At 39.8% G+C, this 62258-nt stretch overlaps 6 pseudogenes; all 6 read right to left on the minus strand.

The window, feature by feature from the left end:
• Nucleotides 1-7653: 7653 nt before the first annotated feature.
• LOC123744921 (polyadenylate-binding protein 2 pseudogene) lies at nt 7654-8754 on the minus strand (annotated as a pseudogene).
• Nucleotides 8755-33841: 25087 nt separating this feature from the next.
• On the minus strand, nt 33842-34435 carry LOC123745089 (polyadenylate-binding protein 2 pseudogene; annotated as a pseudogene).
• Nucleotides 34436-39168: 4733 nt separating this feature from the next.
• Nucleotides 39169-39762, minus strand: LOC123744920 (polyadenylate-binding protein 2 pseudogene; annotated as a pseudogene).
• An 8472-nt stretch (nt 39763-48234) lies between these two features.
• Nucleotides 48235-48828, minus strand: LOC123744919 (polyadenylate-binding protein 2 pseudogene; annotated as a pseudogene).
• Nucleotides 48829-50744: 1916 nt separating this feature from the next.
• Nucleotides 50745-51338, minus strand: LOC123744918 (polyadenylate-binding protein 2 pseudogene; annotated as a pseudogene).
• Nucleotides 51339-55631: 4293 nt separating this feature from the next.
• On the minus strand, nt 55632-56225 carry LOC123744917 (polyadenylate-binding protein 2 pseudogene; annotated as a pseudogene).
• Between the last annotated feature and the right edge of the window lie 6033 nt (nt 56226-62258).

Raw genomic sequence — 62258 nt, forward strand, 5'->3', positions numbered from 1 at the left:
TGGTTAGGTTCGGTCATATATCTACGTTAATTTTAACTTCAATGAAAGAAAATTGACCTCATACATAATGAAATGGGTAGCTTTATCATTTCATAAGAAAAAAAATAGAGAAAATATATTAATTCATGAAAACTTGGCTTATTAGGCAAATCGGGCCTTGCATAGTAGGCAGAGAAGTGTGTTCTGGCTACTAGGTATATATATATATATATATATATATATATATATACCTAGTAGTATATATATATATATATATATATATACCTAGTAGTATATATATATATATATATATATATATACCTAGTAGTATATATATATATATATATATATATATATATATATATATATATATATATATATATATATATATATATATATATATATATATATATATATATATATATATATATATACATATATATATATATATATATATATATATATATATATATATATGTATATATATATATATATATATATATATATATATATATATATATATATATATATACATATATATATATATATATATATATATATATATATATATATATATGTATATGTATATATATATATATATATATATATATATATATATATATATATATATATATATATATATATATATATATATATATATATTGTCACGTGGGGGTGGGTGGTCCGGGGCTCTGCTAACACTCGGCTGCTAGGGGCTCAAAGGCCCAAATACTCAGCCCCTCCGACTCCCTGGATTCACCGGAGTCTCCTTGGTCACACAAGAGAGGACCAACAATGCCCACCTCCGCAGGTCTTTGCTTCCACCACAAAGGGGTGCCACTGATTCACCCTGGAAGCCCTTCAGTCAAACACGGGGAAACTGCTGTTAACAGTTCCGGCCTAGACCCGTGGGGGAGTGAAGGAAGACTCAGGCTTACCTATAACCATAACCTCCCTGAGTCTTGCCTGCCAGACAAAAAAAGGTTGCAGGAACTCCTTTCCCGCCTGTCGTCTCTATCTTCCTCTTAGCAAGGTCGCCAGCTGGGTTATTATATCTGCACCCCAGCAATGCAGTTCAGTGGGTGTATTATATATTGTTTGTAGCCAGAAATGTATGCTCATAGAGAAATATCATAAATGGAGGCACACTCAAACACAGTGATAAAATGTGTGGATTTACTGATGCAAATTACATGAACACACACACACAATCACAAGTAATACATGAATATGGAAATATGGATAATGAGTCTGGAGATCGTCAGCCTCTTCTTCCACGACCTCCAACCCTCCTTCAACTGGGTAGAAAGACAGGAGTCTCACACTCTCACAGGAGGGCCTCTTCACCACGTCGGCGCCTCTTCTTCACTGTCCTGCCATCCATACACACTGTCCTCTCTGGCAGTCCTGGACACAAGCTGCCTTGCAGCCTATTCTACTATTAATGTAATAAAGTCTTGCTGCCACATACACAAGTAAATATTGTGGCCTAACTAGCCTACTCATACAAGGGGTAATGGGAGGGAAAATGATCTACCTTACATTCCTGGCTCACGACGCCTGTCCCTCGATGGTGTGAGGTTCCCACGCTTCCTTGGGTCGATCCTTGACGATCCAGGACGTTCCACAGGTCCTCAGGTGTCGTGAAGCCTTCGCGTCGTCGCCGTTCCAATCCCTGAGATTCAGCTGCCCCAATCCTGGTTCATCGATGGGCGCTGAGCTAATCACTATTCTCCCCACACTCGCCTCTCCCACAAGGCGTTGCTCCTTGTCCTAGGCACGGTGTCGTCCTTCCAAGATTCTCAGTGGATGTGACCCGGTCACAGCAGGCCTGCCCGCCGCACCTTCCAGACCTCAACGTCCAGCCAGCGGCGCCGCCCAGCGTCGTCGCCGACTATTTTCCAAGTTTGGCACTTCTCTGCTCAATGAACTTGGTTCCTTATTTGCTTCCCAGAAGCGCAGGGTCTCCAATAACTATGGTGGGCTGCGATGGCTAGTTCAATCCACTGAATAAAGCTTGCAGAGCCTCCAATCCTTGAGAGCAGACCAAGGCGTGTCCTGTCGCTTCCAAGGTCAGAACAACTCTGACGTTGGCGCCGCCCGGGGCACTCGGTGACGTCATGGCGGGCCCTGATTGGTCGCCCGCGACCCACGTCGGCCAATCCGCGATCGGCTAATGTCCCTTCCAAAAGGTCATATCAAATGCCCACTTGGGGACTGTAAGCTCCTAAAAACCCAGTATATAGGCAAGACAACAACATCTCTTTCTAGGCGTTTAACGATGCATAAGCAACAGGGCTCCATTAAGGAACATATAATCTCTTCCCATAACCAAACCATCGCCAGAGAAATCCTAGTAAACAACACAGAAATCATCGATAGATACAGCGATAGCAGGCGGCTTGACGTTTGCGAGGCACTACACATCAAGAAGTCAACACCAGCAATCAACAGCCAATTATTGCACAACTATATTCTACCCACCTCAAGACTCCGCTCCAATATAGAAGCATCAAGAAATATGGACCAATAGGCTTTCTACAAACACTTCTATTCAATACCCATTGTTTCTGTTCTGTCTTGTGTTGATACTTTTAATACCCTATTAATATCCCCTCCTGTTCTGTCTTGTGTTAATGCCACATCACCCTTCCCACCTCACTCAAATGTAGATATAAAATCAGAGATACGTTCTAATCAGTTGTGTATTTGTGAAGTCTTTGAAAATGTAATAAGTTTTACGAAACGTGCCCGTGTCGCGTCAGACTAGAAATAAAAATGAATTTTGGAGAAGTGATTTTTGATTTACCTCCAACAGTGAAGCGTATTGTACGAAAGATTGAGAAAATTCGTGTTAGAATTATTAATCTTACTTTTTCGGTCATATTTAATAATATATGTCTACAGGAAAGACTGCTACCAAAATATACTAATATATATATATATATATTTATATATATATATATATATATATATATATATATATATATATATATATATATATATATATATATATATATATATATATATATATATATATATATATATATTTATTTAGGCGGGATCCAAGAGTCAATGCTCGATCCTGCAGACACAACTAGGTGAGTACACACACACATGCAGGGTGGAGTGAAAGGGAAGGTACTCCATAGGATACAGGAGTACCTAAGCAACAGGAGACAACGAGTCAGTGTGAGGGTGAGGTCTCAGATTGGCGAGACGTTACGAGTGGAGTCCCGCAGGGGTCAGTCCTTGGACCTATACTGTTTCTGATATATGTAAATGATCTCCCAGAGGGTATAGAATCGTTTCTCTCAATGTTTGCCGATGATGCAAAAATTATGAGGAGGATTGAAACTGAGGGCGATAGTAGGAGGCTACAAGTTGACCTAGACAGACTGAGTGAATGGTCAAACAAATGGCTGTTGAAGTTCAACCCGAGTAAATGCAAAGTAATGAAACTAGGCAGTGGAAATAGGAGGCCAGAGACAGGATACAGAATAGGAGATGAAGTACTTAATGAAACAAACAGAGAGAAAGATCTAGGAGTTGATATCACACCAAACCTGTCTCCTGAAGCCCACATAAAAAGAATAACGTCTGCGGCATATGCGAGACTGGCTAACATCAGAACAGCGTTCAGGAACCTGTGTAAGGAATCATTCAGAATCTTGTACACCACATATGTAAGACCAATCCTGGAGTATGCGGCCCCAGCATGGAGCCCGTACCTTGTCAAGCACAAGACGAAGCTGGAAAAAGTCCAAAGGTATGCTACTAGACTAGTCCCAGAACTAAGAGGCATGAGTTATGAGGAAAGGCTGCGGGAAAAGCACCTTACGACGCTGGAAGACAGAAGAGTAAGGGGAGACATGATCACAACCTACAAAATCCTCAGAGGAATCGACCGGGTAAACAAGGATAAACTATTCAACACTGGTGGGACGCGAACAAGGGGACACAGGTGGAAACTGAGTACCCACATGAGCCACAGAGACGTTAGAAGGAACTTTTTCAGCGTCAGAGTAGTTAACGGATGGAATGCATTAGGCAGTGATGTGGAGGAGGCTGACTCCATACACAGTTTTAAATGTAGATATGATAGAGCCCAGTAGGCTCAGGAATCTGTACACCAGTTGATTGACAGTTGAGAGGCGGGACCAAAGAGCCAAAGCTCAACCCCCGCAAGCACAAATAGGTGAGTACAAATAGGTGAGTACACGTACTCTGACTTCACTACCAATGGATGCTGTTGACAATCAACTTTCCTTTACGGTCGACTGAACGCAGGAAATTAAGAGGAAGTTACCAAACTTTCGCATCAACGTATTAAGGCCCCCATCACCGTGTGTCTGTCTGGACCCGACCCTCACACTTCCACCCTCCACCCGGCATCCCCAAACCTTAACCCTCCGTCCTCCCAACTCCACCCTGCATCCTCACACTTCCACCCTCCCACCTCCACCCTGCATCCTCACACTTCCACCCTCCCACCTCCACCCTGCATCCTCACACTTCCACCCTCCCACCTCCACCCTGCATCCTCACACTTCCACACTCCCACCTCCACCCTGTATTGGTCCTCCAGTATTTTCCATGTGTATATTATTTGGTATCACTCTCGTCTCTTTTTAGTGAGTACATTTGGAGCTTTGAGACGATCCCAATAATTTAGGTGCCTTATCTCGTCTATGCGTGCCGTATATGTTCTCTGTATTCCCACTATTTCGGCAATCTCTCCTGCTCTGAAACGAAAAGTGAGCACTGAGTAGTACTCAAGACGGGACAACACAAGTGATTTGAAGAGTACAACCATTGTGATGGGATCTCTGGATTCGATGGTTCTTGTAACCCATCCTATCATTTCTGGCTGACGCAATATTTGCTTGGTTATGCTCCCTAAACGTTAGGTCGTCGGACATCATTATTCCCAACTCCTTGACATGTTCTTTTCCTACTATGGGCAGATTCGATTGTGTTTTGTACCCTGTATTATGTTTCAGCTCCTCATTTTTACCGTACCTGGAATTTATCACTGTTAAACATCATGTTATTTTCTGCTGCCCAATCGAAAACTTTGTTAATATCTGTTTGTAGTTTTTCAATGTCTTCAGCAAAGGTAATTTTCATGCTGATTTTTGCAAAGGATGACACGAAGCTGTTACTTGTAGTTTTGTCTATATCTGATATGATATGGAAATAAGGAACAGCAGCGGTGCAAGGACTGTACCTTGAGGTGCAGAGCTTTAAACTGCGCTCGGACTCGATTTTATTTGATTGACTGTTACTCTTTGTGTTCTGTTTGACAGAAAATTGAGTATCCAGCGTCCTACTTTACCAGTTTTACCCATTGACCTCATTTTGTGTGCTATCGCTCCATGATCACATTTGTCGAATGCCTTTGCAAAGTGTATACAATACCTGTGTATACAACCTCTGCATTCTGTTTTTCTTCTAATGCCTCATTGATTTTGTCGTAATGGTCAAGTAGCTGTGTGAAGCATGATCTTCCTGCTCTAAATACATGTTGGTCTGGATTGTGGAAGTCATTGGTTTCCATGAATCTAGTGACCTGACTCTTGATTACTCTCTCAAATACTTTTATTATGTGGGACGTTAGTGCAACTGGTCTATATTTCTTCGTCAATGCTTTGCTCCCACCCTTGGGCAATGTCTGCTGCTTTCAGCGCATCTGGTATCTCCCCCGTGTCCATACTCTTCCTCCACACTATACTGAGTGCCTGTGCTACTGGCACTTTGCATTTCTTTATTGATATTGAATTCCATGAGTCTGGACCCGGGGCTGGGTGCATAGGCATATTGTCAATTTTCTCTTTCAAAATCTGCCACGCTCGTGTTGATATCAGTTATATTTACAAGTGTTTGGATATCACGCATAAAGAAGTTGCCCGGATCTTCCACTTTCATGCTGTGTTACGGAGTGCTAAACATGTCCTCATAAGGTTTTTTTAGCATTTCGATAATTACTTTGTCATCCTCAGTGTATGAACCTTCACTAATACGAATAAGTCCAATACTGGCAGTGGTTTTTGTTTTTAATTTAGAATATGTGAATAAATATTTTGGTTTTTCTTTATTTCTTGAATTGCTTTCTGTTCCAGTTGCCTTTCTTCAGTCTGATATGAATGCTTCAGTCTCTGTTCGATTTCTTCAATCTCTCTGTTTAAATTATTCCTTCTTTGTATGGAAAGTCGTGTCTGCTGAAGCATTTCCATTAATTTCTTCGTCTCAGAAGTAAGTTTTTTTTCTATTCCTTGTGTAGGATTTTTATTTCTTAGAACATTTTCCCATTGAATGTTTGAAAGTTTATTTTCTCCCAGTCTATCCTTTTATTATTAAAATTGAATTTATTGACTTGGTGTTTGTGTATTGTATATTATACTTGGTGTATGTGGGGTCATAACATCCCTCCATCGCAAGAGATGGTACACGGTGGCACAGGTGTACACATCCTTATATGACAGGTGAGCGTTCTGTCCGCTCAGCCGGCGGCTGAGCGGACAGAACGTGAGCCTGTGGTCCCAGGTTCAATCCCGGGCGCCGGCGAGAAACAATGGGCAGAGATTCTTTTACCCTGATGCTCCTGTTACCTAACAGTAAATAGGTACCTGGGAGTTAGTCAGCTGTCACGAGCTGCGTCCTGGGGGTGGAGGCCTGGTCAAGGACCGGGCCGCGGGGACACTAAGCCCTGAAATCATCTCAAGATAACCATCCTGGATGGACTGCAAAACAAGATCATGCATCATATATTCACAAACAAGTCAAAATAATAAGCTGCACAACATTTAGGGTAATCAATAACAATATAACATCAATACTACAACACAACAGACGAGCGAGTCACGTTGTTGTGACTCCTCGTCTGCATGATGTCATCATTCATACCGACTCTAAATCTTCGCTCCAGGCATTGTTATCCAGCCAGCACAGAGATAATATACAACCCATCACAGAAATACTACATCTAGGAAAAGAAGCCCACAATTTAATGCTGTCAATCACCCTAAATTGGATACCAAGTCACACTGGCATGGATGGTAATGAAATGTTAGACTAGCAAATACTACCACTGCTCTACCTTGTGTTGTAAAGGTTAAAATATCTAAGTTTTTCACAGATTAAGGAGCATATTGGGAAGAAAATACTCACAACTATCAAACGTCGCCACAGAGCTAAAGTAGCAGAAGGACGATCCACTGCTATATGGTACGAACATGCCACTGGGTACTCGTCTTTCAAGCTTCCGTTTCATTATTCCGTTCTATATCCACCACCAAGAATACGTAATTCCAACAAAAGCTTAAATCAGTACAAAAAGAAGGAAATTCTGCCTTTATTTATAACTATGACCCAGATATCACAGTAACAAGCTTATTGTGATTAACCGAACTCAATTACGAGCTCACTATAGCCCCTACTACATGGAAATTATATTCTGAATAACTGAATCGAAAACAACAACTGTAGTTGTAGGATAAATTGGATGCGTTTACATCTATTTATTAACATTCTATTAATTATAATTGGTATGTGAAACAAAACATGTTTAATTAATTTTTATTAATTATTGACATAAAAATAATTGTATTGTATTTGAGTTCTAATTCTAATATCGTTTAGTAAACCAATAGTGGAAGTAGGAATCTTCCATGCAATGTATGACCATTAATAAGGGCTGTAGAAGACCTTCCGGCTCCTGTATGGTCTCATTGGTCGATATCCAGAATAAAAGCGTCCTCGCCCACGGACGACAGCTCTCATGACACGTGGAGGTCGATGTCTGGTGGTAATACCTGGCAGGTTTGTACGCTTAGGCCTTACCTTCAGTGGTCGGCCTCTGAAGAGTGAGCCATCAAGTGACATGGCCACTTCAACTGAGTCTATTTCTCCAAACTCCATATATGCAAAGCCTTTGGGGTGGCCAGTATACTTATTTGAAAGAATAGTAACTTTTTTAACGGGACCACATCCATGAAAGTGTTGAGCAAGTTCTTCTGCTGTCGCCCCATAGTCAACATTACCCACATATATGGAGCGACCATCGACTTCTATCTTTTCTTTAGCAGACATCTGGATTGGTACTGTTGCTCCTGCAGTGCCTAGAGGTGAATCCATCCCCAATTCTTCCATTTTTCTGATATTAGCTTTAATTTCCAACAGTTTTGTTTCAACAGACGTGTCCTCCTCTCCTCCACCTTCAGAGTTCTCGTCTTCGCCGCTACTGTAAACATTATCATAAATCAGTTCTTCATTTTCCATCGTCACAGGAAATAGAGATGACTGGGATATGACAACGAATAGTGACAAATGCCCTGTTGATGATGAGGTTGGTGAGTAAACAAAATATGAGATAGCGTCGTGATTAGCTGTAGAGAGTAGTGCGGCTGGTGGCAGACCCGAGGTGTTGCTTCTGGCTGAGCTGTGTGGAGAATGGTCCTATGCAGAGGGCAGAAGGCCATATATTCCCGTACACCTGACGTGGTTAAACCGCTACTTGTTTATTGCTCGATGTGGGAGTACATAATTCTGTAAAACCTGCAGACGTAACTTAAAACTTAAGAATAAACGAATCAAGGAAACTGCAGAAGGGATATTTGCCAATACGTTGGAGCTGCTGTTTATTCATGTCTTATTAAGAGTCATACCCAAACTCATTCATATGTCTAACCTATAAGAACATAAGAACAAAGGTAACTGCAGAAGGCCTATTGGCCAATACGAGGCAGCTCCTATTCTATAACCACCCAATCCCACTCATATACTTGTCCAACCCGCGCTTGAAACAATCGAACGTAGTATACTATACAAATTGAATAGATCGAATACTAATGACCCAAAGTGGATAACAAAGAATTTGAAGAACCTTATAGGTAAAAAGAGAGCTTGGTACAAAAGAATTAAAAATGGGGAGGTCACTTTAGAACAGGAATTCGTACAACTGGTTAGAAATGTTAAAAAAGAGATAAGGAAAGCAAAAAGAAACTATGAAGTTCGCATAGCAGGGCAAGCAAAGACAAATCCTAAAGGGTTTTTTCAGTTATATCGTACTAAGACTAGGGAAAGGATAGGTCCATTAAAAACTGAGACAGGTCAAATAACAGATAGTGATGAAGAGATGAGTAGTATTTTTAATAAATTTTTTGTATCTGTATTTACTAAAGAGGAACTTAACAATATGCCTTCAGCCGAACAAGTCTATGTGGGTGGGGACGAGGACAGGTTGACGAGTTTAGCAGTTACCAGGGAGGATGTTCTTAAACAAATAGTAAAACTCAAACCAAACAAATCCCCAGGGCCGGATGAAGTGTTTGCCAGGGTGCTTAAAGAATGCAAAGAGGAGCTTTGTGACCCACTGTCAACCATATTTAATAAATCAATAGAGTCAGGCAGAGTGCCAGAGTTTTGGAAAGTTGCTAATGTGATACCAGTTTTTAAGAAAGGAGATAGATCACTTGCGTCTAACTATCGACCAATTAGCCTAACGTCTATTGTGGGAAAGTTACTCGAATCTATAATAGCAAATAAAATTCGTCTTCATCTTGAAAAACATAAATTAATAATTGAGTCGCAACATGGTTTTATAAATGGCCGTTCATGTTTAACAAATTTGTTATCTTTTTATTCTAGCATTGTTGAGGCAGTTGATAGTGGTAAGGATTGCGATGTTGTATACCTTGACTTTAGCAAAGCTTTTGATACAGTGCCACATGAAAGACTGATTAAAAAGATAGAGTCTCATGGTATTGGGGGTGCTATATTAAGCTGGATTAGGGCATGGCTATACCAAAGGAAACAGAGAGTTAGTATAAATGGAATCAAGTCAGAGTGGGAAAATGTTGTAAGTGGAGTGCCTCAAGGCTCTGTCCTGGGACCTCTGTTGTTTATAATATATATAAATGATTTAGATTCAGGTTTGAGTAGCAACATTTGCAAATTTGCCGATGATACGAAAATCGGTAGGGAAATTAATTCGGAGGAGGACTCACTATCACTTCAAGTTGATCTAGATAGGGTTTTGAAATGGTCAAAGGATTGGCAGATGCAGTTTAATGCTGATAAATGTAAAGTTCTGAGGTTAGGTAATGATGATAGAGTTACAAGATACGAGCTAGATGGTGTTGTGATTGCGAAGTCGGATTGCGAAAGGGATCTGGGAGTTATGATTAGTAAGAATTTAAAACAAAAGGATCAATGCATAAATGTTCGTAATAAGGCAAATCGGACACTTGGATTTATTAATCGCAGCGTTAGTAACAAGACACCTGGTGTGGTTCTCAAGCTATATCTTGCTCTAGTTAGGCCCCATTTAGATTATGCAGTTCAGTTTTGGTCGCCATATTATAGAATGGATATAAATTCACTTGAACGTGTCCAGCGTAGGATGACTAAGTTAATTCCCCAAATTAGAAATCTTTCATATGAAGAAAGATTAACAAAGCTTAAGTTGCATTCACTGGAAAGGCGAAGAGTTAGGGGTGACATGATAGAGGTTTACAAGTGGATGAATGGACATAACCGGGGGGATATTGGTAGGGTATTAAAAGTATCAACACAGGACAGAACACGAAACAATGGGTATAAATTGGATAAGTTTAGATTTAGGAAAGACTTGGGTAAATACTGGTTCAGTAACAGGGTTGTTGATTTGTGGAACCAATTGCCGCGTAACATTGTGGAGGTGGGGTCCCTCGATTGTTTCAAGCACGGGTTGGACAAGTATATGAGTGGGATTGGGTGGTTATAGAATAGGAGCTGCCTCGTATGGGCCAATAGGCCTTCTGCAGTTACCTTTGTTCTTATGTTCTTATGTTCTTATCGAGGGACACCACCTCCACCACGTTACGCGGCAATTGGTTCCACAAATCAACAACCCTGTTACTGAACCAGTATTTACCCAAATCTTTCCTAAATCTAAACTTATCCAATTTATACCCATTGTTTCGTGTTCTGTCTTGTGTTGATATTTTGAATACCCTATTAATATCCCCCCTGTTATGTCCATTCATCCACTTGTAAACCTCTATCATGTCACCCCTAACTCTTCGCCTTTCGTGTTCATACTTTTATTACCGCATTAATATCCCCGTTGTTATGTCCATTCATCCACTTGTACTCCTCAGTCATGTCATCCATAATTCTTCGCTATTCTAGAGAATGTAATTTAAGCTTTGTCAATCTTTCTTCATATGAAAGGTTTCTAACTTGGGGGATTAACTTTGTCATCCTATGCTGGACGCGTTTTAGTGAATTTATTATCCATTCTATAGAACGAATATCCATTACGACGACCAAATCTGAAATACATAATCTAAATGGTGCCTAACAAGAGCAAGACATAGCTGAAGAATAACACCAGGTACCTTATTAATAAAGTAACGATTAATAAATCCCTGTGTCCTGTATGCCTTGATACGAACATTTATAAGAACATAAGAACATAAGAACAAAGGTAACTGCAGAAGGCCTATTGGCCCATACGAGGCATGTCGGAAAATCCGACACCATTTAATAATCATACAGACAGATAATATTTGTTGCTGTATTACCAACAAGTTACCCATAGAAAACGTAACTTGTAGTGGAATTACCGTCTATAGAAAACGGGATATCATCACCACATACTATTATAATTCACCAGCTATTCTGCTGGGAATTATTCTTAAATACATTAGTCTTTGGACTTTACCATCATAAAAACATCTTATATAAATTAACTTAATTATCAATATTAAAGTAGAGTAAATGTAACCCTTCTATCACTTTCTGAAATCTGGACAAAGTAGGCCAGGCGTCAGTGAGGAAGGAGGGCAGCCATTGTTTATTGAGACCAGAGGCTCACACGGGAGCAAATTCGGCTCCTGTTAAATTTACTTGGACGTAGTGTTATGGAAACCAAAGGTACCATCTCCAACACGATGTCTACAATTCAAGTCAAGACGAGGAAGGAAGATTTGTGCACCAGTTACTGGGTGATATGGAAGCTACCTCAAAGAGGATAATTTGGTGTCTACACCCTAGTTATACCTGGTGGACTAACCTGCTGTACTATAAGATAAGGAACCTCTTCAATGTATGTAGTTAATTTTGTAGTTTGATTGGCTGCATATATATATAAACTATTAAACCCCCCCTAATGTGTAGAGGATCGATTTGTGAGATTATTGCAGAAATACAGTCCACTTATCATTATACAAATTGCTATCGAAGTATATAAATTAACGTAAATATAAATTCATATAAATCAAATAAATATAAATCTCACAGGTCGGTTCCCACATTATTTGGTCCTTCGAACCGGATGACGGATTATTTGATCCCTTGAACCCACATTTGGTCATCTTAGTATCGGATGAACCAGTTAACCAGTGGATTCATTAAATATACTAGTGCAGTGTTATTTAAACAAAGCCAGCAGTCAAGACGGCAGCGTAGCCTCGAGGGAGCTCAGGAGCCTCCCTCAGCCCAGTTCAGCTTCGTCAGCGGTTTCATGCACACCCACAGATATTTGGTGGCGTGTTATTTCGTGAAATGACAGCGCTAATATAGAATCCAGCCAAATTAGTGACTGTGTCTTCGCGAGATTGTTCACGGATTTCGTGGTGTTACATTTCGCGAGAGATTATCTACGAATTTTGTGGAGTTTATTTCGCGAGGTCACTAATAATATTTAATACTTCTAGATAATATTAGAAGTTTCATAGAGGCTAATTAAGAGGCTATTATCAATAATTGTGTATATTATTTCTCCAAATAGAGAATTATTTAATATATATTGCACTAGTGATCACAGTATAATATTTACTAATTGCCAACCCACAACAGGGTAGGATATTAACCATTGACTAGTTGAACTATTATCGTTCATCCTAGTCCCATTATTACCATAGTCAGTTGTACTATATTGAACAACCTAACACCATTAATGAATGGTCCAGACCCTATTTTGGGTGTAATTTTTATCAACTCGAATTGAGTTGTATATATAATAATTTACTTATGATCATTACACCTTTGAGTGATTAATTAGTGTCTCTACCATCCTAGGGTGATATAGAAGAGCTAACCTATAGGTACTTCCATGACACTGGTTTATCACTCAAATCATTAGTGTGTATGATTGTATATATATAATGCGTATTAATTTTAAGTGCTAACCTCTAGTAGAGGTAGGATTATTGCCTAGTGAGTTCAGAATTTACCCTAGGCTACCATCAGTGCTTGTTCAGTATTATGAGCAGCCCAAATACAAGCCCCACAAGGCTTCACCAACTAGCCAGGATGGATAATGCAGGGAGAATGAAAAGAACCCTTGCAGGTCTTAAAGGCCACTTAACAAGACAGATCAAGAAATGTGAAGATTTGTCACAACAATCTCAAGTTGATTATGCTGACCTGGAAAGCTATTATCAAGCAGCTGCAGGTAAATTTGAGCAAATCAAATGTCAAATAGCAACATATGTGGCTGAACTTGCCAACACTAATTTATCAGAAACAGAAATAGACGACATTATGGTTGATCTTGCGAATTATGAAGATCACACTCAGGCCACGTTACAGCCTTATGTCAAATTAATTGCCCAGAACAAGGCAACAGCAACAACAACAACAGTTGCATCTAATACGAGTCAAGCAGAAGCTCGACTCCCTCCAATTAATTTACCCACTTTCTCAGGAAAAGATGAGGAAGATTGGGACGAATTTTGGAACAAATTCGTTGACCTTGTAGACTCAAAACAATCTTTACCAAAGAGTAGTAAATTCTCTTATTTGCAAGGCCAATTATCAGGTGAGGCTAAAACAGTAGTATCCCATCTGAGATTAACTAATGACGGCTATGATCTGGCAGTAAAACTCCTCAAGGATAATTATGCTGATCCAGAAGTAAGAACATCACATTTAGTTCATGAGCTGTTGCATTTACCCCCACCGGAGGCTTCAGCTGATTCACTCCAAGTCTTCAAGCTGGAGGTAGAATCATTGATCAATGCCCTCAGCCTGACAGCAGATACAAACGGGGCTGAGTGGGTCTTGAAAATAATTGTCCAGGAGAAAATACCTAGGGACATATTGAGACAAATGAGTGCTCATTACAATAAAAGTATCTTATCCATGAATGAAATATCTGAAGGTTTAAAGTCAGTAGTTCATCAATTACGAACACATGACAAATTAAAACCACCAAGTAAACCCTCAGAAACCAATAATAGTAAACCACAGAGTACCAAAGGTACTCCAAATCAATCTAGACAATATAATTCAACACCAAAGTGGAACAGTAGCAGTGTGGGCGTATATGCAGTGGGACCCTCCAAGCCTATAGTTACTGTGTCATCCAAGAACGTGACACCAAAGGGTACTGGAAGCTATGGAACATGTTTGTTCTGCAATGAGAAACATTCAATGTACCACTGCCCTAATTTTCCTGATAGTGACGCCCGTGTTGAGCGACTCAAAGATTTGCAACATTGCACGAGGTGCCTCAGGAAACATAACATCAACGACTGTGATACCCAATTACACACCTGTAATAGGTGTAACAAAGGTCAACACCATGCAGCATTGTGCAGAGACACCAAAACAACGTCTCCAAACCCCAAGGTGGAAGATAGCATTCCCACCACAGTACAGTACTGCAAGGTGCAACCAACAAAGAGTGTCCAATCGGCAAAGTCTAAAGGTAATACGACTTTGCCTACTGCCCAAATTACCATCCTGAATAAGAGGGCCAAGGTCCATACCCGTGGGTTGTTTGACCAAGGATCCCAGAGAACATATATTACTAAAAAGTTGGCAGATGAATTACAATTAAGGCCTGTAGCCCAGATGTCATTCAACATCTCAGGGTTTGTAACAGATGCAGGACCTCAAGTCTACCAGGTGGTACAACCATCAGTACGCTTAGGCAGGTACGTCTGTCGAGTACAAGCCATTGTGGTGGACAAAATACCAGTAGACCTACAAGTTCAAGGTCTGAGAGCAACAGCCAAATTCCTGAGAAATAGAGGAATAAAATTGGCAGATAATATTAAGTCTGATCACCTCACTGACTTCGGTCTCCTTGTTGGGACAGACTATTGCCATCGATTCATCGGTAGCCCTACTAAATATCAGGGTATAACCATGTTAAACTCTGCAGGAGGTAAATTACTCTCAGGCCCAGTATCAAGCCTGAGGAGACCTATGCCTGCAGATAAACAATACCAGTAGAAACCTAAATTTGTCAGCTGATTATATTTCTCCAGTAGCATTATACTAAGGAGATTACAGCTGACTATAGTAACAGAGGTTGATGTTAGTATCATCATTTAAAGCTGGAGATGAGTTCATGAGGCCTCAGTGGCAAATCAGTGAACAGTAGCCTAAAACAGCTACAAGTCACTGCGACCAATGTCACTGAACCCACTGCAATCTCAGAACCATACTTTACTTTAATGATGAGCTATTCAATCTTCTGAATCAATTAACTAAATTAAACCCCAATAAATCTGATGACTGATTTGATACATTTATTATTTAATCAAGATGTATTCCATGGGCCTCAGTGTTTATATATCAGTGACCAGTTACCTGAAGAAACTTCAAGTTATATCTAATGTCACTGATCTCACTGCAGTCCCTGAATCATACTTGACTGTAGTACTTGATCACATTCAGTCTTCTGGGTTAAATAATATGTAATAAGGCTTGAATATTAGCCTTTCAAGAGTTGACAGGGAAATGAAATCGCATTAGACTTCTAACCCCTGCAACTCTAGTACGGGACATCCGTCCTGTACGAACAGACACACAAATGTGTGATTACTAACTACTAACATCAAATTAATCTAATAATTCGAAGGAGGAGTATCGGTGTTCGTCTGTTCTAAAGAGGACTTCGACCCGTGAGCAGCCCCCTGGGGAATTATGTCGGAAAATCCGACACCATTTAATAATCATACAGACAGATAATATTTGTTGCTGTATTACCAACAAGTTACCCATAGAAAACGTAACTTGTAGTGGAATTACCGTCTATAGAAAACGGGATATCATCACCACATACTATTATAATTCACCAGCTATTCTGCTGGGAATTATTCTTAAATACATTAGTCTTTGGACTTTACCATCATAAAAACATCTTATATAAATTAACTTAATTATCAATATTAAAGTAGAGTAAATGTAACCCTTCTATCACTTTCTGAAATCTGGACAAAGTAGGCCAGGCGTCAGTGAGGAAGGAGGGCAGCCATTGTTTATTGAGACCAGAGGCTCACACGGGAGCAAATTCGGCTCCTGTTAAATTTACTTGGACGTAGTGTTATGGAAACCAAAGGTACCATCTCCAACACGATGTCTACAATTCAAGTCAAGACGAGGAAGGAAGATTTGTGCACCAGTTACTGGGTGATATGGAAGCTACCTCAAAGAGGATAATTTGGTGTCTACACCCTAGTTATACCTGGTGGACTAACCTGCTGTACTATAAGATAAGGAACCTCTTCAATGTATGTAGTTAATTTTGTAGTTTGATTGGCTGCATATATATATAAACTATTAAACCCCCCCTAATGTGTAGAGGATCGATTTGTGAGATTATGAGATTATTGCAGAAATACAGTCCACTTATCATTATACAAATTGCTATCGAAGTATATAAATTAACGTAAATATAAATTCATATAAATCAAATAAATATAAATCTCACAGGTCGGTTCCCACAAGGCAGCTCCTATTCTATAACCACCCAATCCCACTCATATACTTGTCCAACCCGTGCTTGAAACAATCGAGGGACCCCACCTCCACAATGTTACGCGGCAATTGGTTCCACAAATCAACAACCCTGTTACTGAACCAGTATTTACCCAAGTCTTTCCTAAATCTAAACTTATCCAATTTATATCCATTGTTTCGTGTTCTGTCCTGTGTTGATACTTTTAATACCCTATTAATATCCCCCCGGTTATGTCCATTCATCCACTTGTAAACCTCTATCATGTCACCCCTAACTCTTCGCCTTTCCAGTGAATGCAACTTAAGCTTTGTTAATCTTTCTTCATATGAAAGATTTCTAATTTGGGGAATTAACTTAGTCATCCTACGCTGGACACGTTCAAGTGAATTTATATCCATTCTATAATATGGCGACCAAAACTGAACTGCATAATCTAAATGGGGCCTAACTAGAGCAAGATATAGCTTGAGAACCACACCAGGTGTCTTGTTACTAACGCTGCGATTAATAAATCCAAGTGTCCGATTTGCCTTATTACGAACATTTATGCATTGATCCTTTTGTTTTAAATTCTTACTAATCATAACTCCCAGATCCCTTTCGCAATCCGACTTCGCAATCACAACACCATCTAGCTCGTATCTTGTAACTCTATCATCATTACCTAACCTCAGAACTTTACATTTATCAGCATTAAACTGCATCTGCCAATCCTTTGACCATTTCAAAACCCTATCTAGATCAACTTGAAGTGATAGTGAGTCCTCCTCCGAATTAATTTCCCTACCGATTTTCGTATCATCGGCAAATTTGCAAATGTTGCTACTCAAACCTGAATCTAAATCATTTATATATATTATAAACAACAGAGGTCCCAGGACAGAGCCTTGAGGCACTCCACTTACAACATTTTCCCACTCTGACTTGATTCCATTTATACTAACTCTCTGTTTCCTTTGGTATAGCCATGCCCTAATCCAGCTTAATATAGCACCCCCAATACCATGAGACTCTATTTTTTTTAATTAGTCTTTCATGTGGCACTGTATCAAAAGCTTTGCTAAAGTCAAGGTATACAACATCGCAATCCTTACCACTATCAACTGCCTCAACAATGCTAGAATAAAAAGATAACAAATTTGTTAAACATGAACGGCCATTTATAAAACCATGTTGCGACTCAATTATTAATTTATGTTTTTCAAGATGAAGACGAATTTTATTTGCTATTATAGATTCGAGTAACTTTCCCACAATAGACGTTAGGCTAATTGGTCGATAGTTAGACGCAAGTGATATATCTCCTTTCTTAAAAACTGGTATCACATTAGCAACTTTCCAAAACTCTGGCACTCTGCCTGACTCTATTGATTTATTAAATATGGTTGACAGTGGGTCACAAAGCTCCTCTTTGCATTCTTTAAGCACCCTAGCAAACACTTCATCCGGCCCTGGGGATTTGTTTGGTTTGAGTTTTACTATTTGTTTAAGAACATCCTCCCTGGTAACTGCTAAACTCGTCAACCTGTCCTCGTCCCCACCCACATAGACTTGTTCGGCTGAAGGCATATTGTTAAGTTCCTCTTTAGTAAATACAGATACAAAATATTTATTAAAAATACTACTCATCTCTTCATCACTATCTGTTATTTGACCTGTCTCAGTTTTTAATGGACCTATCCTTTCCCTAGTCTTAGTACGATATAACTGAAAAAACCCTTTAGGATTTGTCTTTGCTTGCCCTGCTATGCGAACTTCATAGTTTCTTTTTGCTTTCCTTATCTCTTTTTTAACATTTCTAACCAGTTGTACGAATTCCTGTTCTAAAGTGACCTCCCCATTTTTAATCCTTTTGTACCAAGCTCTCTTTTTACCTATAAGGTTCTTCAAATTCTTTGTTATCCACTTTGGGTCATTAGTATACGATCTATTCAATTTGTATGGTATACTACGTTCCTGTGCTTTGTTTAGAATATTCTTAAATAAGTTATATATTGAATCCACATCGAAATCCCCATTTAAGTCACCTATCGCTGGGTTCATGTCTCGCTCCAAGACCGGCCCACACCCCATACCCAAGCCTTTCCAATCAATTTGACCCAAAAAATTTCTTAGGCTATTAAAATCAGCTTTTCGAAAATCTGGCACTTTAACAGAATTTTCTCCTACTGGTCTATTCCATTCTATGCTAAATCTGATTTCTTTGTGATCACTGCTCCCTAGCTCACTCCCTATTTCGATGTCATTAATTTGCGTTTCCCTGTTAGTTAACACTAAATCTAAAATATTATTTTCCCGTGTTGGTTCCTTAATGTGTTGCGTAAGAAAGCAATCGTCAATTAATTCTAGAAAATCTTCTGCTTCACTATTCCCTGTTTTGTTCAACCAGTTTATTCCGCTAAAATTAAAGTCACCCATGACATAAATACTGTTAGATCTAGATGCTCTAGATATTTCATCCCATAGATGCTTTGCTTCCATTCTGTCTAAATTTGGTGGCCTATATATTACTCCTATTATAATATTATTAGCTTTTTCGTTTAATTCAATCCAAATAGTTTCTGTGTGTGGCTCTGTTTTGATTCCCTCTTTGAGACTACATTTCAAATTGTCCCTAACATATATGGCTACTCCACCTCCTCGTCTAATATATCTATCTGTGTGAAATAGTTTAAATCCATATATTTGATATTCAGCTAATAGTTCTCTATTTTCTACATTCATCCACGTTTCGGTAAGTGCAATAATATCTATTTTTTCTGTGCAGACAAGAGCATTTAATTCGTTAATTTTATTTCTTAGACTTCTACTGTTAGTGTAATATACCCTAAGTGAATTGTTATTTTGCGGACCTTCTCTTTCCCTGATCGTTTTGCCAATTCCTTTCTCCCACAAACACATACTTTTATTACCTCCTTCCTCCAAATCAATTCCCATACCTCTATCTACTAACAGTTTAAACCCAAACAAACACCTCTAACCACTTCTTCTAGCGAGTTCGCAACAGCAACAACCCCAGCTCTCGATAGATGCACCCCATCACGAGCATACATTTCATTTCTTCCATAGAAGTGTTCCCAGTTGTCTATGAAAGATATTGCATTTGATTTGCAATATCTTTCCAGCCGGCAATTGACACCAAGTGCCCTCGATATCCATTCATTTCCCACTCCCTTTCTTGGAAGAATGCCACATATGATCGGGATTCCTCCCTTGCTCCTAACTAACTCTATGGCTGTTTTATACCTCTGAATCAGTTCCTCACTCCTGACTCGACCAACATCATTTCCTCCCACGCTAATGCAAATAATGGGATTGTTCCCATTACCAGCCATAATATCATTCATGTTGTTTATAATATCACCAATGCCAGCTCCGGGATTGCAAACCCTTAACCTGTTCCCCCTATCTCTAGCACAAAACGTTCTATTCAAATACCTTATCTGGGAATCTCCCACAACTAATGTTTGCTTAGGTACTTCCTTTACTTTCTGAGGGGCCTGCGCTTCCTTTCTCTTCGTTGCTTTCCCTTTTGCGCGATCCACAGTCTCTCCACAGCACTCGTCCTCCAAAACGTCAAATGAATTTGAAGTTGCTATGGCGTTTGAAGGCGGCTTTATCAAAGTCTTCTTAAGGCCCCTGTCTTTCGCAACTCTCCAAGACGAGGTCCCTTTACTGCTGGTCTCCTCCTTCGTTACTTCTCGTTGTTTTTTAAGCAGACGCACCTCCTCCCGCAGAGAGTCCAACTCTGTCCTCAGGGCTCCCACTAGAGTCACCAGGTCCTTCACTACAACTTCCATATTGCTATGATAATATAACAACACTCAGGAGCTCCGGTTAACACAACCTCTCACTGTGACTGACACAACCTCTCACTGTGACTGCATTGATGCATTGATTATTTGGTTTTTAATTCTTAATTATCATAACTCACATATCCCTTCGGCAATCCAACTTCGCAATCTCAAAACTATCTAGCTCGTATCGTGTAATTATACGATCATTACACACAGTAATCACAATAGCGTGATGCCTCAAATGAATCAATTATCGTTAGTAACAAGATACCTATTGTAGTTCTTCAGCTATACCTTGCTCTGGTTAGGCCCCATTTAGATTATGCAGTTCAGTTTTGGTCGCCGTACTATAGAACGGATATAAATTCACTTGAACGTGTCCAGCGTAGAATAACTAAGCAAATTTCCCAAATTAGAAAGCTTTCATATGAAGAAAGATTAACAAAGCTTAAATTGCATTCACACGAAAGGTGAAGAGTTAGGGGTGACATGATAGAGGTTTACAAGTAGATGAATGGACATAACAAAGGAGATATTAATAGGGTATTAAACGTATCAACACAAGACAGAACACAAAACAATGGGTATAAATTGGAAAAGGGGATTTCGATGTAGATTCAAAATATAACCTATTTAAAAATATTCTAAGCAAAGCCCAGGAACGTAGTATACCATATAAATTGATTTTTGTTCTTTTTTTTGTCACAAGAGTTGTAACATTTTTGTACAGCTACTAGTACGCGTAGCGTTTCGGGCAGGTCCCTGGAATACGATCCCCGCAGCGAAGAATCATTTTTACAACCAAGTACTCAATTTACTGTTGAGTTAAACAGAGGTTACAGTTAAGGATTTGCGCCCAGTAAATCCTCCCGGCCAGGATACGATACGAACCCATGACAAAGCGCTCGCGGAACGATAGGCGAGTTTCTTACCACTACACCACGGAGACTATACGAATAGATCGAATACTAATGATCCAAAGTGGATAACAAAGGATCTGAAGAACCTTATAGGTAAAAAGAGCGTGGTACAAAAGGATTGAGAATGGGGAAGTTAGTTTAGGACAGGAATTCGTACAACTGGTTAGAAATGTTAAAACAGAGATAAGGAAAGCAAAAAGAAACTACGAAGTTCGCATAGCAGAGCAAGCAAAGACAAATCCTAAAGTTTTTTTTGAGTTTTGGAACTCAAATTTTGAGTTTTTTTGGAACTTAAAAATATGCCTTCAGCCGAACAAATATTTGTGGGTGGGGACGAAGACAGGTTGACTAGTTTAGCAGTTACCAGGGAGGATGTAATTAAACAAATAGTAAAACTCAAACCAAACAAATACCCAGGGCCGGATGAAGTGTTTGCCAGGGTGCTTAAAGAATGCAAAGAGGAGCTTTCCGAGCCATTGTCTACCATATTTAATAAATCAATAGAGTTAGGTAGAGTGCCAGAGTCATGGAAGGTAGCTAATGTGGTACCAATTTTTAAGAAAGGAGATCTTAAAAATCCTCTTCTTCCTCACCCCCGACCCCCCTCCTCCTCACGCCCCGACCCCCCCCTCCTCCTCACCCCCGACCCCCCCCTCCTCCTCACCCCCAACCCCCTCCTCCTCCTCACTCCCAACCCCCTCCTCCTCCTCATCCCCGACCCCCCCCTCCTCCTCCTCCTCCAGACCTCTACTTACTCCTCTTCCTCCACACCTCTACTCCCTCCTCCTTCTCCTCCACACCTCTTCTTTCTCCTCCTCCACACCTCTACTCCATCCTCCTCCACACCTCTACTCCCTGCTCTTTCTCCTCCACACCTCTTCTCCCTCCTCCTCCACACCTCAACTCCATCCCCGGGGTCGGGGAGTAAAAGAACTCCCAGAACCCCATCAAGCAGGTATCAAGCAGGTATTAATGTTGTTGATTGTGCAAGCCATTATATTGTTGTCTGAGTATCTGGAAGGGACTCCCTTGTTTCCCCTTGCAATCGGCAGTATTCTGAAAGCCATGTTTGTCATTGGTTGTCTATGAAAGTGTTAAGACAGACTTGTTCACGAGTGACTCACGTGATCGGTCAGTTGAGTCATCCCAGTGTCTCTCTGATGCGGTATTCGCTTTGATGACGCCAATAGTAGAGCAACATACTCACCCTAGGTATCAGTACGTAAGTTCTATAAATATTCGTGGCGAAATTTCCGACAGTGTTTGCGTGAAACCCGTTTGAAATACTAACAATAAAATAAGATGCCCTCAACATAGATACTGTTCCAAGTTTAAACAAATCTGGTAGTTGCAATATATAAAAATGAATATATAGCTATCAGGTACTGAGAGATCTATGTAACTCAAAAGGAAGTGGAGTATTTTGTTCATAAGAGCATAACGAAATCACATTATCGTGATATATCAGGGAGAAGATCAGTAGCAGCCACGAGGATGAGTCCTTATCCTAGGTTGCTACAAAAACTTATATATGTGACAATTAATTAATTACTCTCTGGATGTCCTTTATACTGGCTGTGGGGGAGGATGAATCTCTCAGAATATTGAGTAATGTTACAAAAAGATTGCGGGATTGTAACACATTACAATAAATTCAAATTTTCAGCCAACCATCCTACAACTCCCTCCTTCCTTTCTACATCCCTCCCTTCCCTCCCTCCTTCCTTTCTACATCCCTCCCTTCCCTCCCTCCTTCCTTTCTACATCCCTCCCTTCCCTCCCTCCTTCCTTTCTACATCCCTCCCTTCCCTCCCTCCTTCCTTTCTACATCCCTCCCTTCCCTCCCTCCTTCCTTTCTACATCCCTCCCTTCCCTCCCTCCTTCCTTTTCACATCCCCCTCCTTCCTTTCTACATCCCTCCCTCCTTCCTTTCTGCAACCCTCACTTTTCTCCTTCCTTTCTGCAACCCTCACTTCTCTCCTTCCTTTCTACATCCCTCTCACCTTCCATCCCTTCCTCCTCCGGGCCTCCTCCCTCCCTAATCTCCATACTCACCAAGTGTTCTGGGTGAAGAAAATGTATGTAATCATAAACCCAAAAAATATAAAAAAAATGGTAGTAAACTGAATATAAATAAATTAATTTTAGATTTATTATATAACGCTGGAAATTTTCAATCTGAATTATTGATGGACGTGGAAACAATTTATCAGAATGGGAGACAGGCTATGAGTGGTGGGATGTGATAAGAGAGTAGTATGGTGAGAGTGATGAATATAGTTAGAGCTGATGAATGCGATGAGTGATGAGTAATAGGAAAGGTGATGAATATGGTGAGAGGTGATGAGTGTGGTGAGAGGTGATGAATGTAGTGGGAGGTGATGAATGTGGTGAGAGCTGATGAATGAGGCGAGTGTAGTGAGAAGTGATGAATATGGTGACAGTGATGAGTGTAGAGAGAGGTGATGAATGTGGTGCGAGATGAGAAATGTGGTGAGAGGTGATGAGTGTAGTGAGGGGTGATGAATGTTGTGAGAGGCGATGAGTGTAGTGAGAGGTGATGAGTGTAGTGAGAGGTGATGAGTGTAGTGAGAGGTGATGAGTGTAGTGAGAGGTGATGAGTGTGGTGAGAGGTGATGAGTGTGGTGAGAGGTGATGAATGTAGTGGGAGGTGATGAATGTGGTGAGAGGTGATGAGTGTGGTGAGAGGTGATGAATGTAGTGGGAGGTGATGAATGTGGTGAGAGGTGATGAGTGTAGTGAGAGGTGATGAATGTAGTGGGAGGTGATGAATGTGGTGAGAGGTGATGAGTGTAGTGAGAGGTGATGAATGTAGTGGGAGGTGATGAATACGGTGAGAGGTGACTAGTGTAGTTAGATGATGAATGTGGTGAGAGCTGATGATTGAGGTGAGTGTGGCGAGTGTAGTGAGAAGTGATGAATATGGTGACAGTGATGAGTGTAGAGAGAGGTGATGAATGTGGTGCGAGGTGAGAAATGTGGTGAGAGGTGATGAGTGTAGAGAGAGGTGACGAATGTGTTAAGAGTGATGAGTGTAGTGAGAGGTGATGAATGTGGTGAGAGGTGATGAATGTGGTGAGAGGTGATGAATGTGGTGAGAGGTGATGAATGTGGTGAGAGGTGATGAATGTGGTGAGAGGTGATGAATGTGGTGAGAGGTGATGAATGTGGTGTGAGGTGATGAATGTGGTGAGAGGTGATGAATGTGGTGAGAGGTGATGAATGTGGTGTGAGGTGATGAATGTGATGAGAGGTGATGAGTGCGGTGAGAGATGATGAATAATACCATAATATGAGTGCGGTAAGGTGACAGTTAGAGACAGTTGTGAAAGGGAACGATTAAGAAGTGGAGAAATTGTGAAACTTGGTCAGAGATTGTGAAAGATGGCGAGATTTTGTTGGAGGTGATAAGAGATTGTGTGAGGTGGTGAGAGATTGTTAGAGAAAATGAGAGATTTATGGGAAATTGTGAGAGGTTGTAAGAGACTGTGAAAGGAAGTGAGAAAGGAAGGGAACTATCAGGAGAAAGCGCCAATCTGTATAGGGCAGTGATTTATTGTGAGAGGTAGTGAGTGGGTTGTTGTTGTTGTTGTTGTTGTTTTAGATTTAGCTACTCAGAACGAAATGTCCATGTAGCACGGGCTATGGTGAGCCCATAATTGGGTATAGGTATTCGCGATTACCTTGTTACTGTGATATTTGGGTCAAAGTTTTAAATGGATGTGGGTTTTTTTCCTGTTTCTTTTTCGCTTCTGCTTTTCTAATCATTGTAGTCGCTGTGAAATTTGCATTTAATGCAGCTGCTCTCGTTGGATGAATGTTGAGTTTGATGCGCAGGGCTTCACATACCAGTAAGTAATGCAATAGTGACATCTCTGCATCTGTTCCACAGAAATTACAATTTTTAACTATTGGGTTTATTACCTCCCAGCAGCACCTGTAACCAAGTCTGAGTCTGTGTATAGCTACTCCAATGTCTCTGGATATCCTTTTGCCAGGTATGAAAGAGGAGTATCCGGTGGCTTGTTCGCACCACATCGCAGTGGCTCTTCCTTTCGCTACTTTGGCTCTGTGGCGACTGTAGATAATTGGGAGTATTTTCTTCTTGATTTGCTCCTTAATCGGTGAAAAACTTGTAGGTATTTTAACCGGAACATCAGCTAGAGCAGTGGCAATTTTTGCTAGTGAGTCTGCCTTTTCATTACCATCTATGCCAATGTGACTTGGTGTGGTGACTTGTTTTAAGGTGATTGACAGCTATAGATTGTGTGCATTTTTTCCAATAAGTAGGATTTCTGTGATGAGTTGAATATTATCTCTGTGTAGGCTGGACAACAATGCCTGAAGCGAAGATTTAGAGTCCATATGGTTACGGTTTCCCTTTCCTTATATAGTTAGGGTTATTCCCGCGGGTCTTTGCTCCTCTGTACCTGGGTGCCACTGATCACCCTGAGAGCCCCCAGTCTACCAAGGACTGAGGCACTACCTATGCCCCAGCCTTTCACCCTTATAGCGAGTGGGGAAATCCAACCTTACGTCTGTCACTCTCGGCTGAATTTGCCTCCTGTAACACTGGGAAAATGCACAGGTAAATTCTTGCCACTTCACCCTCTCAAACAAGATCGCCAGCTGGGAGTGCTTGTATTCGCGTCCCAGCAACACTTCTCAGTGGTCTTGTTAATTATCATAAGCTAAGGACTCAATGCCAGATATAATTCAGTGCAATATTAAGCAATTTACTCAACTTGCCCTAGAAATAGAAGGCCCACTCAAACACAATGGTAAAATAACAACGAATTTACTGGAGAAACTACATGAATCCATAAGGTGGATAATATATGTAGAACTGTTAGACGGCAGCAACACTCCTCACTCCACCTCTGGCAACACAGTCAGCTGGATGATTTAAATGTTTAAATTCTTCTAGTTGCCACAAAATGTCACTACACCTGTGCACATATATATATTAATTCATGTATATATGAGTAACCTGGCACATAGCCTAATCCTACCACACTGGAGGTAATAATGTGGTAATAATAAAGACAATGATCTTGATATGAATGATTCTCTAGCTCACCTAAACCAAGGGGTAATGGGAGGGAATTTATCTACCTTAATTCTCTCTGCTACAAAGTAGAAGTATCCTCTGACGATGGTTGCTGAGGTCCCCTGTCCTGGTGGTCAGTCCTCTGTTGATTAAGGTCTGGTACACACAAGGTCCTCAAGTGACTTGAAGAAGCGCGTCCTCTCCGTGCTCACTCTCTGAAGGCAGGTCTTCTTCCTCTTTGGCAGTGAAGACAGGTCCCTGCGCACGTCGTCTCCCTCCTCCCACACTGGAAATGTAGACAAGCCTGTAGTCTGGTTCAGTGTACGCTTTTCGATCTTCCACTGGACTTGACCCGGTCACAGCAGCTTGCTTGATGTGCCTGAACGCGGCCCTGCGGGCCGCGTTCAGGCACATCAACTTTTGCAGGCACATCAATGCACATCACATCAACATCAGGCACAGGCACATTCACAGGCACACATTCGCAGGCACATCAATGCACAGGCACATCAACATCAGGCAACATTTGCCTAACAAACCCAGTATATAGGCAAGACAACAACATCTCTTTCTAGGCGTTTAACGATGCATAAGCAACAGGGCTCCATTAAGGAACATCTAATCTCTTCCCACAACCAAACTATCGCCAGAGAAATCCTAGTAAACAACACAGAAATCATCGATAGATACAGCGATAGCAGGCGGCTTGATGTCTGCGAGGCACTACACATCAGGAAGTCAACACCAGCAATCAACAGCCAATTAATGCACAACTATATTCTACCCACCTCAAGACTCCGCTCCAATATAGAAGCATCAAGAAATATGGACCAATAGGCTTTCTACAATCACTTCCATTCAATACCCATTGTTTCGTGTTCTGTCTTGTGTTTAGGAATTTAATACCCTATTAATACCACCTCACCCCATCCACCTCACTCAAATGTAGATATAAACAAATCGAAGATGTGTAAGTTCTATTCAGTTGTGTATGTGTAAACTAAAGTCTTTGAAAATGTAATAAGTTTTACGAAACGCGCTCAAGTGTCGCGTCAGACTAGAAATAAAAATGAATTTTGGAGAATTGATTTTTGAATTACCACCAACAGTGAAAAGAAACGTACGAAAGATCGAGCCTACTATGCAAGGCCCGATTTGCCTAATAAGCCAAGTTTTCATGAAATAATTGTTTTTCGACTACCTAACCTACCTAACCTAACCTAACTTTTTCGTCTACCCAACCTAACCTAACCTATAAAGATAGGTTAGGTTAGGTTAGGTAGGGTTGGTTAGGTTCGGTCATATATCTACGTTAATTTTAACTTCAATGAAAGAAAATTGACCTCATACATAATGAAATGGGTAGCTTTATCATTTCATAAGAAAAAAAATAGTGAAAATATATTAATTCATGAAAACTTGGCTTATTAGGCAAATCGGGCCTTGCATAGTAGGCAGAGAAGTGTGTTCTGGCTACTAGGTATATATATATATATATATATATATATATATATATATATATATATATATATATATATATATATATATATATATATATATATATAACTGAAAACTCACACCCCAGAAGTGACTCGAACCCATACTCCCACAACTGGTATGTACAGGGACGCCTTAATCCGCTTGACCATCACGACCGGACATAAGGAAGTGATAGCCGAGGCTATATGAACCACTTCCCCGCCGGCACTCGGATGGTAATCTTGGGCATAGCATTTTATCAAATCACCTCATTCTTTGGGGCACACGTGAGGAACACAAATGCAAACAAGCCTGAATGGTCCCCAGGACTATATACAACTGAAAACTCACACCCCAGAAGTGACTCGAACCCATACTCCCACAACTGGTATGTACAGGGACGCCTTAATCCGCTTGACCATCACGACCGGACATAAGGAAGTGATAGCCGAGGCTATATGAACCACTTCCCCGCCGGCACTCGGATGGTAATCTTGGGCATAGCATTTTATCAAATCACCTCATTCTTTGGGGCACACGTGAGGAACACAAATGCAAACAAGCCTGAATGGTCCCCAGGACTATATACAACTGAAAACTCACACCCCATGATGGTCAAGCGGATTAAGGCGTCCCTGTACATACCAGTTGTGGGAGTATGGGTTCGAGTCACTTCTGGGGTGTGAGTTTTCAGTTGTATATAGTCCTGGGGACCATTCAGGCTTGTTTGCATTTGTGTTCCTCACGTGTGCCCCAAAGAATGAGGTGATTTGATAAAATGCTATGCCCAAGATTACCATCCGAGTGCCGGCGGGGAAGTGGTTCATATAGCCTCGGCTATCACTTCCTTATGTCCGGTCGTGATGGTCAAGCGGATTAAGGCGTCCCTGTACATACCAGTTGTGGGAGTATGGGTTCGAGTCACTTCTGGGGTGTGAGTTTTCAGTTGTATATAGTCCTGGGGACCATTCAGGCTTGTTTGCATATATATATATATATATATATATATATATATATATATATATATATATATATATATATATATATATATATATACATATATATATATATTTGTTTAGGCGGGATCCAAGAGTCAATGCTCGATCCTGCAGACACAACTAGGTGAGTACACACACACATGCAGGGTGGAGTGAAAGGGAAGGTACTCCGTAGGATACAGGAGTACCTAAGCAACAGGAGACAACGAGTCATTGTGAGGGGTGAGGTCTCAGATTGGCGAGACGTTACGAGTGGAGTCCCGCCGGGGTCAGTCCTTGGACCTATACTGTTTCTGATATATGTAAATGATCTCCCAGAGGGTATAGAATCGTTTCTCTCATTGTTTGCCGATGATGCAAAAATTATGAGGAGGATTGAAACTGAGGGCGATAGTAGGAGGCTACAAGTTGACCTAGACAGACTGAGTGAATGGTCAAACAAATGGCTGTTGAAGTTCAACCCGAGTAAATGCAAAGTAATGAAACTAGGCAGTGGAAATAGGAGGCCAGAGACAGGATACAGAATAGGAGATGAAGTACTTAATGAAACAAACAGAGAGAAAGATCTAGGAGTTGATATCACACCAAACCTGTCTCCTGAAGCCCACATAAAAAGAATAACGTCTGCGGCATATGCGAGACTGGCTAACATCAGAACAGTGTTCAGGAACCTGTGTAAGGAATCATTCAGAATCTTGTACACCACATATGTAAGACCAATCCTGGAGTATGCGGCCCCAGCATGGAGCCCGTACCTTGTCAAGCACAAGACGAAGCTGGAAAAAGTCCAAAGGTATGCTACTAGACTAGTCCCAGAACTAAGAGGCATGAGTTATGAGGAAAGGCTGCGGGAAAAGCACCTTACGACGCTGGAAGACAGAAGAGTAAGGGGAGACATGATCACAACCTACAAAATCCTCAGAGGAATCGACCGGGTAAACAAGGGGTAAACTATTCAACACTGGTGGGACGCGAACAAGGGGACACAGGTGGAAACTGAGTACCCACATGAGCCACAGAGACGTTAGAAGGAACTTTTTCAGCGTCAGAGTAGTTAACGGATGGAATGCATTAGGCAGTGATGTGGAGGAGGCTGACTCCATACACAGTTTTAAATGTAGATATGATAGAGCCCAGTAGGCTCAGGAATCTGTACACCAGTTGATTGACAGTTGAGAGGCGGGACCAAAGAGCCAAAGCTCAACCCCCGCAAGCACAAATAGGTGAGTACAAATAGGTGAGTACACGTACTCTGACTTCACTACCAATGGATGCTGTTGACAATCAACTTTCCTTTACGGTCGACTGAACGCAGGAAATTAAGAGGAAGTTACCAAACTTTCGCATCAACGTATTAAGGCCCCCATCACCGTGTGTCTGTCTGGACCCGACCCTCACACTTCCACCCTCCACCATTCATCTCCACCCGGCATCCCCAAACCTTAACCCTCCGTCCTCCCAACTCCACCCTCCCACCTCCACCCTGCATCCTCACACTTCCACCCTCCCACCTCCACCCTGCATCCTCACACTTCCACCCTCCCACCTCCACCTTGCATCCTCACACTTCCACCCTCCCACCTCCACCCTGCATCCTCACACTTCCACCCTCCCACCTCCACCTTGCATCCTCACACTTCCACCCTCCCACCTCCACCCTGCATCCTCACACTTCCACCCTCCCACCTCCACCCTGCATCCTCACACTTCCACCCTCCCACCTCCACCCTGCATCCTCACACTTCCACCCTCCCACCTCCACCCTGTATTGGTCCTCCAGTATTTTCCATGTGTATATTATTTGGTATCACTCTCGTCTCTTTTTTAGTGAGTACATTTGGAGCTTTGAGACGATCCCAATAATTTAGGTGCCTTATCTCGTCTATGCGTGCCGTATATGTTCTCTGTATTCCCACTATTTCGGCAATCTCTCCTGCTCTGAAACGAAAAGTGAGCACTGAGTAGTACTCAAGACGGGACAACACAAGTGATTTGAAGAGTACTACCATTGTGATGGGATCTCTGGATTCGATGGTTCTTGTAACCCATCCTATCATTTCTGGCTGACGCAATATTTGCTTGGTTATGCTCCCTAAACGTTAGGTCGTCGGACATCATTATTCCCAACTCCTTGACATGTTCTTTTCCTACTATGGGCAGATTCGATTGTGTTTTGTACCCTGTATTATGTTTCAGCTCCTCATTTTTACCGTACCTGGAATTTATCACTGTTAAACATCATGTTATTTTCTGCTGCCCAATCGAAAACTTTGTTAATATCTGTTTGTAGTTTTTCAATGTCTTCAGCAAAGGTAATTTTCATGCTGATTTTTGCAAAGGATGACACGAAGCTGTTACTTGTAGTTTTGTTTATATCTGATATATGGAAATAAGGAACAGCAGTGGTGCAAGGACTGTACCTTGAGGTGCAGAGTTTTAAACTGCGCTCGGACTCGATTTTATTTGATTGACTGTTACTCTTTGTGTTCTGTTTGACAGAAAATTGAGTATCCAGCGTCCTACTTTACCAGTTTTACCCATTGACCTCATTTTGTGTGCTATCGCTCCATGATCACATTTGTCGAATGCCTTTGCAAAGTCTGTGTATACAACCTCTGCATTCTGTTTTTCTTCTAATGCCTCATTGATTTTGTCGTAATGGTCAAGTAGCTGTGTGAAGCATGATCTTCCTGCTCTAAATCCAGGTTGGTCTGGATTGTGGAAGTCATTGGTTTCCATGAATCTAGTGACCTGACTCTTGATTACTCTCTCAAATACTTTTATTATGTGGGACGTTAGTGCAACTGGTCTATATTTCTTCGTCAATGCTTTGCTCCCACCCTTGGGCAATGTCTGCTGCTTTCAGCGCATCTGGTATCTCCCCCGTGTCCATACTCTTCCTCCACACTATACTGAGTGCCTGTGCTACTGGCACTTTGCATTTCTTTATTGATATTGAATTCCATGAGTCTGGACCCGGGGCTGGGTGCATAGGCATATTGTCAATTTTCTCTTTCAAAATCTGCCACGCTCGTGTTGATATCAGTTATATTTACAAGTGTTTGGATATCACGCATAAAGAAGTTGCCCGGATCTTCCACTTTCATGCTGTGTTACGGAGTGCTAAACATGTCCTCATAAGGTTTTTTTAGCATTTCGATAATTACTTTGTCATCCTCAGTGTATGAACCTTCACTAATACGAATAAGTCCAATACTGGCAGTGGTTTTTGTTTTTAATTTAGAATATGTGAATAAATATTTTGGTTTTTCTTTATTTCTTGAATTGCTTTCTGTTCCAGTTGCCTTTCTTCAGTCTGATATGAATGCTTCAGTCTCTGTTCGATTTCTTCAATCTCTCTGTTTAAATTATTCCTTCTTTGTATGGAAAGTCGTGTCTGCTGAAGCATTTCCATTAATTTCTTCGTCTCAGAAGTAAGTTTTTTTTCTATTCCTTGTGTAGGATTTTTATTTCTTAGAACATTTTCCCATTGAATGTTTGAAAGTTTATTTTCTCCCAGTCTATCCTTTTATTATTAAAATTGAATTTATTGACTTGGTGTTTGTGTATTGTATATTATACTTGGTGTATGTGGGGTCATAACATCCCTCCATCGCAAGAGATGGTACACGGTGGCACAGGTGTACACATCCTTATATGACAGGTGAGCGTTCTGTCCGCTCAGCCGGCGGCTGAGCGGACAGAACGTGAGCCTGTGGTCCCAGGTTCAATCCCGGGCGCCGGCGACAAACAATGGGCAGAGATTCTTTTACCCTGATGCTCCTGTTACCTAACAGTAAATAGGTACCTGGGAGTTAGTCAGCTGTCACGAGCTGCGTCCTGGGGGTGGAGGCCTGGTCAAGGACCGGGCCGCGGGGACACTAAGCCCTGAAATCATCTCAAGATAACCATCCTGGATGGACTGCAAAACAAGATCATGCATCATATATTCACAAACAAGTCAAAATAATAAGCTGCACAACATTTAGGGTAATCAATAACAATATAACATCAATACTACAACACAACAGACGAGCGAGTCACGTTGTTGTGACTCCTCGTCTGCATGATGTCATCATTCATACCGACTCTAAATCTTCGCTCCAGGCATTGTTATCCAGCCAGCACAGAGATAATATACAACCCATCACAGAAATACTACATCTAGGAAAAGAAGCCCACAATTTAATGCTGTCAATCACCCTAAATTGGATACCAAGTCACACTGGCATGGATGGTAATGAAATGTTAGACTAGCAAATACTGCCACTGCTCTACCTTGTGTTGTAAAGGTTAAAATATCTAAGTTTTTCACAGATTAAGGAGCATATTGGGAAGAAAATACTCACAACTCGCCACAGAGCTAAAGTAGCAGAAGGACGATCCACTGCTATATGGTACGAACATGCCACTGGGTACTCGTCTTTCAAGCTTCCGTTTCATTATTCCGTTCTATATCCACCACCAAGAATACGTAATTCCAACAAAAGCTTAAATCAGTACAAAAAGAAGGAAATTCTGCCTTTATTTATAACTATGACCCAGATATCACAGTAACAAGCTTATTGTGATTAACCGAACTCAATTACGAGCTCACTATAGCCCCTACTACATGGAAATTATATTCTGAATAACTGAATCGAAAACAACAACTGTAGTTGTAGGATAAATTGGATGCGTTTACATCTATTTATTAACATTATATTAATTATAATTGGTATGTGAAACAAAACATTTTTAATTAATTTTTATTAATTATTTACATAAAAATAATTGTATTGTATTTGAGTTCTAATTCTAATATCGTTTAGTAAACCAATAGTAGAAGTAGGAATCTTCCATGCAATGTATGACCATTAATAAGGGCTGTAGAAGACCTTCCGGCTCCTGTATGGTCTCATTGGTCGATATCCAGAATAAAAGCGTCCTCGCCCACGGACGACAGCACTCATGACACGTGGAGGTCGATGTCTGGTGGTAATACCTGGCAGGTTTGTACGCTTAGGCCTTACCTTCAGTGGTCGGCCTCTGAAGAGTGAGCCATCAAGTGACATGGCCACTTCAACTGAGTCTATTTCTCCAAACTCCATATATGCAAAGCCTTTGGGGTGGCCAGTATACTTATTTGAAAGAATAGTAACTTTTTTAACGGGACCACATCCATGAAAGTGTTGAGCAAGTTCTTCTGCTGTCGCCCCATAGTCAACATTACCCACATATATGGAGCGACCATCGACTTCTATCTTTTCTTTAGCAGACATCTGGATTGGTACTGTTGCTCCTGCAGTGCCTAGAGGTGAATCCATCCCCAATTCTTCCATTTTTCTGATATAAGCTTTAATTTCCAACAGTTTTGTTTCAACAGACGTGTCCTCCTCTCCTCCACCTTCAGAGTTCTCGTCTTCGCCGCTACTGTAAACATTATCATAAATCAGTTCTTCATTTTCCATCGTCACAGGAAATAGAGATGACTGGGATATGACAACGAATAGTGACAAATGCCCTGTTGATGATGAGGTTGGTGAGTAAACAAAATATGAGATAGCGTCGTGATTAGCTGTAGAGAGTAGTGCGGCTGGTGGCAGACCCGAGGTGTTGCTTCTGGCTGAGCTGTGTGGAGAATGGTCCTATGCAGAGGGCAGAAGGCCATATATTCCCGTACACCTGACGTGGTTAAACCGCTACTTGTTTATTGCTCGATGTGGGAGTACATAATTCTGTAAAACCTGCAGACGTAACTTAAAACTTAAGAATAAACGAATCAAGGAAACTGCAGAAGGGATATTTGCCAATACGTTGGAGCTGCTGTTTATTCATGTCTTATTAAGAGTCATACCCAAACTCATTCATATGTCTAACCTATAAGAACATAAGAACAAAGGTAACTGCAGAAGGCCTATTGGCCAATACGAGGCAGCTCCTATTCTATAACCACCCAATCCCACTCATATACTTGTCCAACCCGCGCTTGAAACAATCGAGGGACACCACCTCCACCACGTTACGCGGCAATTGGTTCCACAAATCAACAACCCTGTTACTGAACCAGTATTTACCCAAATCTTTCCTAAATCTAAACTTATCCAATTTATACCCATTGTTTCGTGTTCTGTCTTGTGTTGATATTTTTAATACCCTATTAATATCCCCCCTGTTATGTCCATTCATCCACTTGTAAACCTCTATCATGTCACCCCTAACTCTTCGCCTTTCGTGTTCATACTTTTATTACCGCATTAATATCCCCGTTGTTATGTCCATTCATCCACTTGTACTCCTCAGTCATGTCATCCATAATTCTTCGCTATAGAACGAATATCCATTACGACGACCAAATCTGAAATACATAATCTAAATGGTGCCTATCAAGAGCAAGACATAGCTGAAGAATAACACCAGGTACCTTATTAATAAAGTAACGATTAATAAATCCCTGTGTCCTGTATGCCTTGATACGAACATTTATGCATTGATTATTTGGTTTTTAATTCTTAATTATCATAACTCACATATCCCTTCGGCAATCCAACTTCGCAATCTCAAAACTATCTAGCTCGTATCGTGTAATTATACGATCATTACACACAGTAATCACAATAGCGTGATGCCTCAAATGAATCAATTATCGTTAGTAACAAGATACCTATTGTAGTTCTTCAGCTATACCTTGCTCTGGTTAGGCCCCATTTAGATTATGCAGTTCAGTTTTGGTCGCCGTACTATAGAACGGATATAAATTCACTTGAACGTGTCCAGCGTAGAATAACTAAGCAAATTTCCCAAATTAGAAAGCTTTCATATGAAGAAAGATTAACAAAGCTTAAATTGCATTCACTGGAAAGGTGAAGAGTTAGGGGTGACATGATAGAGGTTTACAAGTAGATGAATGGACATAACAAAGGAGATATTAATAGGGTATTAAAAGTATCAACACAAGACAGAACACAAAACAATGGGTATAAATTGGAAAAGGGGATTTCGATGTAGATTCAAAATATAACCTATTTAAAAATATTCTAAGCAAAGCCCAGGAACGTAGTATACCATATAAATTGATTTTTGTTCTTTTTTTTTTGTCACAAGAGTTGTAACATTCTTGTACAGCCACTAGTACGCGTAGCGTTTCGGGCAGGTCCCTGGAATACGATCCCCGCAGCGAAGAATCATTTTTACAACCAAGTACTCATTTTACTGTTGAGTTAAACAGAGGTTACAGTTAAGGATTTGCGCCCAGTAAATCCTCCCGGCCAGGATACGATACGAACCCATGACAAAGCGCTCGCGGAACGATGGGCGAGTTTCTTACCACTACACCACGGAGACTATACGAATAGATCGAATACTAATGATCCAAAGTGGATAACAAAGGATCTGAAGAACCTTATAGGTAAAAAGAGCGTGGTACAAAAGGATTGAGAATGGGGAAGTTAGTTTAGGACAGGAATTCGTACAACTGGTTAGAAATGTTAAAACAGAGATAAGGAAAGCAAAAAGAAACTACTAAGTTCGCATAGCAGAGCAAGCAAAGACAAATCCTAAAGTTTTTTTTTAGTTTTGGAACTCAAATTTTGAGTTTTTTTGGAACTTAAAAATATGCCTTCAGCCGAACAAATATTTGTGGGTGGGGACGAAGACAGGTTGACTAGTTTAGCAGTTACCAGGGAGGATGTAATTAAACAAATAGTAAAACTCAAACCAAACAAATACCCAGGGCCGGATGAAGTGTTTGCCAGGGTGCTTAAAGAATGCAAAGAGGAGCTTTCCGAGCCATTGTCTACCATATTTAATAAATCAATAGAGTTAGGTAGAGTCCAGAGTCATGGAAGGTAGCTAATGTGGTACCAATTTTTAAGAAAGGAGATCACTTGGGTCAAATTATCAGCCAATTAGCCTAACGTCTATTGTGGGAAAGTTACTTGAATCGATAATTGCAAATACAATTCGTCTTCATCTGGAAAAACATAAATTAATAAATGATTTGCAACATGATTTTACAAATGGCCGTTCATGTTTAACAAATTTGCTATCTTTTTATTCCAGCTTAGTTGAGGCAGTTGATAGTGGAAAGGATTGTGATGTTGTGTACCTTGACTTTAGCAAAGCTTTTGATACAGTGCCACATGAAAGACTGATTAAAAAATAGAGGCTCATGGTATTGGGGGTGCTATATTAAGTTGGATTAGGGCATGGTTATTCCAAAGGAAACAGAGAGTTAGTATATTTATACTAACTCTAACTCTTAACTGGGGTTAAGTAAGAGTGGGTTAATGTTGTTAGTGGAGTGCCTCAAAGCTCTGTCCTGGGACCTCTGTTGTTTATAATATATATAAATGATTTAGAGTCAGGTTTGAGTAGCAACACCTGCAAATTTGCAGATGATACAAAAATCAGTAGGGAAATTAACACGGAAGAAGACTCACTATCACTTCAAGTTGATCTAAATAGGGTTTTGAAATGGTCAAAAGATTGGCAGATGCAGTTTAATGTTGATAAATGTAATGTTCTGAGGCTAGGTAATGATGATAAAGTTACAAGATTTGAGCTAGTTGGTGTTGAGATTGCGAAAAGGATCTGAGAGTTATGATTAGTAAGAATTTAAAACATAAGGATCAATGCATGAATGTTCGTAATAAGGCAAATAGGACACTGGGATTTATTAATCGAAGCGTTAGTAACAAGACACCTGGTGTTGTTCTTCAGCTATATCTTGCCCATGTTCTTATGTTCTTAAGTAGCTTTCCCACAATAGACGTTAGGCTGATTGGCCGATCGTTTGATGCAAGTGATCTATCTCTTTTCTTAAAAATTGGTACCACATTAGCAACCTTCCACGACTCTGGCACTCTGCCTCACTCTAATGATTTATTAAATATGGTATGCAATGGATCGCAAAGCTCCTCTTCGCATTCTTTAAGCACCGTCGCAAACTGGGGACTTGTTTCGTTTGAGTTTTGACTATTTATTTAATAATATCAACCCGTAACTGTCAGACTAGTCAACCTGTCCTCGTCCCCCACCCACATGGGGGATCAGTTGATCAAGAAAGAGGTTCTGCTGGGGCAGCAGTTTACATTAACAACCATGATGATTACTAGAGCATAAATAGTGGGTGCTCAACATTGCAAACAGAATTATATGCTCTGAAGGAGGCAATAATTATACTATTGAGAATAATTTACATGATGTCCTGTTGACCAAACCACACATTAGAAAGTGAAGGGACGACGACGTTTCGATCCATTTTCAAGTCGATTGTCGTGGGTATCACAATCAACTTTTCAACACAATCAACAAAAAGAATGGTTCAGGATGAACCGAAATGTCGTCGTCCCTTCACTTTCTAGTGAGTGGTTTGGTCAACATATTTCGTTGTTGTGACTCCTCGTCTGCATGATGTCATCATTCATACCGACTCTAAATCTTCGCTCCAGGCATTGTTATCCAGCCAGCACAGAGATAATATACAACCCATCACAGAAATACTACATCTAGGAAAAGAAGCCCACAATTTAATGCTGTCAATCACCCTAAATTGGATACCAAGTCACATTGGTATCCAATTTGGCAATGAAATGTTAGACTAGCAAATACTGCCACTGCTCTACCTTGTGTTGTAAAGGTTAAAATATCTAAGTTTTTCACAGATTAAGGAGCATATTGGGAAGAAAATACTCACAACTCGCCACAGAGCTAAAGTAGCAGAAGGACAATCCACTGCTATATGGTACGAACATGCCACTGGGTACTCGTCTTTCAAGCTTCCGTTTCATTATTCCGTTCTATATCCACCACCAAGAATACGTAATTCCAACAAAAGCTTAAATCAGTACAAAAAGAAGGAAATTCTGCCTTTATTTATAACTATGACCCAGATATCACAGTAACAAGCTTATTGTGATTAACCGAACTCAATTACGAGCTCACTATAGCCCCTACTACATGGAAATTATATTCTGAATAACTGAATCGAAAACAACAACTGTAGTTGTAGGATAAATTGGATGCGTTTACATCTATTTATTAACATTATATTAATTATAATTGGTATGTGAAACAAAACATTTTTAATTAATTTTTATTAATTATTTACATAAAAATAATTGTATTGTATTTGAGTTCTAATTCTAATATCGTTTAGTAAACCAATAGTGGAAGTAGGAATCTTCCATGCAATGTATGACCATTAATAAGGGCTGTAGAAGACCTTCCGGCTCCTGTATGGTCTCATTGGTCGATATCCAGAATAAAAGCGTCCTCGCCCACGGACGACAGCTCTCATGACACGTGGAGGTCGATGTCTGGTGGTAATACCTGGCAGGTTTGTACGCTTAGGCCTTACCTTCAGTGGTCGGCCTCTGAAGAGTGAGCCATCAAGTGACATGGCCACTTCAACTGAGTCTATTTCTCCAAACTCCATATATGCAAAGCCTTTGGGGTGGCCAGTATACTTATTTGAAAGAATAGTAACTTTTTTAACGGGACCACATCCATGAAAGTGTTGAGCAAGTTCTTCTGCTGTCGCCCCATAGTCAACATTACCCACATATATGGAGCGACCATCGACTTCTATCTTTTCTTTAGCAGACATCTGGATTGGTACTGTTGCTCCTGCAGTGCCTAGAGGTGAATCCATCCCCAATTCTTCCATTTTTCTGATATAAGCTTTAATTTCCAACAGTTTTGTTTCAACAGACGTGTCCTCCTCTCCTCCACCTTCAGAGTTCTCGTCTTCGCCGCTACTGTAAACATTATCATAAATCAGTTCTTCATTTTCCATCGTCACAGGAAATAGAGATGACTGGGATATGACAACGAATAGTGACAAATGCCCTGTTGATGATGAGGTTGGTGAGTAAACAAAATATGAGATAGCGTCGTGATTAGCTGTAGAGAGTAGTGCGGCTGGTGGCAGACCCGAGGTGTTGCTTCTGGCTGAGCTGTGTGGAGAATGGTCCTATGCAGAGGGCAGAAGGCCATATATTCCCGTACACCTAACGTGGTTAAACCGCTACTTGTTTATTGCTCGATGTGGGAGTACATAATTCTGTAAAACCTGCAGACGTAACTTAAAACTTAAGAATAAACGAATCAAGGAAACTGCAGAAGGGATATTTGCCAATACGTTGGAGCTGCTGTTTATTCATGTCTTATTAAGAGTCATACCCAAACTCATTCATATGTCTAACCTATAAGAACATAAGAACAAAGGTAACTGCAGAAGGCCTATTGGCCAATACGAGGCAGCTCCTATTCTATAACCACCCAATCCCACTCATATACTTGTCCAACCCGCGCTTGAAACAATCGAGGGACACCACCTCCACCACGTTACGCGGCAATTGGTTCCACAAATCAACAACCCTGTTACTGAACCAGTATTTACCCAAATCTTTCCTAAATCTGAACTTATCCAATTTATACCCATTGTTTCGTGTTCTGTCATGTGTTGATATTTTTAATACCCTATTAATATCCCCCCTGTTATGTCCATTCATCCACTTGTAAACCTCTATCATGTCACCCCTAACTCTTCGCCTTTCGTGTTCATACTTTTATTACCGCATTAATATCCCCGTTGTTATGTCCATTCATCCACTTGTACTCCTCAGTCATGTCATCCATAATTCTTCGCTATAGAACGAATATCCATTACGACGACCAAATCTGAAATACATAATCTAAATGGTGCCTAACAAGAGCAAGACATAGCTGAAGAATAACACCAGGTACCTTATTAATAAAGTAACGATTAATAAATCCCTGTGTCCTGTATGCCTTGATACGAACATTTATGCATTGATTATTTGGTTTTTAATTCTTAATTATCATAACTCACATATCCCTTCGGCAATCCAACTTCGCAATCTCAAAACTATCTAGCTCGTATCGTGTAATTATACGATCATTACACACAGTAATCACAATAGCGTGATGCCTCAAATGAATCAATTATCGTTAGTAACAAGATACCTATTGTAGTTCTTCAGCTATACCTTGCTCTGGTTAGGCCCCATTTAGATTATGCAGTTCAGTTTTGGTCGCCGTACTATAGAACGGATATAAATTCACTTGAACGTGTCCAGCGTAGAATAACTAAGCAAATTTCCCAAATTAGAAAGCTTTCATATGAAGAAAGATTAACAAAGCTTAAATTGCATTCACTGGAAAGGTGAAGAGTTAGGGGTGACATGATAGAGGTTTACAAGTAGATGAATGGACATAACAAAGGAGATATTAATAGGGTATTAAAAGTATCAACACAAGACAGAACACAAAACAATGGGTATAAATTGGAAAAGGGGATTTCGATGTAGATTCAAAATATAACCTATTTAAAAATATTCTAAGCAAAGCCCAGGAACGTAGTATACCATATAAATTGATTTTTGTTCTTTTTTTTGTCACAAGAGTTGTAACATTCTTGTACAGCCACTAGTACGCGTAGCGTTTCGGGCAGGTCCCTGGAATACGATCCCCGCAGCGAAGAATCATTTTTACAACCAAGTACTCATTTTACTGTTGAGTTAAACAGAGGTTACAGTTAAGGATTTGCGCCCAGTAAATCCTCCCGGCCAGGATACGATACGAACCCATGACAAAGCGCTCGCGGAACGATGGGCGAGTTTCTTACCACTACACCACGGAGACTATACGAATAGATCGAATACTAATGATCCAAAGTGGATAACAAAGGATCTGAAGAACCTTATAGGTAAAAAGAGCGTGGTACAAAAGGATTGAGAATGGGGAAGTTAGTTTAGGACAGGAATTCGTACAACTGGTTAGAAATTAGTGCTAGAGATAGGGGGAACAGGTTAAGGGTTTGCTATCCCGGAGCTGGCATTGGTGATATTATAAACAACATGAATGATATTATGGCTGGTAATGGGAACAATCCCATTATTTGCATTAGCGTGGGAGGAAATGATGTTGGTCGAGTCAGGAGTGAGGAACTGATTCAGAGGTATAAAACAGCCATAGAGTTAGTTAGGAGCAAGGGAGGAATCCCGATCATATGTGGCATTCTTCCAAGAAAGGGAGTGGGAAATGAATGGATATCGAGGGCACTTGGTGTCAATTGCCGGCTGGAAAGATATTGCAAATCAAATGCAATATCTTTCATAGACAACTGGGAACACTTCTATGGAAGAAATGAAATGTATGCTCGTGATGGGGTGCATCTATCGAGAGCTGGGGTTGTTGCTGTTGCAAACTCGCTAGAAGAAGTGGTTAGAGGTGTTTGTTTGGGTTTAAACTGTTAGTAGATAGAGGTATGGGAATTGATTTGGAGGAAGGAGGTAATAAAAGTATGTGTTTGTGGGAGAAAGGAATTGGCAAAACGATCAGGGAAAGAGAAGGTCCGCAAAATAACAATTCACTTAGGGTATATTACACTAACAGTAGAAGTCTAAGAAATAAAATTAACGAATTAAATGCTCTTGTCTGCACAGAAAAAATAGATATTATTGCACTTACCGAAACGTGGATGAATGTAGAAAATAGAGAACTATTAGCTGAATATCAAATATATGGATTTAAACTATTTCACACAGATAGATATATTAGACGAGGAGGTGGAGTAGCCATATATGTTAGGGACTATTTGAAATGTAGTCTCAAAGAGGGAATCAAAACAGAGCCACACACAGAAACTATTTGGATTGAATTAAACGAAAAAGCTAATAATATTATAATAGGAGTAATATATAGGCCACCAAATTTAGACAGAATGGAAGCAAAGCATCTATGGGATGAAATATCTAGAGCATCTAGATCTAACAGTTTTTATGTCATGGGTGACTTTAATTTTAGCGGAATAAACTGGTTGAACAAAACAGGGAATAGTGAAGCAGATTTTCTAGAATTAATTGACGATTGCTTTCTTACGCAACACATTAAGGAACCAACACGGGAAAATAATATTTTAGATTTAGTGTTAACTAACAGGGAAACGCAAATTAATGACATCGAAATAGGGAGTGAGCTAGGGAGCAGTGATCACAAAGAAATCAGATTTAGCATAGAATGGAATAGACCAGTAGGAGAAAATTCTGTTAAAGTGCCAGATTTTCGAAAAGCTGATTTTAATAGCCTAAGAAATTGTTTGGGTCAAATTGATTGGAAAGGCTTGGGAATGGGGTGTGGGCCGGTCTTGGAGCGAGACATGAACCCAGCGATAGGTGACTTAAATGGGGATTTCGATGTGGATTCAATATATAACTTATTTAAGAATATTCTAAACAAAGCACAGGAACGTAGTATACCATACAAATTGAATAGATCGTATACTAATGACCCAAAGTGGATAACAAAGAATTTGAAGAACCTTATAGGTAAAAAGAGAGCTTGGTACAAAAGGATTAAAAATGGGGAGGTCACTTTAGAACAGGAATTCGTACAACTGGTTAGAAATGTTAAAAAAGAGATAAGGAAAGCAAAAAGGAACTATGAAGTTCGCATAGCAGGGCAAGCAAAGACAAATCCTAAAGGGTTTTTTCAGTTATATCGTACTAAGACTAGGGAAAGGATAGGTCCATTAAAAACTGAGACAGGTCAAATAACAGATAGTGATGAAGAGATGAGTAGTATTTTTAATAAATATTTTGTATCTGTATTTACTAAAGAGGAACTTAACAATATGCCTTCAGCCGAACAAGTCTATGTGGGTGGGGACGAGGACAGGTTGACGAGTTTAGCAGTTACCAGGGAGGATGTTCTTAAACAAATAGTAAAACTCAAACCAAACAAATCCCCAGGGCCGGATGAAGTGTTTGCTAGGGTGCTTAAAGAATGCAAAGAGGAGCTTTGTGACCCACTGTCAACCATATTTAATAAATCAATAGAGTCAGGCAGAGTGCCAGAGTTTTGGAAAGTTGCTAATGTGATACCAGTTTTTAAGAAAGGAGATAGATCACTTGCGTCTAACTATCGACCAATTAGCCTAACGTCTATTGTGGGAAAGTTACTCGAATCTATAATAGCAAATAAAATTCGTCTTCATCTTGAAAAACATAAATTAATAATTGAGTCGCAACATGGTTTTATAAATGGCCGTTCATGTTTAACAAATTTGTTATCTTTTTATTCTAGCATTGTTGAGGCAGTTGATAGTGGTAAGGATTGCGATGTTGTATACCTTGACTTTAGCAAAGCTTTTGATACAGTGCCACATGAAAGACTGATTAAAAAAATAGAGTCTCATGGTATTGGGGGTGCTATATTAAGCTGGATTAGGGCATGGCTATACCAAAGGAAACAGAGAGTTAGTATAAATGGAATCAAGTCAGAGTGGGAAAATGTTGTAAGTGGAGTGCCTCAAGGCTCTGTCCTGGGACCTCTGTTGTTTATAATATATATAAATGATTTAGATTCAGGTTTGAGTAGCAACATTTGCAAATTTGCCGATGATACGAAAATCGGTAGGGAAATTAATTCGGAGGAGGACTCACTATCACTTCAAGTTGATCTAGATAGGGTTTTGAAATGGTCAAAGGATTGGCAGATGCAGTTTAATGCTGATAAATGTAAAGTTCTGAGGTTAGGTAATGATGATAGAGTTACAAGATACGAGCTAGATGGTGTTGTGATTGCGAAGTCGGATTGCGAAAGGGATCTGGGAGTTATGATTAGTAAGAATTTAAAACAAAAGGATCAATGCATAAATGTTCGTAATAAGGCAAATCGGACACTTGGATTTATTAATCGCAGCGTTAGTAACAAGACACCTGGTGTGGTTCTCAAGCTATATCTTGCTCTAGTTAGGCCCCATTTAGATTATGCAGTTCAGTTTTGGTCGCCATATTATAGAATGGATATAAATTCACTTGAACGTGTCCAGCGTAGGATGACTAAGTTAATTCCCCAAATTAGAAATCTTTCATATGAAGAAAGATTAACAAAGCTTAAGTTGCATTCACTGGAAAGGCGAAGAGTTAGGGGTGACATGATAGAGGTTTACAAGTGGATGAATGGACATAACCGGGGGGATATTAATAGGGTATTAAAAGTATCAACACAGGACAGAACACGAAACAATGGATATAAATTGGATAAGTTTAGATTTAGGAAAGACTTGGGTAAATACTGGTTCAGTAACAGGGTTGTTGATTTGTGGAACCAATTGCCGCGTAACATTGTGGAGGTGGGGTCCCTCGATTGTTTCAAGCACGGGTTGGACAAGTATATGAGTGGGATTGGGTGGTTATAGAATAGGAGCTGCCTCGTATGGGCCAATAGGCCTTCTGCAGTTACCTTTGTTCTTATGTTCTTATGTTCTTAAATGTTAAAACAGAGATAAGGAAAGCAAAAAGAAACTACTAAGTTCGCATAGCAGAGCAAGCAAAGACAAATCCTAAAGTTTTTTTTTAGTTTTGGAACTCAAATTTTGAGTTTTTTTGGAACTTAAAAATATGCCTTCAGCCGAACAAATATTTGTGGGTGGGGACGAAGACAGGTTGACTAGTTTAGCAGTTACCAGGGAGGATGTAATTAAACAAATAGTAAAACTCAAACCAAACAAATACCCAGGGCCGGATGAAGTGTTTGCCAGGGTGCTTAAAGAATGCAAAGAGGAGCTTTCCGAGCCATTGTCTACCATATTTAATAAATCAATAGAGTTAGGTAGAGTCCAGAGTCATGGAAGGTAGCTAATGTGGTACCAATTTTTAAGAAAGGAGATCACTTGGGTCAAATTATCAGCCAATTAGCCTAACGTCTATTGTGGGAAAGTTACTTGAATCGATAATTGCAAATACAATTCGTCTTCATCTGGAAAAACATAAATTAATAAATGATTTGCAACATGATTTTACAAATGGCCGTTCATGTTTAACAAATTTGCTATCTTTTTATTCCAGCATAGTTGAGGCAGTTGATAGTGGAAAGGATTGTGATGTTGTGTACCTTGACTTTAGCAAAGCTTTTGATACAGTGCCACATGAAAGACTGATTAAAATATAGAGGCTCATGGTATTGGGGGTGCTATATTAAGTTGGATTAGGGCATCTTCTTGAGGTTATCTTGAGATGATTTCGGGGCTTTAGTGTCCCCGCGGCCCGGTCCTCGACCAGGCCTCCACCCCCAGGAAGCAGCCCGTGACAGCTGACTAACACCCAGGTACCTATTTTACTGCTAGGTAACAGGGGCATAGGGTGAAAGAAACTCTGCCCATTGTTTCTCGCCGGCGCCTGGGATCGAACCCAGGACCACAGGATCACAAGTCCCGCGTGCTGTCCGCTCGGCCGACCGGCTCCACAAATGGTTATTCCAAAGGAAACGAGTTAGTATATTTATACTAACTCTAACTCTTAACTGGGGTTAAGTAAGAGTGGGTTAATGTTGTTAGTGGAGTGCCCCAAAGCTCTGTCCTGGGACCTCTGTTGTTTATAATATATATAAATGATTTAGAGTCAGGTTTGAGTAGCAACACCTGCAAATTTGCAGATGATACAAAAATCAGTAGGGAAATTAACACGGAAGAAGACTCACTATCACTTCAAGTTGATCTAAATAGGGTTTTGAAATGGTCAAAAGATTGGCAGATGCAGTTTAATGTTGATAAATGTAATGTTCTGAGGCTAGGTAATGATGATAAAGTTACAAGATTTGAGCTAGTTGGTGTTGAGATTGCGAAAAGAATCTGAGAGTTATGATTAGTAAGAATTTAAAACATAAGGATCAATGCATGAATGTTCGTAATAAGGCAAATAGGACACTGGGATTTATTAATCGAAGCGTTAGTAACAAGACACCTGGTGTTGTTCTTCAGCTATATCTTGCCCATGTTCTTATGTTCTTAAGTAGCTTTCCCACAATAGACGTTAGGCTGATTGGCCGATCGTTTGATGCAAGTGATCTATCTCTTTTCTTAAAAATTGGTACCACATTAGCAACCTTCCACGACTCTGGCACTCTGCCTTACTCTAATGATTTATTAAATATGGTATGCAATGGATCGCAAAGCTCCTCTTCGCATTCTTTAAGCACCGTCGCAAACTGGGGACTTGTTTCGTTTGAGTTTTGACTATTTGTTTAATAATATCAACCCGTAACTGTCAGACTAGTCAACCTGTCCTCGTCCCCACCCACATGGGGGATCAGTTGATCAAGAAAGAGGTTCTGCTGGGGCAGCAGTTTACATTAACAACCATGATGATTACTAGAGCATAAATAGTGGGTGCTCAACATTGCAAACAGAATTATATGCTCTGAAGGAGGCAATAATTATACTATTGAGAATAATTTACATGATGTCCTGTTGACCAAACCACACATTAGAAAGTGAAGGGACGACGACGTTTCGATCCATTTTCAAGTCGATTGTCGTGGGTATCACAATCAACTTTTCAACACAATCAACAAAAAGAATGGTTCAGGATGAACCGAAATGTCGTCGTCCCTTCACTTTCTAGTGAGTGGTTTGGTCAACATATTTCGTTGTTGTGACTCCTCGTCTGCATGATGTCATCATTCATACCGACTCTAAATCTTCGCTCCAGGCATTGTTATCCAGCCAGCACAGAGATAATATACAACCCATCACAGAAATACTACATCTAGGAAAAGAAGCCCACAATTTAATGCTGTCAATCACCCTAAATTGGATACCAAGTCACATTGGTATCCAATTTGGCAATGAAATATTAGACTAGCAAATACTGCCACTGCTCTACCTTGTGTTGTAAAGGTTAAAATATCTAAGTTTTTCACAGATTAAGGAGCATATTGGGAAGAAAATACTCACAACTCGCCACAGAGCTAAAGTAGCAGAAGGACGATCCACTGCTATATGGTACGAACATGCCACTGGGTACTCGTCTTTCAAGCTTCCGTTTCATTATTCCGTTCTATATCCACCACCAAGATAACGTAATTCCAACAAAAGCTTAAATCAGTACAAAAAGAAGGAAATTCTGCCTTTATTTATAACTATGACCCAGATATCACAGTAACAAGCTTATTGTGATTAACCGAACTCAATTACGAGCTCACTATAGCCCCTACTACATGGAAATTATATTCTGAATAACTGAATCGAAAACAACAACTGTAGTTGTAGGATAAATTGGATGCGTTTACATCTATTTATTAACATTATATTAATTATAATTGGTATGTGAAACAAAACATTTTTAATTAATTTTTATTAATTATTTACATAAAAATAATTGTATTGTATTTGAGTTCTAATTCTAATATCGTTTAGTAAACCAATAGTGGAAGTAGGAATCTTCCATGCAATGTATGACCATTAATAAGGGCTGTAGAAGACCTTCCGGCTCCTGTATGGTCTCATTGGTCGATATCCAGAATAAAAGCGTCCTCGCCCACGGACGACAGCTCTCATGACACGTGGAGGTCGATGTCTGGTGGTAATACCTGGCAGGTTTGTACGCTTAGGCCTTACCTTCAGTGGTCGGCCTCTGAAGAGTGAGCCATCAAGTGACATGGCCACTTCAACTGAGTCTATTTCTCCAAACTCCATATATGCAAAGCCTTTGGGGTGGCCAGTATACTTATTTGAAAGAATAGTAACTTTTTTAACGGGACCACATCCATGAAAGTGTTGAGCAAGTTCTTCTGCTGTCGCCCCATAGTCAACATTACCCACATATATGGAGCGACCATCGACTTCTATCTTTTCTTTAGCAGACATCTGGATTGGTACTGTTGCTCCTGCAGTGCCTAGAGGTGAATCCATCCCCAATTCTTCCATTTTTCTGATATAAGCTTTAATTTCCAACAGTTTTGTTTCAACAGACGTGTCCTCCTCTCCTCCACCTTCAGAGTTCTCGTCTTCGCCGCTACTGTAAACATTATCATAAATCAGTTCTTCATTTTCCATCGTCACAGGAAATAGAGATGACTGGGATATGACAACGAATAGTGACAAATGCCCTGTTGATGATGAGGTTGGTGAGTAAACAAAATATGAGATAGCGTCGTGATTAGCTGTAGAGAGTAGTGCGGCTGGTGGCAGACCCGAGGTGTTGCTTCTGGCTGAGCTATTTACCCAAATCTTTCCTAAATCTGAACTTATCCAATTTATACCCATTGTTTCGTGTTCTGTCATGTGTTGATATTTTTAATACCCTATTAATATCCCCCCTGTTATGTCCATTCATCCACTTGTAAACCTCTATCATGTCACCCCTAACTCTTCGCCTTTCGTGTTCATACTTTTATTACCGCATTAATATCCCCGTTGTTATGTCCATTCATCCACTTGTACTCCTCAGTCATGTCATCCATAATTCTTCGCTATAGAACGAATATCCATTACGACGACCAAATCTGAAATACATAATCTAAATGGTGCCTAACAAGAGCAAGACATAGCTGAAGAATAACACCAGGTACCTTATTAATAAAGTAACGATTAATAAATCCCTGTGTCCTGTATGCCTTGATACGAACATTTATGCATTGATTATTTGGTTTTTAATTCTTAATTATCATAACTCACATATCCCTTCGGCAATCCAACTTCGCAATCTCAAAACTATCTAGCTCGTATCGTGTAATTATACGATCATTACACACAGTAATCACAATAGCGTGATGCCTCAAATGAATCAATTATCGTTAGTAACAAGATACCTATTGTAGTTCTTCAGCTATACCTTGCTCTGGTTAGGCCCCATTTAGATTATGCAGTTCAGTTTTGGTCGCCGTACTATAGAACGGATATAAATTCACTTGAACGTGTCCAGCGTAGAATAACTAAGCAAATTTCCCAAATTAGAAAGCTTTCATATGAAGAAAGATTAACAAAGCTTAAATTGCATTCACTGGAAAGGTGAAGAGTTAGGGGTGACATGATAGAGGTTTACAAGTAGATGAATGGACATAACAAAGGAGATATTAATAGGGTATTAAAAGTATCAACACAAGACAGAACACAAAACAATGGGTATAAATTGGAAAAGGGGATTTCGATGTAGATTCAAAATATAACCTATTTAAAAATATTCTAAGCAAAGCCCAGGAACGTAGTATACCATATAAATTGATTTTTGTTCTTTTTTTTGTCACAAGAGTTGTAACATTCTTGTACAGCCACTAGTACGCGTAGCGTTTCGGGCAGGTCCCTGGAATACGATCCCCGCAGCGAAGAATCATTTTTACAACCAAGTACTCATTTTACTGTTGAGTTAAACAGAGGTTACAGTTAAGGATTTGCGCCCAGTAAATCCTCCCGGCCAGGATACGATACGAACCCATGACAAAGCGCTCGCGGAACGATGGGCGAGTTTCTTACCACTACACCACGGAGACTATACGAATAGATCGAATACTAATGATCCAAAGTGGATAACAAAGGATCTGAAGAACCTTATAGGTAAAAAGAGCGTGGTACAAAAGGATTGAGAATGGGGAAGTTAGTTTAGGACAGGAATTCGTACAACTGGTTAGAAATTAGTGCTAGAGATAGGGGGAACAGGTTAAGGGTTTGCTATCCCGGAGCTGGCATTGGTGATATTATAAACAACATGAATGATATTATGGCTGGTAATGGGAACAATCCCATTATTTGCATTAGCGTGGGAGGAAATGATGTTGGTCGAGTCAGGAGTGAGGAACTGATTCAGAGGTATAAAACAGCCATAGAGTTAGTTAGGAGCAAGGGAGGAATCCATAAAAATATAAACATAAAAAATATAAAACATAAAAATAATTGTATTGTATTTGAGTTCTAATTCTAATATCGTTTAGTAAACCAATAGTGGAAGTAGGAATCTTCCATGCAATGTATGACCATTAATAAGGGCTGTAGAAGACCTTCCGGCTCCTGTATGGTCTCATTGGTCGATATCCAGAATAAAAGCGTCCTCGCCCACGGACGACAGCTCTCATGACACGTGGAGGTCGATGTCTGGTGGTAATACCTGGCAGGTTTGTACGCTTAGGCCTTACCTTCAGTGGTCGGCCTCTGAAGAGTGAGCCATCAAGTGACATGGCCACTTCAACTGAGTCTATTTCTCCAAACTCCATATATGCAAAGCCTTTGGGGTGGCCAGTATACTTATTTGAAAGAATAGTAACTTTTTTAACGGGACCACATCCATGAAAGTGTTGAGCAAGTTCTTCTGCTGTCGCCCCATAGTCAACATTACCCACATATATGGAGCGACCATCGACTTCTATCTTTTCTTTAGCAGACATCTGGATTGGTACTGTTGCTCCTGCAGTGCTTAGAGGTGAATCCATCCCCAATTCTTCCATTTTTCTGATATAAGCTTTAATTTCCAACAGTTTTGTTTCAACAGACGTGTCCTCCTCTCCTCCACCTTCAGAGTTCTCGTCTTCGCCGCTACTGTAAACATTATCATAAATCAGTTCTTCATTTTCCATCGTCACAGGAAATAGAGATGACTGGGATATGACAACGAATAGTGACAAATGCCCTGTTGATGATGAGGTTGGTGAGTAAACAAAATATGAGATAGCGTCGTGATTAGCTGTAGAGAGTAGTGCGGCTGGTGGCAGACCCGAGGTGTTGCTTCTGGCTGAGCTATTTACCCAAATCTTTCCTAAATCTGAACTTATCCAATTTATACCCATTGTTTCGTGTTCTGTCATGTGTTGATATTTTTAATACCCTATTAATATCCCCCCTGTTATGTCCATTCATCCACTTGTAAACCTCTATCATGTCACCCCTAACTCTTCGCCTTTCGTGTTCATACTTTTATTACCGCATTAATATCCCCGTTGTTATGTCCATTCATCCACTTGTACTCCTCAGTCATGTCATCCATAATTCTTCGCTATAGAACGAATATCCATTACGACGACCAAATCTGAAATACATAATCTAAATGGTGCCTAACAAGAGCAAGACATAGCTGAAGAATAACACCAGGTACCTTATTAATAAAGTAACGATTAATAAATCCCTGTGTCCTGTATGACTTGATACGAACATTTATGCATTGATTATTTGGTTTTTAATTCTTAATTATCATAACTCACATATCCCTTCGGCAATCCAACTTCGCAATCTCAAAACTATCTAGCTCGTATCGTGTAATTATACGATCATTACACACAGTAATCACAATAGCGTGATGCCTCAAATGAATCAATTATCGTTAGTAACAAGATACCTATTGTAGTTCTTCAGCTATACCTTGCTCTGGTTAGGCCCCATTTAGATTATGCAGTTCAGTTTTGGTCGCCGTACTATAGAACGGATATAAATTCACTTGAACGTGTCCAGCGTAGAATAACTAAGCAAATTTCCCAAATTAGAAAGCTTTCATATGAAGAAAGATTAACAAAGCTTAAATTGCATTCACTGGAAAGGTGAAGAGTTAGGGGTGACATGATAGAGGTTTACAAGTAGATGAATGGACATAACAAAGGAGATATTAATAGGGTATTAAAAGTATCAACACAAGACAGAACACAAAACAATGGGTATAAATTGGAAAAGGGGATTTCGATGTAGATTCAAAATATAACCTATTTAAAAATATTCTAAGCAAAGCCCAGGAACGTAGTATACCATATAAATTGATTTTTGTTCTTTTTTTTGTCACAAGAGTTGTAACATTCTTGTACAGCCACTAGTACGCGTAGCGTTTCGTGCAGGTCCCTGGAATACGATCCCCGCAGCGAAGAATCATTTTTACAACCAAGTACTCATTTTACTGTTGAGTTAAACAGAGGTTACAGTTAAGGATTTGCGCCCAGTAAATCCTCCCGGCCAGGATACGATACGAACCCATGACAAAGCGCTCGCGGAACGATAGGCGAGTTTCTTACCACTACACCACGGAGACTATACGAATAGATCGAATACTAATGATCCAAAGTGCATAACAAAGGATCTGAAGAACCTTATAGGTAAAAAGAGCGTGGTACAAAAGGATTGAGAATGGGGAAGTTAGTTTAGGACAGGAATTCGTACAACTGGTTAGAAATGTTAAAACAGAGATAAGGAAAGCAAAAAGAAACTACTAAGTTCGCATAGCAGAGCAAGCAAAGACAAATCCTAAAGTTTTTTTTTAGTTTTGGAACTCAAATTTTGAGTTTTTTTGGAACTTAAAAATATGCCTTCAGCCGAACAAATATTTGTGGGTGGGGACGAAGACAGGTTGACTAGTTTAGCAGTTACCAGGGAGGATGTAATTAAACAAATAGTAAAACTCAAACCAAACAAATACCCAGGGCCGGATGAAGTGTTTGCCAGGGTGCTTAAAGAATGCAAAGAGGAGCTTTCCGAGCCATTGTCTACCATATTTAATAAATCAATAGAGTTAGGTAGAGTCCAGAGTCATGGAAGGTAGCTAATGTGGTACCAATTTTTAAGAAAGGAGATCACTTGGGTCAAATTATCAGCCAATTAGCCTAACGTCTATTGTGGGAAAGTTACTTGAATCGATAATTGCAAATACAATTCGTCTTCATCTGGAAAAACATAAATTAATAAATGATTTGCAACATGATTTTACAAATGGCCGTTCATGTTTAACAAATTTGCTATCTTTTTATTCCAGCATAGTTGAGGCAGTTGATAGTGGAAAGGATTGTGATGTTGTGTACCTTGACTTTAGCAAAGCTTTTGATACAGTGCCACATGAAAGACTGATTAAAAAATAGAGGCTCATGGTATTGGGGGTGCTATATTAAGTTGGATTAGGGCATGGTTATTCCAAAGGAAACAGAGAGTTAGTATATTTATACTAACTCTAACTCTTAACTGGGGTTAAGTAAGAGTGGGTTAATGTTGTTAGTGGAGTGCCTCAAAGCTCTGTCCTGGGACCTCTGTTGTTTATAATATATATAAATGATTTAGAGTCAGGTTTGAGTAGCAACACCTGCAAATTTGCAGATGATACAAAAATCAGTAGGGAAATTAACACGGAAGAAGACTCACTATCACTTCAAGTTGATCTAAATAGGGTTTTGAAATGGTCAAAAGATTGGCAGATGCAGTTTAATGTTGATAAATGTAATGTTCTGAGGCTAGGTAATGATGATAAAGTTACAAGATTTGAGCTAGTTGGTGTTGAGATTGCGAAAAGGATCTGAGAGTTATGATTAGTAAGAATTTAAAACATAAGGATCAATGCATGAATGTTCGTAATAAGGCAAATAGGACACTGGGATTTATTAATCGAAGCGTTAGTAACAAGACACCTGGTGTTGTTCTTCAGCTATATCTTGCCCATGTTCTTATGTTCTTAAGTAGCTTTCCCACAATAGACGTTAGGCTGATTGGCCGATCGTTTGATGCAAGTGATCTATCTCTTTTCTTAAAAATTGGTACCACATTAGCAACCTTCCACGACTCTGGCACTCTGCCTCACTCTAATGATTTATTAAATATGGTATGCAATGGATCGCAAAGCTCTTCTTCGCATTCTTTAAGCACCGTCGCAAACTGGGGACTTGTTTCGTTTGAGTTTTGACTATTTGTTTAATAATATCAACCCGTAACTGTCAGACTAGTCAACCTGTCCTCGTCCCCCACCCACATGGGGGATCAGTTGATCAAGAAAGAGGTTCTGCTGGGGCAGCAGTTTACATTAACAACCATGATGATTACTAGAGCATAAATAGTGGGTGCTCAACATTGCAAACAGAATTATATGCTCTGAAGGAGGCAATAATTATACTATTGAGAATAATTTACATGATGTCCTGTTGACCAAACCACACATTAGAAAGTGAAGGGACGACGACGTTTCGATCCATTTTCAAGTCGATTGTCGTGGGTATCACAATCAACTTTTCAACACAATCAACAAAAAGAATGGTTCAGGATGAACCGAAATGTCGTCGTCCCTTCACTTTCTAGTGAGTGGTTTGGTCAACATATTTCGTTGTTGTGACTCCTCGTCTGCATGATGTCATCATTCATACCGACTCTAAATCTTCGCTCCAGGCATTGTTATCCAGCCAGCACAGAGATAATATACAACCCATCACAGAAATACTACATCTAGGAAAAGAAGCCCACAATTTAATGCTGTCAATCACCCTAAATTGGATACCAAGTCACATTGGTATCCAATTTGGCAATGAAATGTTAGACTAGCAAATACTGCCACTGCTCTACCTTGTGTTGTAAAGGTTAAAATATCTAAGTTTTTCACAGATTAAGGAGCATATTGGGAAGAAAATACTCACAACTCGCCACAGAGCTAAAGTAGCAGAAGGATGATCCACTGCTATATGGTACGAACATGCCACTGGGTACTCGTCTTTCAAGCTTCCGTTTCATTATTCCGTTCTATATCCACCACCAAGAATACGTAATTCCAACAAAAGCTTAAATCAGTACAAAAAGAAGGAAATTCTGCCTTTATTTATAACTATGACCCAGATATCACAGTAACAAGCTTTTTGTGATTAACCGAACTCAATTACGAGCTCACTATAGCCCCTACTACATGGAAATTATATTCTGAATAACTGAATCGAAAACAACAACTGTAGTTGTAGGATAAATTGGATGCGTTTACATCTATTTATTAACATTCTATTAATTATAATTGGTATGTGAAACAAAACATTTTTAATTAATTTTTATTAATTATTTACATAAAAATAATTGTATTGTATTTGAGTTCTAATTCTAATATCGTTTAGTAAACCAATAGTGGAAGTAGGAATCTTCCATGCAATGTATGACCATTAATAAGGGCTGTAGAAGACCTTCCGGCTCCTGTATGGTCTCATTGGTCGATATCCAGAATAAAAGCGTCCTCGCCCACGGACGACAGCTCTCATGACACGTGGAGGTCGATGTCTGGTGGTAATACCTGGCAGGTTTGTACGCTTAGGCCTTACCTTCAGTGGTCGGCCTCTGAAGAGTGAGCCATCAAGTGACATGGCCACTTCAACTGAGTCTATTTCTCCAAACTCCATATATGCAAAGCCTTTGGGGTGGCCAGTATACTTATTTGAAAGAATAGTAACTTTTTTAACGGGACCACATCCATGAAAGTGTTGAGCAAGTTCTTCTGCTGTCGCCCCATAGTCAACATTACCCACATATATGGAGCGACCATCGACTTCTATCTTTTCTTTAGCAGACATCTGGATTGGTACTGTTGCTCCTGCAGTGCCTAGAGGTGAATCCATCCCCAATTCTTCCATTTTTCTGATATAAGCTTTAATTTCCAACAGTTTTGTTTCAACAGACGTGTCCTCCTCTCCTCCACCTTCAGAGTTCTCGTCTTCGCCGCTACTGTAAACATTATCATAAATCAGTTCTTCATTTTCCATCGTCACAGGAAATAGAGATGACTGGGATATGACAACGAATAGTGACAAATGCCCTGTTGATGATGAGGTTGGTGAGTAAACAAAATATGAGATAGCGTCGTGATTAGCTGTAGAGAGTAGTGCGGCTGGTGGCAGACCCGAGGTGTTGCTTCTGGCTGAGCTGTGTGGAGAATGGTCCTATGCAGAGGGCAGAAGGCCATATATTCCCGTACACCTAACGTGGTTAAACCGCTACTTGTTTATTGCTCGATGTGGGAGTACATAATTCTGTAAAACCTGCAGACGTAACTTAAAACTTAAGAATAAACGAATCAAGGAAACTGCAGAAGGGATATTTGCCAATACGTTGGAGCTGCTGTTTATTCATAAGAACATAAGAACATAAGAACAAAGGTAACTGCAGAAGGCCTATTGGCCCATACGAGGCAGCTCCTATTCTATAACCACCCAATCCCACTCATATACTTGTCCAACCCGCGCTTGAAACAATCGAGGGACCCCACCTCCACCACGTTACGCGGCAATTGGTTCCACAAATCTACAACCCTGTTACTGAACCAGTATTTACCCAAGTCTTTCCTAAATCTAAACTTATCCAATTTATACCCATTGTTTCGTGTTCTGTCCTGTGTTGATACTTTTAATACCCTATTAATATCCCCCTTGTTATGTCCATTCACCCACTTGTAAACCTCTATCATGTCGCCCCTAACTCTTCGCCTTTCCAGTGAATGCAACTTAAGCTTTGTTAATCTTTCTTCATATGAAAGATTTCTAATTTGGGGAATTAACTTAGTCATCCTACGCTGGACACGTTCAAGTGAATTTATATCCATTCTATAATATGGCGACCAAAACTGAACTGCATAATCTAAATGGGGCCTAACTAGAGCAAGATATAGCTTGAGAACCACACCAGGTGTCTTGTTACTAACGCTGCGATTAATAAATCCAAGTGTCCGATTTGCCTTATTACGAACATTTATGCATTGATCCTTTTGTTTTAAATTCTTACTAATCATAACTCCCAGATCCCTTTCGCAATCCGACTTCGCAATCACAACACCATCTAGCTCGTATCTTGTAACTCTATCATCATTACCTAACCTCAGAACTTTACATTTATCAGCATTAAACTGCATCTGCCAATCCTTTGACCATTTCAAAACCCTATCTAGATCAACTTGAAGTGATAGTGAGTCCTCCTCCGAATTAATTTCCCTACCGATTTTCGTATCATCGGCAAATTTGCAAATGTTGCTACTCAAACCTGAATCTAAATCATTTATATATATTATAAACAACAGAGGTCCCAGGACAGAGCCTTGAGGCACTCCACTTACAACATTTTCCCATTCTGACTTGATTCCATTTATACTAACTCTCTGTTTCCTTTGGTATAGCCATGCCCTAATCCAGCTTAATATAGCACCCCCAATACCATGAGACTATTTTTTTAATCAGTCTTTCATGTGGCACTGTATCAAAAGCTTTGCTAAAGTCAAGGTATACAACATCGCAATCCTTACCACTATCAACTGCCTCAACAATGCTAGAATAAAAAGATAACAAATTTGTTAAACATGAACGGCCATTTATAAAACCATGTTGCGACTCAATTATTAATTTATGTTTTTCAAGATGAAGACGAATTTTATTTGCTATTATAGATTCGAGTAACTTTCCCACAATAGACGTTAGGCTAATTGGTCGATAGTTAGACGCAAGTGATCTATCTCCTTTCTTAAAAACTGGTATCACATTAGCAACTTTCCAAAACTCTGGCACTCTGCCTGACTCTATTGATTTATTAAATATGGTTGACAGTGGGTCACAAAGCTCCTCTTTGCATTCTTTAAGCACCCTAGCAAACACTTCATCCGGCCCTGGGGATTTGTTTGGTTTGAGTTTTACTATTTGTTTAAGAACATCCTCCCTGGTAACTGCTAAACTCGTCAACCTGTCCTCGTCCCCACCCACATAGACTTGTTCGGCTGAAGGCATATTGTTAAGTTCCTCTTTAGTAAATACAGATACAAAATATTTATTAAAAATACTACTCATCTCTTCATCACTATCTGTTATTTGACCTGTCTCAGTTTTTAATGGACCTATCCTTTCCCTAGTCTTAGTACGATATAACTGAAAAAACCCTTTAGGATTTGTCTTTGCTTGCCCTGCTATGCGAACTTCATAGTTTCTTTTTGCTTTCCTTATCTCTTTTTTAACATTTCTAACCAGTTGTACGAATTCCTGTTCTAAAGTGACCTCCCCATTTTTAATCCTTTTGTACCAAGCTCTCTTTTTACCTATAAGGTTCTTCAAATTCTTTGTTATCCACTTTGGGTCATTAGTATACGATCTATTCAATTTGTATGGTATACTACGTTCCTGTGCTTTGTTTAGAATATTCTTAAATAAGTTATATATTGAATCCACATCGAAATCCCCATTTAAGTCACCTATCGCTGGGTTCATGTCTCGCTCCAAGACCGGCCCACACCCCATACCCAAGCCTTTCCAATCAATTTGACCCAAAAAATTTCTTAGGCTATTAAAATCAGCTTTTCGAAAATCTGGCACTTTAACAGAATTTTCTCCTACTGGTCTATTCCATTCTATGCTAAATCTGATTTCTTTGTGATCACTGCTCCCTAGCTCACTCCCTATTTCGATGTCATTAATTTGCGTTTCCCTGTTAGTTAACACATAAGAACATAAGAACAAAGGTAACTGCAGAAGGCCTATTGGCCCATACGAGGCAGCTCCTATTCTATAACCACCCAATCCCACTCATATACTTGTCCAACCCGTGCTTGAAACAATCGAGGGACCCCACCTCCACAATGTTACGCGGCAATTGGTTCCACAAATCAACAACCCTGTTACTGAACCAGTATTTACCCAAGTCTTTCCTAAATCTAAACTTATCCAATTTATATCCATTGTTTCGTGTTCTGTCCTGTGTTGATACTTTTAATACCCTATTAATATCCCCCCGGTTATGTCCATTCATCCACTTGTAAACCTCTATCATGTCACCCCTAACTCTTCGCCTTTCCAGTGAATGCAACTTAAGCTTTGTTAATCTTTCTTCATATGAAAGATTTCTAATTTGGGGAATTAACTTAGTCATCCTACGCTGGACACGTTCAAGTGAATTTATATCCATTCTATAATATGGCGACCAAAACTGAACTGCATAATCTAAATGGGGCCTAACTAGAGCAAGATATAGCTTGAGAACCACACCAGGTGTCTTGTTACTAACGCTGCGATTAATAAATCCAAGTGTCCGATTTGCCTTATTACGAACATTTATGCATTGATCCTTTTGTTTTAAATTCTTACTAATCATAACTCCCAGATCCCTTTCGCAATCCGACTTCGCAATCACAACACCATCTAGCTCGTATCTTGTAACTCTATCATCATTACCTAACCTCAGAACTTTACATTTATCAGCATTAAACTGCATCTGCCAATCCTTTGACCATTTCAAAACCCTATCTAGATCAACTTGAAGTGATAGTGAGTCCTCCTCCGAATTAATTTCCCTACCGATTTTCGTATCATCGGCAAATTTGCAAATGTTGCTACTCAAACCTGAATCTAAATCATTTATATATATTATAAACAACAGAGGTCCCAGGACAGAGCCTTGAGGCACTCCACTTACAACATTTTCCCACTCTGACTTGATTCCATTTATACTAACTCTCTGTTTCCTTTGGTATAGCCATGCCCTAATCCAGCTTAATATAGCACCCCCAATACCATGAGACTCTATTTTTTTAATCAGTCTTTCATGTGGCACTGTATCAAAAGCTTTGCTAAAGTCAAGGTATACAACATCGCAATCCTTACCACTATCAACTGCCTCAACAATGCTAGAATAAAAATATAACAAATTTGTTAAACATGAACGGCCATTTATAAAACCATGTTGCGACTCAATTATTAATTTATGTTTTTCAAGATGAAGACGAATTTTATTTGCTATTATAGATTCGAGTAACTTTCCCACAATAGACGTTAGGCTAATTGGTCGATAGTTAGACGCAAGTGATCTATCTCCTTTCTTAAAAACTGGTATCACATTAGCAACTTTCCAAAACTCTAGCACTCTGCCTGACTCTATTGATTTATTAAATATGGTTGACAGTGGGTCACAAAGCTCCTCTTTGCATTCTTTAAGCACCCTAGCAAACACTTCATCCGGCCCTGGGGATTTGTTTGGTTTGAGTTTTACTATTTGTTTAAGAACATCCTCCCTGGTAACTGCTAAACTCGTCAACCTGTCCTCGTCCCCACCCACATAGACTTGTTCGGCTGAAGGCATATTGTTAAGTTCCTCTTTAGTAAATACAGATACAAAATATTTATTAAAAATACTACTCATCTCTTCATCACTATCTGTTATTTGACCTGTCTCAGTTTTTAATGGACCTATCCTTTCCCTAGTCTTAGTACGATATAACTGAAAAAACCCTTTAGGATTTGTCTTTGCTTGCCCTGCTATGCGAACTTCATAGTTTCTTTTTGCTTTCCTTATCTCTTTTTTAACATTTCTAACCAGTTGTACGAATTCCTGTTCTAAAGTGACCTCCCCATTTTTAATCCTTTTGTACCAAGCTCTCTTTTTACCTATAAGGTTCTTCAAATTCTTTGTTATCCACTTTGGGTCATTAGTATACGATCTATTCAATTTGTATGGTATACTACGTTCCTTTGCTTTGTTTAGAATATTCTTAAATAAGTTATATATTGAATCCACATCGAAATCCCCATTTAAGTCACCTATCGCTGGGTTCATGTCTCGCTCCAAGACCGGCCCACACCCCATACCCAAGCCTTTCCAATCAATTTGACCCAAAAAATTTCTTAGGCTATTAAAATCAGCTTTTCGAAAATCTGGCACTTTAACAGAATTTTCTCCTACTGGTCTATTCCATTCTATGCTAAATCTGATTTCTTTGTGATCACTGCTCCCTAGCTCACTCCCTATTTCGATGTCATTAATTTGCGTTTCCCTGTTAGTTAACACTAAATCTAAAATATTATTTTCCCGTGTTGGTTCCTTAATGTGTTGCGTAAGAAAGCAATCGTCAATTAATTCTAGAAAATCTTCTGCTTCACTATTCCCTGTTTTGTTCAACCAGTTTATTCCGCTAAAATTAAAGTCACCCATGACATAAATACTGTTAGATCTAGATGCTCTAGATATTTCATCCCATAGATGCTTTGCTTCCATTCTGTCTAAATTTGGTGGCCTATATATTACTCCTATTATAATATTATTAGCTTTTTCGTTTAATTCAATCCAAATAGTTTCTGTGTGTGGCTCTGTTTTGATTCCCTCTTTGAGACTACATTTCAAATTGTCCCTAACATATATGGCTACTCCACCTCCTCGTCTAATATATCTATCTGTGTGAAATAGTTTAAATCCATATATTTGATATTCAGCTAATAGTTCTCTATTTTCTACATTCATCCACGTTTCGGTAAGTGCAATAATATCTATTTTTTCTGTGCAGACAAGAGCATTTAATTCGTTAATTTTATTTCTTAGACTTCTACTGTTAGTGTAATATACCCTAAGTGAATTGTTATTTTGCGGACCTTCTCTTTCCCTGATCGTTTTGCCAATTCCTTTCTCCCACAAACACATACTTTTATTACCTCCTTCCTCCAAATCAATTCCCATACCTCTATCTACTAACAGTTTAAACCCAAACAAACACCTCTAACCACTTCTTCTAGCGAGTTCGCAACAGCAACAACCCCAGCTCTCGATAGATGCACCCCATCACGAGCATACATTTCATTTCTTCCATAGAAGTGTTCCCAGTTGTCTATGAAAGATATTGCATTTGATTTGCAATATCTTTCCAGCCGGCAATTGACACCAAGTGCCCTCGATATCCATTCATTTCCCACTCCCTTTCTTGGAAGAATGCCACATATGATCGGGATTCCTCCCTTGCTCCTAACTAACTCTATGGCTGTTTTATACCTCTGAATCAGTTC

The sequence above is a fragment of the Procambarus clarkii genome, chromosome 57 (assembly GCF_040958095.1).
Source record: "Procambarus clarkii isolate CNS0578487 chromosome 57, FALCON_Pclarkii_2.0, whole genome shotgun sequence".
Lineage (NCBI taxonomy): Eukaryota > Metazoa > Arthropoda > Malacostraca > Decapoda > Cambaridae > Procambarus > Procambarus clarkii.